Here is a 71,788-nt window from a genome sequence, read left to right as displayed (position 1 = left end):
AGCAACCAAACTTTGACATGATTTTCCATAAGCTCTCATGACCAACAATATCAAAGGCCTTGGTCAGATCTACAATTGTTTTATATAAACCTCTGTTCTATTCCTGGCATTTCTCCTGGAGTTGAGAAGCAGCACATACCATATTGACTTTTTCTCAGTCCTTTCTGAAACCACAGTGGCTTTTTTGCCATCTTTCAGGTGACAGATCAGCCAAGGAGGACTCTGGCAAGAATCTTGTCAGCAATAACTATGAGAGAGAACCCCCTGTGATTGTCTCAGGACAATTTATTCCCTTTACCTTTATAGAAATAGACAACGAAGGTATTCCTAAACTCCTGGGGGATAACCTCCTCTTGCCGGGAAATTTCAGTCAACTTTTGTATGAGTAATGGACCCCCCCCCCACTTTATAAATCTCTGCTGGAATAGAATCAGCACCAGGTACTTTGCCATATGAAAGATGCCTAATCATATTCAAAACCTCTTTTTATTTTTTGGCAAAGCAAGGGGGTTAAGTGACTTGCCCAAGGTCACACAGCTAAGTAATTATTAAGTATCTGAGGTCACATTTGAACTCAGGTCCTCCTGACTCCAGTGCCGGTGCTCTATTCACTGTGCCACCTAGCTGTCCCTCAAAACCTCTTCAGTTGGGACTTCAGCTAGGGAGGGATTGCTTTCAACCTGAGATAAATGGTCAGTGGTTTCTGCAATGCCTGATGACAACCTGTTGAGCACACTGTGGAGGTGTTCAGCTAGGATCATGTCCTTATCACTAATCAATGTGACTCCATTGGCAGTAAGTAGTTAAGATGCACCATAGATCTTTGGCCCATAAATAGCCTTTAGGGCATCATAAAAGCACTTTGGATTGGTACTATAATCATAAAACTGAATTTCATCTGCCTTCTTACTGAGCCAAGAATCCTGAATATGATGATGCTTCCCTTGTACTTTACTTTGATGGAATTAAATGCTGCCCTCATAGAAATGGATGAACTATTCTGCTGGTAAATCCTGGGGAGTTCTGATTTTTCATTTTGCTTCATCTGTATTTCCCCATCATTTTCATCAAACCAGACATGAAGTTTATGAGACCCAGATGAACAAATGCAGTACACCAAATCTCTGAAAGTTGCCTACTCCTTTTCTGTGCCACCATTGCCAGTTGTGGTGTTGGCTCAAATTTTACTCCAAGTTAGCAAAAAACAGTTCCTGCTCAGAAAAGTGATCTAATCTCTTGACATTAATTCTTCTGATGGTCATTTTGCTTTGGGGTTGCCACTTTGGTTGAATGTGAATATCTAGCTTGGAGAGGATGAGTTTGCGGTCAGTCCAGCACTCTGAACCACACATTGCCTTCATCATTCTCGCATCCTGTCTCTTCTCCTTACAATCACATAGTCTCTTAGATGCCAATGTTTGCTGCTAGGATGCATTCAGGAAGTTTTATTGTGTTTAGGTAAACAGAAGACATTGTTTGTGATGAGAAGGTCATGAGCCATGCAAGTTTTCAGTAGTAAGTGGTCATCGCTATTGCTTTTCCCAACTCCATTTCTTCCAAGGATTTGCTACCATGTTTGGTGGTCTGAGCTTACTCTAGCATCAAAGTCACCCAGAATTATAAGCTTGTCCTCCTTTGGTACATTGATGATAAGGGGCTCTATGTCTTCATAAAATTTTTCTTTGACTTCATCAGGGTTCATCCTAGTAGGACCATAGGCACTAATGAGGGTGGCATATCATTTTCCTGTAAGTGTATATGCCTGTCATATACTTCTTTTGTTAGTCATACAAACTGTTGACTAGATGAATTTTCATTGCAAAACCTACCTCAGCTTCATGATGCTCCCCTTTGAAGCAGGGCAAATAATAGACAGAGAAATATGTTTTATAGTTATTAATCTGTACCTTCTGTACTGACCATGTATTTTTCCCTGTTCTCCATCCCATTGTCCAAACTATGACATGAGGTCAGTGAACTTTTAGTAAAGTACCTTGTTCTTCCCTATAATATCTCTCATTACCACATATCTACTCTCTGAATTACCCACTCCCACTTACATCTCCCCATGTCCTTAAAAGCTCATTTACACCTTGGTTGAGTTGCTTGACTTCCTTTGGGAGGGTAGCCTTGGGAAACATGATTCCCCAAATAACCTCTCACTCCCCTATGCCCTTCTTTACTGTGCATATAAGTTGTGAACTTTATGTAGTAACTTATGAACTTTTGCAGTGACATATGAATTAAAATTTACACCTTTTATTATCATACTGAGTCAAAAAGTCTGGTGATTTCTTCTCTCAAAATGAACCCACATCAATCCTTAACACCCCTCCCCTCCCCTGAACCCATTCTCCTGGCTTCATTGTGATCTTTAAAAGACTGCTCAGACACCAGGGGGCTGCCAAATCCCCCTGTTGCTTTCAGTGAACAGATGACCCTATGACTTGGACCATGTGTGTGCAGACTGTGACTACAGCCCCAGTGTATCCATGCCTGCTGCTTTGTCACTTGTCTATCACCACAGAACTTTGAGATAGGTAAAAATGGTAAAATGATATGGATGATGTCTTTTGATTCGTGCATAAATTGGATTTAAGTGATGTACAATTGCACAAAATCTTCAGCCTCCCTCTTCCAAAGTCATCACAGTCCAGTGGCAAGACAGTCAATACAACTGGTAATGGCTCAAGATGCAGGGGATGACCTTGGTGTCTTCAGTGTCTAACCAATCTCTAAGCTCTCCACAGAGCCTGCTTCAACTGCCTTCATGGCTGTTGGAACAAATTGTTCTCATCTGTCCAGGGCAAGTCTTCACATTTGAGACTCCCTTGGTTACCCTCATCCTGGTTTAGTCCATCAGCCGAAATGGATTGCCAGAGTGTGCCCATTGTGCATGCTCCAGCTTCTTGGAACCACAGGTAAGAGTTAGTGGATCAGATGGACACCAAAGATGAAAGCAACCCTCACACCAGAGGTTCCTGTCTTCCATGAAAGCCCATCATCCTAGCAATGTCAGAATTTCAGTAATGTCTTTGCCATTCCTACTCTTAAACTAGGAGATAAAGCTGAGTTGAGCTAAGCCTTAAGTCACCCTAGAGCCTTTCCTTGGAAACAAAGGCAGCTCTGCCCTCTGACTGCTGCCCTTATCTCTTCTGTTGGGATTCATGGCCTGAAAGACAAAACAGCACAAATAAAAACATTTTCTGTTCAGATTGCATCTCATGACTAAGCCTTACTCTCTCATACTTTCTCTTTCCCTTCTTCTCCTAAAAGGACAAAAACCTTTTTCATGGGTTTCTGGGAGAGAAAATACAATATGGTCTGCTCTCACAGGATATCCCCCAGGGTGAAAAGCTTGTTATTCCATCATCTCAATTAAAGATGCTTTATTCCTCCATTATAAATTTCAGAACTCTGTCTTTAGGGAAATTAGAGCTGCTTACTAAAGGAAAGGATCTGTCAGCCAAGAAGGATTGTAGAATCAGGGGAGCTAGGCCATTCTCATCAGGAGATCACAGCAAGAAGGGGTCAAATAGACACATTTTCTGTGACTCCTAAGCTAAGATTGGAAGGGCACTGGAACACTCAATCAGACCAGAATTCAGTCCCACACTGCCAAATAACTGACTGAAGATTAAAAAGACTGAGTAGTTGTCCATTAGAGAGCAACTCAGGAAAATGAGTGGATTGATTGACCAGTCTAGTAAAGAGAGGATTCCCATTGATACTTGCAGCTTTCACTAATCAGTACCAGCAATCAAACTATTAACCAAATTACATTTTCTATTAGATATTACAAACATGAACCCCACTAGGAAAAACCACCACCTGGATTTCTTAGGACTTCCCAGTAAATAGATTTCCTATGATATTTCTTATTATTCTCTCCTGCTCATTTAAGGTTTTCTTGACAAAGACACTGGAGTGGTTTGTCATTTCCTTGTCCAGCTCATTTACAGATGAGGAAAATGAGGCCAACATGGTTAAGTAAATAGCCTAGATTCACACAGCAAGTGTCTGAGGTCAGATCTGAACTTGAGTCTCCCTGATTCCAGACCCAGTGCTCTATCTACTGTGCTACTACCCTACCAGAGTTAGTGTTAAGCAAGGCTGCCTTTCTGCCTGGAGGACCTGGGTATCCCCTCTGAGATGGTCACCTGACAAGTTGGCATTTCCAATCTGCCCTCCAGAGAGCAGGGATATTTGAGTCTCAATCAGGAATAGGGCTCATAAGCCAGTCTCAGTGGGCACCCAAGATCAGGCTAAAGATTAAGGGTTTCTAGGGGTGGCTAGGTGGCGCAGTGGATAGAGCACCAGCCCTGGAGTCAGGAGGACCTGAGTTCAAATCCCACCTCAGACTCTTAATAATTACCTAGCTGTGTGGCCTTGGGCAAGCCACTTAACCCCATTTACCTTGTAAAAACCTTAAAAAAAAATTAAGGGTTTCTAATGGGTTTCTTATAAGTTCTAGTTCTAGGTCTTAGCTCATCACAACTAAGTTCTGATTGGTGACTGATTATCTAAAAAAAAAACTATTGGGGCAGCTAAGTGGCACAGGGGATAGAATAGAATATTGGTCCTGGAATCAGGAGGATGTGAGTTCAAATGCTACCTCAGACACTTACTAATTGCCTAGCTGTGTGACCTTGGGTAGGTCACAACTCCATTGTCTTACCAAAAAAACCCCAAAACTATTAGCCAAAGCTAATGTAATTAGCAAGTGTTTTTCAGTTGTTTACTCACCAAGAAAACAGCAAAAGGGAATTTAGGGAATGTATATCATTAACTGTTGTTTTCTAAATCTGGGGAATACACATCATTAATAGTTGTTTCCCAAATCTGAGGGACATAAACATATCATTAGGGGTTGTTTACTAAATTTGGGGGACATATGTCATCAGTGGTTGCTTACTCTCCTTTGTTCCTTTGCCTTCTGGAATATTGTTTTTCAATTTCCCTGCTCCTTTATGGTGGTAGCTACTAAATTGTGTGTGATCCTAAAGGTGACTCCTTAGTAGGAGAATTTTCTTTCTGGTTGCTTGCAGTATTTTTTCCTTTGAACAGGAAACTCTGGATTTTTTTCACTAAGACTGTCTTGTGTGTTTTCTAGATCTGTTTGGAGGAGTTTTGTAGAGAAGAGTTCAACTGTACTGCTTCCTCAAGGCCCATCTTTTTTAACATCAGTATTCTTCTGCCAGGATCAACTGGCAGCCCTGAGTCATGAATCCCTACAATTTCTAAAGAATTGAAATAAAAATTTACCCAAAGGGTAATGGTTAGGGAACAATGCTTGGGACAGGCTACAAGACATTACAAAAAAGGATTTATCATGAAGGAAAAGGAGAGTAAGGATGTCACCAAAGAAATGTAGTAATGAAAAGGATGGCTGAGTATAAGATTTAATTTCATTTGACAGAAGAGAGTACTGAGATGCAGAAAGGGAAAGTAATGTGCCCAAGGCCAAATAGTAAATAAAAGGTCAATCCAGGATTCAGATCCATATATCCTTTTTTTTTAGGTTTTTGTAAGGCAATGGGTTTAAGTGGCTTCCCCAAGGCCAGACAGCTAGGTAATTAAGTGTCTGAGACCAGATTTGAACTCAGGTCTTCCTGAATCCATTGCCTGTGGTCTATCCACTATGCCACCTAGCTGCCCCAGATCCATATATTCTTACTCCAAATGTACTCCTCTTTCCTTTACACTTGAAGGATCATTTCACTTCATTAATTACAAAGTTGAACCAAAGGAGAGGACTCTTTTAGTGTGACCTACCCACCTTAGTGCTGTTTGCTTTGAGGCAGCTACTCCTCTAGCATTAAAATTATCAGTTATACCTCTGTTTAATACAGATTATCACCTTTCTGAACTGTAGACTTTTTTTAAAGAAAGATTTTATTTATTTTGAGTTTTACAATTTTTTTCTCTGTTCTTGCTTCCCTCCCCCCAACCCCTCACAGAAGGCATTCTGTTAGTCTTTACATTGGTTGCATGTTATACATTGATCCCAGTTGAATGTGATGACAGAGAAATCAAATTCTTAAGGAAGAAAAATAAAGTATGAGATAGTAATATTACATAATAATATAACTTTTTTTTTCTAATTTGATGGTAATAGTCTTTGGTCTTTGTTCAAAGTCCATAATTCTTTGTCTGGATACAGATGGTATTCTCCATTGCAGATAGCCCAAAATTGTCCCTGGTTGTTGCACTGAAGGGATGAGCAAGTCCATCAGGGTTGATCATCACCCCCATGTTGCTGTTATGAACTGTAGATTTTTAAAAAATTTTTATAAATTGAAATTTCTCTTATTTTTCCAATTACATGCAATGGTAGTTTTTCAACATTCATTCATCTGAAAATTTATGAGTTCCTATTTTTTTTACCATCTTTCCTTCCCTCCCCTCTCCCTATGGCATTGAACAATCATAAAAGTTATACATATATTTTCATGCTTATATATTTATATATTAGTCATGTTGTGAAAGAAGAATTAGAACTAATGGGGAAAAAACCATGAGAAAGAAAAGAAATACATAAAATTTTCAAAAAAAAAATGAACATGGGGTAGCTAGCTAGGTGTTGCAGTGGACAGAGCACTGGACCTGGAGTCAGGAGGACCTGAGTTCAAATTCAGCCTCAGACAATAATTACCTAGCTGTGTGACCTTGGACAAGTCACTTCACCCCATTGCCTTGCAATAAATAAAATAAAATTTTAAAAAGGACATAGTATGCTTTGTTCCATAGGTTTTTCTCTGGAGGATGGAATTATCCATAGCACATCTTTCAGAATTGTTCTTGATCTCTGAACTGCTGAGGTTGATCATCTTACAATGTTGTTGTTAATATGTACAGTGATTCTTGGTTCTGCTTACTTCACTTGTCATCAGTTCATACAAGTCTTTCCATGCTTCTCTAAAGTCAGATCACTCATGATTTCTTATAGAACAATAGTACTCCATAATGACATTCATATACCATAACTTGTTTGACCATTCTCCAAATGATGGGCATCCCCTCAATTTCCAATCTTTGCCACTACAAAAAGAGGTACTATGAATATTTTTGAACATGTGAGACTTTTCTCATTTTTTATGGTTTCTTTGGGGGGTATGGACCTTGTAATGATATTGCTAGATTAAAGGGTCTGATCAGTTATATTGTTCTTTGGGTATAGTTCCAGATTGTTCTCCAGAAGGGCTGGATCAGTTCATAGCTCTACCCACAGTGTATTAGTGTATTAATTTTCCCATATCCTCTTCAATTTTGATCATTTTCCTTTTTTGTTATCTTAACCAGTCTGGTAGGTGTGAGATGGTACCTCATAGTTGTTTTAATTTGCAATACTCTAATCAATAAGATTTGGAGCATTTTTTTATATGATTATAAATAGCTTTAATTTCCAATGAAAATCACCTGTTTAAATCCTTTGACCATTTATCAATTGGGGGAGACCCTAGACTTTTATTCTCTTTTTTTAGTTTTTGCAAGGCAATGGGGTTAAGTGGCTTGCCCAAGGCCACACAGCTAGGTCATTATTAAGTGTCTGAGGTCGGATTTGAACTCAGGTCCTCCTGACTCCAGGGTCAGTGCTCTATCCACTGTACCGCCTAGCCGCCTTAGACTTTTATTCCTACAATATTACATTTATATCTCCTTTTAAACAGCCTTATCACATGTTCTGTTACTGTCTCATTTCATCTGAGGTCAAGAGAACCCTTAAGACTTTTCCATTTTAACTCCAGTCTGGTCAGGTCTTGCCCATCACCCACTCTCCATCCTCAAAATTTTGTACCCAAATATCAACTTTATATTTATCCCAAGGGATAAATTTTTATCAACTTTAATTTCTACACATCATTTTAATTTGTTGATACCTTTTCACCTATTAATTCTGCCATATGATGCTAGATACAACGTCTGATGCTTAAGAATGTCCTTAACATGTTCAAGACCTATCTCTGGCTGTAGGTCAACTTTCCTGGTGGAGGGAGCCTGCTTGGACCCACATTTATCACTAGAGGGCAGCAGTATCCTAACCATCCAACATGCCAGTGGTTGTTTCTGAGAAGGGCCCCAGTGGCATCCCGACTTTCTCATCCGCTGGTCCTCAACCTCTGTGCAAATTCTTTTCTGACACTATTTTACAGTGACTTCTATGGTATCGAGTTTCTCTACGGTGTGGACTAGATCAATTCTAGAAGCCCATAGAGTTCCCTCCTTAGCATCAGTGAAGCAGTGCAGTCCCTGGATCTGGACCCAGAGGGCCAGGACTCAGATTCCCCCCACTCTGATCCTGAATATCTGTATGACCAGGACCATGATCAGACACTTACGCTCCCTGGATGTCATGGCCTATAGTTTGAGATCTACGAGCCTATGATTTCTCCAGGTCTTGTCGCCTCTATCCTTTCTCTCTGTCTGTCTCCATCTCTCTGCCTCTGTCTCTTCCTCCCCCTCCTACAAAGACAGAGTTAAAGGACTTCATCCCTTCTGTGTTCCCGGGGCTCCTGGACTTCAAAGACAGTTGTTGCGATGACAAATTCCTGTGGCTGTAACTCTCTGAAGTTCCTTCCTGAGGAATATTCTCCCCACCTCATGGTCCTATTTGCAAACAGTCAGAGCAGGGGAGGATGCATGCATATGGGGCCCTGGCTACAGATCTCAAGGTGGCCAAAGTTAAAAATGGATCTTTTCACTGTCTCTGAGAATGGCCATGCTATCTAGCTAGTGTAGCTGATGCATCTGGAAGCTGTGCTGGTCCTTTCACCTTTGTTCCCAGTGGCTGGGCCAGGGAAGGGTGGGGTGGCAAGACACAGGATTTTGGAGAGCTGTAGAACAACTCCATCATCACCCAAAGTACTCAATGTTTCCAGAAGTGAATTCCTGATGTTTCTCTTCCCCACAGCTGTCCCTCATCTTAAATCTCCCCATTTCTGTTGATGCTACCACCATGCTTCCAACCAATCTAAGCACTCAACCTTGGGATTATCTCTTATCTTGTTCATACATAGTTGTTCATACTGTCTGTCCTCCTCCATTAGTCCATGAGTTCTGTGAGAATAGGGATTGTCTTTTGTCTTTTCCTTTTATCCCAAGGTGGGGGTAGCTTTTTTTAGGTCTGGGAAGGGACAGGATGGGACAGCACAAGTGGTCCTTTCACCCCCTATCTGGAAGGGTAGCAAGTCCACAGAACCTGTATTTTAGATCATTCTAGTTGTCACATGGCCAAGTCAAAATTACCTGGCATTTATTTTGTGTGTATTTTTTATTCACTTATTCTATTCACTTGTATTGTATTTTATTCACGTCATGTATTTTAATCCTGGGAGAAGGCAAGCATCTGTACAACAGGGACAATTTTGTTCTTAAAACTTGCCGCTCCAGGTATAGAGTCAGGAAAGTTTACCTTTCCCAATGAGTGTTGGTTGATTGAGTCTCTTTATTTCAGTTTCTCTAGTTGTAAAGTAGGGAGATTGGTTTAAATTCATTTATTCATCTTCATGTAACTCATACGACATTCCCCTAGAAAAGATTGGAACCATTTTTGGCTTTGACTTTTGTGTCTCCTGGTCTAGCATGATACCTAGAATATTTTTTTAAGTTATACCCATTATTTTATTGGTATAGGACTTTCCAGAGAGGTCCTTCTCTCCTGTGTGTGTGTGAGTGTGTATATGTGTGTATAAAATATATCAAAAATAGAACTTTCTCCACCCCAATTTTTCCCTAAACACCCTTCCCTGATTCTGTTGAGAGCATCTCAATCTGGAGATACATTGGTAAACATTTAACAGCTAACTTGGGGTTGGGGTACAGACTCATTATTAAATTAAATAAGTATCATTAATAATTACTCCATCATCTTATTAAATTTGGACAATCAAGTCCTGAATTGTAGTGTGTCCTGATTTTTAAGATGTAAATGCTTACCCTAAAAATTCAACAATCAGCTCTCATAAGCCAATAAGAGTTAGATCCAGTACATCTTTCTTTCTTTTTTTTTTAAATTTTATTTATTTAAGGCAATGGGATCAATGACTTCCCCAAGGTCACATAGGTAATTGTTAAGTGGCTGAGAAAGGATTTGAACTCAGATCCTCCTGACTCCAGGGCCAGTGCTCTATCCACTGTGCCATCTAGTTGCCCCCCCAGTACATCTTTCTAATGACCCAAGTTTCCAGCCTCAGACATCCCTTTCAATCCTGATTATAATAACTTATAACAACTTCCTAATTAACTCTTGTTTCTTCTCGCTCCCCTCTCTATACGACAGTAATATATGTGTCACAGCAGTAATATATATTATATATGAATATGTATGTGTAATGGTATATTTCAAAATATAGTTCTGACTACATCATGCCATCATTCAACGACTCCCTTTTGCCTCTAGGATAAAATGTAAACTCCTCAGCTTATACCAACTATTACTGTGTCAAGGGCTTGAACTCAAGTCTTCTTGATTCTACCAGGTGCCGTGCTGACTCTCTAAACCTAATAAAAAACCTATCATAAGTTTAAGAAAAAAAATCTAACATTTAATAAATGTTGAGATAGCTGGGTGACATAATGGAAATAGTACTAAATTTGAATTAGAAAGACTACAGTACACATCTTGACTCAGACTTTTACTAGCTGTAGGACCCTGGGCAAGTGACTTAACTTCTCTGTTCCTCACTTTGCTCATCTATAGAATGGGGAAAATAACTGCATCTGCCTCAGGAGTAACGTAAGGAAGAAATGAGTACGTATGTGTGAAGCGCTTTGCAAACCTCTAAGTGATATATAAATATTAGCTAGTATTGTTGAATCTAAATAAACTAGAACACAAGGGATCTTCTCAAAACCCTTTAAAGGGCTAAAAATGCTAAAATGTGACCCAAGTCACACAGGCTGTAACTAGCAGCTAAAGATTTGTCCTTCATTCTCAAAGAAGACCATGACATCAGGGAAGTGATGCCATGACAAGCAAGAGAGCTGGATTTGAGTGAGGGGTGCTGTGCTAAGTCACCAGCCTCATTTTCCCTTCCAGAGCCATCTGGGTGCAGTGGCCAGATATGAATCAGGATGACTGGAGACAGCCCTGGACGCGAGGCAATCAGGGTGGAATGGCTTGCCCAAGGTCACACAGTAAAAGTCAAGTGTTTGAGGCCAGATTCAAACTTCAAGGCCAGGGCTCTATTCACCACGTCTAACTAGCAGCTATATGATACAGGGGGGTAGAGTGCTGAGCTGGAATCAAGAAGACTTGAGTTCAAATCCTACCTCAGACACTTACTAGCTGCATATCCCTGGGCAAGTCATTTAACCTCAACCTGCCTCAGGTTCTTCATCTGTAAAAAGTAAATAATAGTAACTGTGAGGATAAAAGGAGATATTTCTTATGTCCCTTGCAAACTTTAAAGTATTATGTAAATAAGGGCAGCTAGGTGGCACAGTGGATAGAGCACCGACCCTGGAGTCAGGAGGACCTGAGTTCAAATCCAGCCTCAGACACTTAATAATTACCTAGCTGTGTGGCCTTGGGCAAGCCACTTACCCCCATTGCCTAAAAAAAAAGTATTATGTAAATACTAGAAAAAAGTATTAGAACGGGGCGGCTAAGTGGTGTAGTGGATAAAGCACTGCCCTGGAGTCAGGAATGCCTGGGTTCAAATCTGGTCTCAGACACTTAATAATTACCTAGCTGTGTGGCCTTGGGCAAGCCACTTAACCCCATTTGCCTTGCAAAAAAAAAAAACCCTAAAAAAAAAGTATTAGAACTAGGATTCAAAATGTGGAAATTCTTCTCTAAAAGGCAGTGTGGAATAGGGGGTTCTGGGTCAGCCTTGAAGCCCAGAAAATCAGGATTCAAATTTGACTTCTAACAGGAGCAAGTCTGAGAACTTTCCAGTTTTCTGAGCAAGAAGTTAACAGTGAAGAGTCTGATTTGCATAAGGAGAATGATATTCTTTTTTTCCTTTATTGTTTTGAACCCAATTACATGCAAAGGTAGTTTTCATCATATATTGATATGCAATTTTCTAAGTCCCACATTATTCTACCACCCTCCCTTCCCTCCCCCCTCCCTATGGCATCGAACAACCATAAATGCTGTACACATACAATCATGTTTAATATATCTCCATATTCATCATGTTGTGAAAGAATTAGATCCAAGGGGGAAAAAACCATGAGAAAAAAAGAAAAACACAAAAGAAGCTTTAAAAAGTGAACATAGTATGCATTGCTTTACATTCTGACTCCACAGTCTTTTCTCTGGATGTGGATGGCATTTTCCGTAACAGGTCTCTCAGGCTTGTCCTGGATCTCTGAACTACTGAGAGAAGCTGCATCTATTATAGTTGACCATCTCACAATATTGTTGTACAATGTTCTCTCTCTCTCTTTTTTTTTTCTGTGCAAGGCAAATGGGGTTAAGTGGCTTGCCCAAGGCCACACAGCTAGGTACTTATTAAGTGTCTAAAGCCGGATTTGAACTCAGGTCCTCCTGACTCCAGGGCCAGTGCTCTATCCACTGCACCACCTAGCTGCCCCTACAATGTTCTCTTGATTTACTCAGCTTCAGTTCATGCAAGTCTTTTCAAGATTTTCTAAAGTCCAGTCACTCATGTTTTCTTTTTTTTTAGTTTTTTTTTTCCCAAAGCAAATGGGGCTAAGTGGCTTGCCCAAGGCCACACAGCTAGGTAATTATTAAGTGTCTGAGATCACATTTGAACCCAGGTACTCCTGACTCCAGGGCCGGTGCTTTATCCACTGCACCACCTAGCTGCCCCACTCATGATTTCTTAAGAAAAAAACAGTACCCCATAGCCCCATATACCATAACTTGTTCAGCCATTCCCCAATTGATGGGCATCCCTCAATTTTCAATTGGGAGAGGGATATTTTGGAGACGCCCTGTTTCCCAGAACTAAGGCCCAGTAAAGCCGGCTGTGGATAATCTCATCCCTTGGCAAAGTGTGACCTAATAGTCAATGTGGTGCTGCCCAAAGGCATCAATCCCCTCCCTTGATATGCTCACAGTCCCTGTTCCTTGTAAATGCCAAGTGAACCAAACCAGGTACTAGACTCCTCCTGTTCCCATTGGTTCCATATCCTGTGAGACAATCCACTTGGAGACTGTTCCTACAGGACCCAGGAATGTCTACATTGTCCATGCATGAACCTGTCAGAGAATGATTATGTCATGGTCCAGCTCACTTGTGGTTTTTTAATATATAGAAAGCATTGCCTTGCCCCAACTTGCTAAGCCCTCCTTCTTGGTGGGGGGGGGGGGGAGAGTAAGGGGGCTTCTACTTAGAAGAATTATTTTCCTTATTCCGAAATGAAATTTCTGTTTGTGTCCTGACTCTCCTGTCTCTAGCCTGCTTTGTTTGGCTCCAGTCACCTACAGGTTAGAGGCCAGTTCTGGTCACATTGACATTCTTCATTGAGGAGTCCCCTAGACCCATGGAAACCACCCATCTCTCCCCTTCTCTCTCTACTATAATTGACGATTAATAATAGTTAATAACTATTAATTGGTTCAGTTTGGACACTGTACTTACCTTTGGGAATCTTTCAGTCTAATGGGAAGGTGGAGGAGGGAAGCAAACAGTGACATCATTTATACAAAAAGCTGGAAGTCAAGATTCTTTAAACATAAGGACTCACAAGATGGTTTCTACGGGCTCTGGCAGCTCTAAGGCTTCCTTGGCAGGGCTTGTTTGAGGGTTAGAGTCTGACATTCAGAAGGAGACTGAAGACATTTTGGTTCATTCTTCTTCTCTGTCATCATCGGGGCTCTTTGCCAGTCTCCCCTCCTCCCCCCTCTAGGACAGTAAGGACAAAAGCAGCCAGTCATTCCTAGCAGGAGCCACAAAGAAAGGAGAAAGGTGAAAGCAGCTGTGAAGGGCCTGGGGCTGAACAGCTGCGAGAAAGCCAGATAGGAAGGTGGTTAGGGGTTCTCTGAGGGGGGTGGGGGTTCAGTGAAGGGGACAGGGTGCTTGCTGAAAAGGCCAGGAGAGCCCAATGAATGGCATATTTGATGAAAAAGATAGGGGTATAAAAAGGAAATGGGTGTCCAGTGAGGGCAATAGCACTTCAAAGAGGGGGAGATGGATTCAGTGAGGCTCAGTGACAGGTTCAGTGGAAAGAGACAGTGTTTTGAATGAGTGAGGAATGAGAGTTCAATGAATGGGACAGGATGTTCAATGAGGGGTTAGGGGCTTAGTGAGGGTGATGCGCATTCAATAAGGGCAAGAAAAGTTCAGTGAGGAGGAGGATAGAGTTTCAATGAAAAGGACAGTGTTCTGAGTTCGGTAGGGATAAAAGCTCAGCCAACAGGATGTTTGCTGACAGGGGAGAAAGAAAGACTCAATAAATGGAAGTGGGTATAAGAAGGAAGAAGGTTCAGTGACTGGGACACTCTGCTAAGTAAAGGAAGAATAAACGCTAAATCAATTCAACCTAGGGTACTTAGGGAAGGAATCCGGAGCTCAAGAAGAGGATAAAAGAAGAGGGCTCTTGTGGTGAGGAAAAAGAGTAGGAAACTTCCAGAAGGCCATGGTAGCTACTTTATATAGACAGTGTTCCAGATTGTTCTGGGATTCCTTCCAGAGGGAGATAACCTCTTGACAGTGAATGCTAAACTGCTGCTTGTGAATTGTTATAGAGGAGCCCTGTCACAGTGAGGTACAGCTAGTTTTATTTACCTTTATTCTAGGACTCTCTTAAATTCCCTAAGGCTGCATGGGGCATTGTGGGGGATGGGGGAACAGCTCCTAAGTCCCAAAAAGGGAGGACAGGGCCAGGACTTCATATACTAGGTGTTCTGAAGAACTTTGGGAGCTTGGAAAGGGAAGTGGAATAATTTGACAAGAGTGTAAAGGGCCCTCAATTTGGAAGTGAAAGAGAGCCAGATGAATCTTGCCATGAATCTTATGGGACTTTGTTTTTTCTCTGATTCAGTTTCTTCATCTCAAAGATAAGGATAATACCTGTATCATTTCCCCCATAAAGTTATTGGGATCAAATGAGATAATACATGTAAACATTTTGTAGACTGTAAAACTTAAGACACTGTCAATGATTATATGACAGCATTATGTACCACAGTAGTTCCTAAGAGATTCATTGTGATGGCTCACCTAAAAATTATTTAATGGTGCCTTAAGCAGAAAATAATTGTCCAATTATGTTACAAATATAATTTATCTCTTTGACAACAAGCATGTGCATGTTTGAAATGTTGTAAGTTTTCTTCTGCAGACATCATGTGCACAATAATTTTGGTGTTTTTGCAAAGATTTCATCAACCTCTGATCACATAGTGAAACATGTCCTTGCAGTTTCTCAACCTGTCATCAAATTGTTTCCAAATTTTCAGAAGGGATCAATATTCAAGCTCAAACTGATTCCCAACAGATGGCTAGACTCGTGGACATGCCTTTATTTATATATTATACTATACTATACTATACTATACTATACTATACTATACTATACTATACTATACTATACTATACTATACTATGTTTGTTCTATATATACTATACCAGAGCAGCTCCCTCTTTCCTCTCTGTTAGTCTCTGATCATTCCTCATCAGCTATGTATTCATTTGATCAACATGCTATGAACATTTGTATTCTCTCCACACAATTGACAGACTCAATGAAAACCAGGGTTGCTGGTAATGCATATTACAAGTCATCTTGAAACCATCATGGACCATCACACACATTTTGTGTGTGATGATAACAAACCTTATGTTGCCCCTCATTGTAGCACTGATACTGTTTTCCTATTTAACTTATCCTCTGCTTATATTGTATTCTTCTATTTGGTGGATTTTCAAATGAAATGGTTGGCAACCCTGCTCAGTCATTCAGCAGAGTTTCTGTGAGAATGTAGCTGGTGTCTTGATGATGGCAGAAAAGAAGAGTCACTTGTGAAGAGACTCTTTCCTTACAGAGTTTAGTTTATATATAAATATTGAGTTTTTTTAGGGTTTTTTTGCAAGGCAAATGGGGTTAAATGGCTTGCCCAAGGCCATACTGCTAAGTAATTATTAAGTGTCTGAGGTCAGATTTGAACCCAGGTACTCCTGACTCCAGGGCTGGTGCTTTATCCACTGCACCACCTAGCCACCTCCTAAATATTGTTTTAAAATGAGGCAATCTATGAAGTTGAACTTTAGGTATATTTATAATTTAATAAAGCATTTATCAGTCAATAGAAAAGTAAATATTTTACTATTCATTTTCACTGATTGGTTAGGTTAAATTTTAAAAAATTTAATTTCTATCTCTCTCGTCATGAGGGCTTGTAAAATTCTCCTACCATTTCCTACCTCATAGACATATGAATGACCATTTTTACTTTGTTCTTGTGTTAAATCAAAATACATAAATAAACTCAGAGCAGAACCAGATTTAAGATCTATGTTTGTACTGAGTCAAACATCGTAAACCTTTGTTCAAATAAAAAAATCCAACACAGAAATTTAGGTTATATATGATTATTATATTATGTTGAACATCTTCCAAGTTACAATTCATTTCATTCAAAATGTCAAGTAGATTCACCAAAAAACTTAAACTAAGAAAATTTAATACAAAGTCCTGCAGATAATAGTTAGCTTATGAGATCTCGCTGAACTACTTTTAATTCTTACAGAATGTTTTACATAAAATATTGATGATTATTTTATTACTAGTTTTATAATTTCATATTTAGAATTTTCATAATTAGAGGAAGAATAAAATTTTATACTTTGTAATTATAATTGTATAATGTACATTTTAATTTTGAGTCTTTGTGGGCAAGTCAATGGAAAGTTTTGAAGTTAAGGAAAAGCACTTTATGTATAAATCTAAAAGAACATTATGTATGATATATTAAATCACCCTAGGAGTTCACAACACATTTTTTTTGTAGAAAGGACAAGCAGAACAAAAATCTTTAAGAGAAACTGAAGGGGGAAAGAACAATGGTTTGTGGAGTCATAATGCCCAGGTTCCAATCTTGCCTCTGATTCCTCCCATCTCTGTGTCATTGGCCAAGTCACTTAACCTCTCTGGCCACTGGTTTCCTCACCTACAAAATGAGGGAATTGAATTGGATGATCTATAAATGACCATTAAATGGTCCCTTTTAGCTCTGAATTGTTTATGATTATGGGGACAGTGGGAATTGATATTGCCTGGTCCTTCCTTTCAAAGATCCAAGAGCCGCCTCCCACCTTAACCTCTATATCTGTCTGTCTGTCTGTCTGTCTGTCTCCTTTCTTTTTTTTCTTCTCATATTACTAAAACTAACATTTCTAATATTGTATTGAATAGTAATGGTGATAATGGGCATTCTTGTTTCACCCCTGATCTTATTGGAAATGCTGTTAGTTTTTCCTTGTTATGTATAATATTTGTTGATGGTTTTAGAGAGCTACTCCCTATTATTTTAAGGGAAAACATTTATTCCTGTAACTATCTATATTTTTGATAGGAAAGGATGCTGTATTTTGTCAAAGGAATTTCTATTATTTCTGTTGGTTTTGTTATTGATGTGTTCAATTATGTTGAGAGTTTTCCCAATATCAAACCATCCTTGCCTATGTGATACCAATGCAACCTGATCATATGTATTAGCCTAGTAATAACTTGTTATAATCTCTTAAATAAAATTTTTAAGATTTTGGGATTAATAGTCTTTAAGGAGATTTGTCTATAACTTTCTTTGTCTGTTTTGATTCTTCCTGTTTTAGGTATCAGCACCATACTGGTGTCATAAAAGGAATTTGGGAGAATTTGGAAGAACTCCTCTTATCTCCCCTTCTCACTCTCTCTCTCCATCTCTGTGTATGTCTGTCTCTTTTTCTCCTCTTTCTCCCTCCCCCTTCTTCTCACTCTCTCTCTCTTAATCCTTCTCCTTCCCTCTCTCCTTCCCTCCCTCCTTCTCTCTCTCTCCTGTTTTCTCTGTCTCTGTCTGTCACTCTGTCTCTCTCTGTGTCTCTCTGTCTCTATCTCTCTTTGACAACATTATTATCAGAATAGAATATTCATGCCAGTGCTTCATTTCAGGTTCTCTACCAGAAACTACTAGACAATTTGGTTGTAGCTCATTCCTAGACTGCCATAACTGTTCCACCCCTATATTTCAGTCTTCAGGAGGGATTCAGAGACACAAATGCCCTGAAGAGGGCTACCTTTGTCCCACCTTTTACTGGTAGAGTGGGTGGCTGAAACCAAAACTTCAAAAATTCATACATACCACAAGGGCCAAAATAGGAGTGTATGTTGGGTAAATAAACTAAATGGGTTTTTTAATATTCAGGAGCTTACTCATATCCCATGCTGCCATTAGCCTTGCAAATTTCTACAATTCAGTTTGGCCCGTGGCTAACACCAAACAGGCATTGCTGGAGTATCTGATTGCCTGCCCAGGGCCCATCCCCAGGAGCTATCAGATTAGATTTATACATGCATAGAAATTTCACAAACATGGCAATGGAGTGGGTCAACAGAAGAACATTTGAAAGGACCAGTCAGGGCCTTTAGGAAAACCATGGGAGTCTGTGACTCCTGTCTCCAGGCCCAGCCCTCTATCTACTGAGCCACCTCACTGTCTCCTATATAAATATTGGCTAGTATTATTTATACAAGGTGTCCCAAAATTCTTGATGCAGTTTTAAGCTTTAGTAGCTTAAGCAGCATTTTTTTTTTTTTAGGTTTTTGCAAGGCAAACGGGGTTAAGTGGCTTGCCCAAGGCCACACAGTTAGGTCATTATTAAGTGTCTGAGGCCAGCTTTGAACTCAGGTCCTCCTGACTCCAGAGCCGGTGCTCTATCCATTGCGCCACCTAGCCGCCCCCTAAGTAGCATTTTTTTAGTATTTTATTTTTCCTTAATTATATATTAAAAACAATTTTTAAAATTGAGTTTCAAATTCCCTTGCTGCTCTAAGACCCCCTTATTGAAAAATTAAGCAGTGTGATATGTTTTCCATGCATAGTCATGTAAAATATTAAATAGTTATTTAAGTTAATAAACTTTAATGACTTAAAATTACATGGGAGTCAGCCACCTTGTCCCAAAAAAAACAGATATAAGTTTCCTCAAGACAGACTTGCAGACCACTGTTCATAAAGTAACCAGGTTTGGGGTGGCTAGGTGGCACAGTGGATAGAGCACCGGCCCTGGAATCAGGAGTACCTGACTTCAAATCTGGCCTCAGACACTTAATAATGACCTAGCTATGTGGCTTTGGGCAAGCCACTTAACCTCATTGCCTTGCAAAAAATCTAAAAAAAATAAAGTAACCAGGTTCATAGAATTAGTGTTGAAAAGGACATAAGGAGGCTATCAAATCCAGTAGCCCCATTTTACAGAGAAGGAAACTGAGGCCTGGTCAAGAACATATTGCTATGTAGAGAGGGGGGAAGGGTGCACTGTTTGATGGCTATGGAGAAATCTCATAATATCAGGGTGCTTTGGGAATGGATGGGGGGATGCTCAATATCTAAAGATAAAGATTAGAGGGAGAGGCTACTGTGATATTGTGTATAGTTATATACATAATTAAGATATGGGTAAAGAAGAAGGAAAGTCATCCAGAAATCCATGAAGCTTACGTATCATGTATAATGAGGAAAAAATATAAAATATATATGCACCTAATAGTTAATAATAGTAATAATAGGGGCGGCTAGGTGGTACAGTGGATAGAGCACTGGCCCTGGAGTCAGGAGGACCTGAGTTTAAATCCGGCCTCAGACACTTAATAATGACCTAGCTGTGTGGCCTTGGGCAAGCCACTTAACCCCATTTGCCTTGCAAAAAAAAAAACCTAAAAAAAAGAAAAAAGAAAATAATAGTAATAATAATCAGTTTTATACATAGTTTTAAGGTTTACAAAACCCTTGACATCTTTTGCTTTATCTGATTGCCCAAAGCCCCTTGGAAGGTAAATGGTACTATTATCCCTCTATTGAGACTAAGAAAGATCAGTTTAACCAGGGACATAATACAGTGAAGTAAGTGTCTGAGGCAGGCTACCAACTCAGGTCTCCTGACCCTAGCTCTAGCATTCATTCATTCATTCATTCTGCCATCTAGCAGCTTCATAATTAAGCCCTGTTCCAAGGCTAAATTTAGGTTGGGTGCATAAGAATCAAAAAATCATATAACAAGCATTTATTAAGCACCTATTGTATGCCAGACTAAGCACTAGGGATACCAGAAAATGCAAAAAAAAAAAAAAATGGTCTCTCCCCACAAGGAGTTTTGCATTCGAATGAGAAAAACAACATGAAAATAGCTAAACACACAAAATATAGACAAATGTAAAAGAAATCTCGGGGAGAGCGACTGGTACTGCCCATTTTATAATGTAATGTCCTTGGACGATCCTCTTGTTACTGTATAATTCTTGAGATGGATGGAATCTGTTGGATAAACTAAATGGGTTTGTGCTATGTTCTCTCATCCTGTTTCCTCATCTGTAAAATAGGGCCAATATTAATAATAATAATAATAAAAATAATAACATCTTCCTGACAAGCTTGTTGTTAAGATCAAATATGAGAATATAGAGAAAGTGCTTTGGACGCTGATGATGATGTTTATTCTTTGTTCTTGAAAAAGACATTAGGGAGGTGATGCCATGACAAGCATATGTGAATTAGATTTGAGGGAGGGGGGGCTGTGCTAAGTCACCAACCTCATTTTCTCCTCCAGAATCATCTGGGTTCAGTGGCTAGATATGAATCAGTTCAATTGGCCTGGATGTGAGGCAAACAACTATCCTAAGGTTTGACGGTGATTATCTTATTTGAACTTCACAATAATTGCTGCTAAATATATATAAATATATAGAGAGAGACATATTTGTAAATTTATACATGATTATTTATGTATATATTTGTTTACATATGCATCTCTTCAAGTCCCTAAAAAAATAGTTGTAGGGATTCAAGCCTGCTCATTACTTTTTTTGATTTTTGATTTTTGCAAGGCAATGGGATTAAGTGACTTGCCCAAGATCACACAGCTAAATAAGTATTAAGTATCTGAGGTCAATTTGAACTCAGATCCTCCTAGGCTCACCACCTAGCCACCCCATTGCTCGTTACTTTCAATCAGAAAAACCTAAGTAAAAGTAATGACCTGAGAGAGTAAAAAACACCTTAATTTCTGTGTTATTCACTAGTTCACAATCTGGAACTCTCTCTCTCTCTCTCTCTCTCTCTCTCTCTCTCTCTCTGTCTGTGTGTGTGTGTGTGTGTGTGTGTGTGCCCGTCCGTGCCTGCGGGCACTGATATGCAGGCAAGCTCCTCTGTCTCTTTTTCTTTTTTGTCCCTCTCTGTCTGTCTCCCCACATCCATCCTTTGGAATCCATAGCAACCTTCAAAGTTGAGCTCAAATGCAGCATCTCTCCCTCAAAAACCCTCTCTTAATTCTCCAGTCTCTCTCCTGAGGTCCAGTCCTACATCATTGAATGTCCCAAGGACATCTCCAGTTCAACCTGTTTAAAACAGAACTCATTGTCTTTTCCCTTTAAAACTCCTCTTTTATATTTCCCAATTTTGATCGAAGGCTCTACATTCCTTCTGGTTCTCCTGAATTTGCGACCACAGTTGCAAACATATCCCTTAATCTGTATCCATTCATCCTTCAAATCTTGTCATTTCTGCCTTCACATTTTTTTTTTTAGGTTTTTGCAATGGGGTTAAGTGGCTTGCCCAAGGTCACACAGCTAGGTAATTATTAAGTGTCTGAGACCAGATTTGAACCCAGGTACTCCTGACTCCAGGGCTGGTGCTTTATCCCCTGCGCCACCTGGCCGCCCTGCCTTCACATTTTTAACATCCAATTATTTCTCACTATTCACAAGGCACCATCTATGGCCTATTTTTAAAATGATATTTTTAATAAATAAAATCATTTTTAAAATAAATTTTGATTTCTTTTGTGTTTACATCACTTAAATTGTATTTCTTTCCCCCCCTTCTAGAGTCACTCATTATAACAAAACATTTTAAAGACAAAGAAGATAAAACAAATTAACAAAACTAATTAATACATTGAAAAACTTGACGAGCAGTTACAATTACCTTCTAATTGATCTCCCTGCTTTCCCACTCTAATCTGTTATCCACATAGCTGCCAAAGTAATTTTCTCTTAAGGTTGGCCTTTCTCAGTACATTCCAGTGGCCCCTTATTGCCCCTAGTCCCTTGTTTGACTTTTCAAATCCTTTCCAATCTGTCCCTAGCCTACCTTTCCAACTAGAAGCTATTCTACTGGTACAACCATCAGGGCTCCTTCCTGTTCCTCAGACAGGATTCTCTATCCATCTTTGTGCCTTTGAACTGGTTGCTCTGGCAGCCTCCTTTCTTACCTCTTCCTTTAGTTCCTTCAGCCCTTGGCTCAAGTGTCAAATTCTACATGAAGCCTCTCCTGACCTCAACTACTGTGCTCTCCTTCAAAACTATCTTGTATTTATTCTGTGTATATCTTAATTGTATGTTTACCCAAAAATGCCTTGTGAAGAGACCCTATATACTTTTTGTCTTCCCTCACACCCCAACTCTTAGCACAGGACCCAAATAAATGCTTCTGTTTTCCCCAGGTGTCAGTGTTCATCTTGTCCTGATTCTGAAAATGCTTTTTTTTCCTTTTGTTTCTAGTTATGTTTTGCAAGGCCGTGGTGTTAAGTGACTTGCCCAAGGCCACACAGCTAGGTAATTATTAAGTGTCTGAGGCCGAATTTGAACTCAGGTCCTTCTGACTCCAGGGCTGGTGCTCTATCTACTGTGCTGCCTAGCCGCCCCTCTAAAAATACTTCCTATTTATCTCTTTCTCCCCTCCTCAAGGGAATGTAAGCTTCTTGAAGGCAGGAAATTTTTCAATTTTTTCTTTGTCTCCAAAGTTTTGAGCAAGGTGTAGATACTCAAGGACTTCTTGTTGAATTGAAATGAACCTTATAAATGGGGCGCAGCAAAATCAACCTCTTCTATTTTACCAGTGAATCTAGTGGACAAACTGAGGTCAGAAGAGAAGCAGTATTTTTTTGTGGTGGCTAAAAGGAAATTCAAGGGATGCCCATCAATTGGGGAATGGCTAAACAAACAAGCATATGATTGTGATGAAATACTATTGTGCTATAAAAAATGGGAAACAGGATATCAGATAAACCTGGACTTATATGAACAGATGTGAAAATGAGAACTTTGTACACAGTAACAATAATATTGTACAATGAACAAGTGTGAATGACTTTGATATTCTCAGCAATACAATGATCCAAGATAATCCCAAAGGTCTAATAATGAAACATACTATCTGCCTCCAAAGAACGAATTGATGCTGTTTGAACTCAAACTGAAGCATACTATTTTCCCTTGTTCTTTCTCTTCCTTTCCTTTCTTCTTTCTTCCTTTCCTTTTTTCTTTTGTCTTCTTATACAAAATGACTAATATGGAAATGTCTTACATGATTGCACATGTTTGAATCTGATTGCTTACCATCTCATAGAGCGAGAAAGGGCGAGAGGAAGGAAGGGATAGAATTTGGAATTCAAAACTTAAAAAAACATATTAAAGTTGTTTTAACATGTAACTGGAAGAAGATAAAATATTTTGTTAAGAGAAAAAGAGGAGCTGTAGTCCATTTCATAATAATAATATTTCAAATTTTTATAGTATTTTAAGGGATATCTCTACTGATTGGTTGGATAGTGGTTGTCCTTTCTGGAAGAGAACCAAAATGACAACTGTGCCTAATAAATATGAGCTCAGCTCAGAATCTCTATCACAGGTGGGGCACAAATAGACCCTGGTAATATCTGGGTGGATTCTCTAAATTTGCATATCTCTCATTTCCTATGATCTGCTTCCATTCTGCCTGGCTCATGGAGCACAGCACCTTCTCTGAGGGCATGCCGTGCTGGGCAGTCCTGTGCCAGTGCCTGCCATATTGTGTGTGTGTATGTGTGTGTGATTGACTTGATAGTTCGTGAGGGAAATAGGAGGAGAACCCACGTATCCTTATCCTCTACCAGTTGCTTCAGATTTAATATCCTCTAGGAAAGTGGAGTTTAAAGGAGAGTGATTGGAGAATCCCTAGTGTTCTTTCAAGTGCTACCTCCTGAATGGACTGAATGCAGGAACCTGCTCTCATGCACTTTGAGAGCTGATTTTTAAATTTTCATTAATCAGCAAACATTACAACAAAGGCTTTCTGTATTCTGGTGATTGTGCAGCCTTAAGAAACGATGGAGAAAATGAAAAAAAAACCCCAACAAACCCAGGATAAACTTAAATGTGTCCACACCTTCTATCTAAGCTCCCCATATTCATAAATGTTTTTTGACTTCCCTGGTTCAGTTTTGGTGCCTAGCACCATAGTAGTACTTAGTGAATTTTTGTTGATTGGTTAGTTGATGCAGCACAGACCAGCCCAGTGCTTGATTCATTTAAACTTAAAAGTGCTTGCAGGCTACCAGGCCCTTTGCTTCCCTACTCTCTCTCTCTCCTTTTTCTTTTTAACCCTAGGACAAGGTGATATTGAAGCCAAGCCAGGCCCACCTCAGCCCATCTTCCACCCCCAGCCCCTGCCACATCTGCTCATTTTGGACCATTCCCTAATCATCTGGGCAGAAAGCCAGACTGCCCTGAAAATGTCAGTCTCCCTTCTGCTCCCCTCCTTCCCTCCAACCATTGTAATTTATGTGCCACTTGCCAGGGATGAGTAATTCTTAATCCTTAAACTGAAGGATGAGAAGGAAAAGGAGAGACCCATGGTGTCACTGGAGGTAGCTTCACCCAATATACCACCCGTGCTCGGGTAATGTGATGGACTTCACCTCTACCAGATCTTGGGGGTGCCGCTGATTCTCTCAAATGTGAGGGATTGGATTCAATGACCTCTCAAGTGACTTCTAGCTCTAAAGCTATGATCCTCAAGGATTTCTGAACAAAGAAACTGTTTATTTCTCTGCCTTGAAGCAATTTGTGCAGTTCTTTTTTATCCCTGAATTTTGATTTATTAAAACTCTGTCCCTCATTCATATTTATAGCTTTCTATACCTTTGCTCTCTTACCACAAGACTAGAAAAATGGCATTTAGGACTAGAAGTTAGTTAATTTAGTCCAACCTATACTTAGTAAAGTGCTTATCCATGGTCATACATACAGCTAGCAAATATATTAAGTCTAGATCATAGGTAATTAAAATTCTTGCTTTCTCCTGTCTGCACCATTTTTTTTTTCCTTCTGCAGGGTTGTCCTAATTAAAGGTGAGAGGCAGTCTGCCAGAGAAGGGCAAGACTTGAAAGCAGAAAACATTACAGAGAATGGAAAGGGCAATGAAGATCACCCTCATTTTATGAAAGAAGAAATTACTCAAAAAAGGATATGACATCCTAGGACATACAGTCAATGAGCAGTGAATGGCAGATGTGGAACTTGAACCCCCAGGTCCTCATGAGCAATAGTATGTTCATTAGTCAAGGAATTCATGTGGTTAATACTAAGCAGTACTGATCATCCTCCCTTCCCAATTTCTCTATTCTGTTGTAGTACAACCTCCTGCTCTGGAGGTCAAGCCATCTTCTTCTCTAGGGGCTTGGACTATTGACAAAAGGAAGGTAGCATGACCAGGAAATAGGAGCACCTGTGTATTCTTTCTGAAGTATTTTAGCATACTGATAACAAGATGGTTAAAAATTGAGGCTCCCATATGATGGACTTGCTCACAACAGTAGCACTCCACACCCTAGGTGAGCACCCCAAAGCCATTCATGTTCCTCCAGTGTCCCATTGTCTCTTCTGGCCCCTTCAGCCAAATTTAAATTAAAAGTTAATTTGAGACCATGTTGGGTGCTGTTTTCCTTGCATGCCAAAATTGTGATTATGGGCCTGGCCTAGACTCCACCTGTTCCCATTTGCTATAATGAGAAAAAAAGGACTGACCCAACTTACTCTGACAAAGACAGAGCATGGCTGAAGGCATCGGAGCTCTGAGGGTGTTCCAATCTGTCAGCACCAAGGACAGGGCTCAAGCCTGCAGACACATTTCTGGGCTATCTGGGACCTGCCCTCCCATTCAGGCTACAGCCTGGGGGAAGGCCAGGTGGGGTGCTGGGGACCCACCTCCCCTTTCCATTCTGGGAGCCTCTAATTGCTGCCTTTCCTTCTGCATCATGCTCATATGGGTCATTAGAGAGATGTGTGGTTTATTTCTAGCTATAGCAGGCGCTGAGCTGCCTGTCCTCCCCCAGCCCCCTTCACTGCCACCAAGCAAAACTGCCTGGCCCTGCACCCAACCCAGCTTTCAGCTTGGATTCCCAGGGACCTCACTCCCTTCCCTGAATGAGATTATTGGGTTGGCAGGTGGGGTGGGGGGGCAGAAGATCACATATGCACCTGGAACCAACAATCAGAGCTGAGAATATGAGTTTATTTGCAGGTTGGCTGGCTCAATGTGGACAAGAGTAGTGGGTCTCTACCTCCCCTTCCCCTTCCCGGGAAACCTGGAGAGACCCCACCATCCACAGAGAAGGAAGACCATCCCTACAAAGTCACATTCCCCCCCCCCACCCCCCCCATCAAAGGGCTGTTACACGTGGACACTAGACAGGCTGGACACATGGACACAGTGCAAAGCAGGAGTGGGGAGGGGGTGGTTAACCTCAATACCAAGGTGACTGATGGGCAGGTCTCTTGTGGGGAGCAACACCCCATTAACAATAGCCTTGGAGGACAGGCAGTTCCATTTCACAGATGGGGAAGCTGAGGCACAGAACATCTAAGAAAGAGCTAGGAAGAAAGAGAAATCCTCTCTTGGGCTGAATTGTCCTCTCAAACCAACCCAAACATACAATCCCCTAATAAATAAGTATTCCACCCCCCCAATATTTACACAGGAATATTTCTTTCCCATCTATCCCAACAGGAAAACAAGGATCATTTCCAATAATAAACATTATACCACTGTATGATGTAGCCACTTCTGGGGTGGCAGAGCGGTCAGCAAGGAAGAAGTAGGGAGTGAATCTCTAGGTTAAGAGGAGGCTGAAGTCTTCTGCCTTCTTTCCCTCTCCCTCCCTCAGTGGAGGAAAAAGTGGGGCTAGATGGGTTGATCAGCAGTGACTTAAGATCTAATGACCAGTCTTTCTTGAGGCTTCATGCTTAGACCAAGTAATTTATATGGTTCACTTGGCAACACAGGGTAAGTGAAAAGTTGGGTCCAGGGGAAAAGGCTTGTCTCAGATACTGAGGGACTCCAATCCCTCAGTTCTCCTGCCCACATATTCTGCCTCCCCAAAGATGAGAGTTACTTTCTCCAGTATGTTTTCCTTCCACTCCTCTACAGCCTACAGGTTCCTGGGTTCCTCCTTTGGCCAAGAAACTACTGTTGGGAAAATGGACACTCCTGGCTAGACCCATATTCTTGGCTCTTAAGAGCCCAGGTGACTTTTTGGTCAATTCCCATAGCCCAGTGGTCTGGACCCTACTGAATCACGGGCAGATATTTTGCGTCTCAATGTCCCAGCTTTGGCCACTGGATGAGCCTCAGAGCGGAGCCCTTAAGTTGTCAGTGATGGTGTCGGCCACAGCTGTAGAGTAACTTAAAGCTACTACTAACCCGTAGGGTTGTGGAAACTGGCTCTTCCCCTGAATCTACAGACTGAACTTTTCCTTCTGTCTGTCCTTGGACCTCAAATCACCCCTGTATGTTTCAGATAATCAGTTAGCCCTGCCCCAGAAGGGCTGTGGGCTCTCTCCCTAAACCATCCCCAATCTCTAGCTGGGAAATGCCAGTAACAAGACACTCACAGCGAGGGCAAAAACAAAGCTACAAAGAATCTAGCCATCTGCCTCTTTCAACAGGCCCTCAAACCTCTTGGGAAAATTTATCCACAAGAAACTTTAGCCCCAAAGGCAGCCATGCATCCTGGTGATGGGGAAGGAGAAAAACAGGAACAAAGGTGGCTGGTAGAGGTCCACGTATAGTTACGTGACTGGGGCAACGGGACAACTTAGGGAGTACTAACCAAGCTACTAGGCAGGGTCTGGTTGAGGAGAGGGGAGGAGAGGAAGGAGGGATGTGCACCCACCAGACTCACACACGTCCACTCACTCTGCAACCTGCTAGTCCCAGGAAGCCAAAGTCAGCTCGTGGGTCGGTCTACAGAGCCTCAGAGATGGAAGGTCATCTTCCCTCATTCTTCTCAGGGTATAGATAAGGAGTGGAATCTCGAGGACATGAAGTGACGTGGCAAGTGGACAGGCAGGCAAGGGGTTTTAACCCAGCTTTTACAGCTCCGAATCTGCTGTTCTCTGAATTAGCCTGGACAAAAGCAATGGCCATCGGGGTCACCGGCTCCTAACATACATGAACACAGCCCCTAGGTTGGATGGACGCAGCTCCTAACACGGACAAATGGGCGGGTCTCCACGGGGTAAACATTCCACCCTAAGGCACAGATAGTAGCTATTGGAGTGATGCAGCTAAGAGCCCAAGCTCGCTACAGGCTGGGTGTGGATGAGGGAGGAGAGGGCAAAAGCTGGGCCGGGTGCCCCGGGGCAAAGGCTAGACTCACCTTCTCTCAGTCTGCCAGGGAGGGTGGGCCGAGGAGGCAATTAGGGCCTCGTCTTCCCTTGCCCTGCCATCCGCCCTCCCACTCCTCAGGCCTGCTTTCCCCTCAGCCAACAAGAAGCTGGTCCCCACAGGCACTTGGTGCAGCCCGTCCTCCCGCTGGCCTCGGCTTCCAACTGTTCTAACGGGCACAGGGCACGGCCAGTTTGGCCGGCTGGTGAGACAGCCTTCTGCTCAGGACCCTTCTCCCCGGGGTCCTCCGGAGGGGAGGGAGCGCGCCCCTGCTCAGCCCCGGGACACACGCCCCCCCAACCTCTCAGCTGCTCCCCGTTATCCCTGGGGGCGATCTAGGGGAGCTCCGGGCAGGTGTCTCCGCGGGCACGCTCCCACAGAACCGACCCAGGGCAGGAGGCGGGGGTCTCTCCGGAGCTCCTACGGGCGCCCCAACCGGACCTTCTGGTCTGGGGGTCTCTCCGGAGCTCCGCCGGGCGCCCCGACCCCACCTTCTGGTCTGGGGGTCTCTCCGGAGCTCCGCCGGGCGCCCCGACCCCACCTTCTGGTCTGGGGGTCTCTCCGGAGCTCCGCCGGGCGCCCCGACCCCACCTTCTGGTCTGGGGGTCTCTCTCCGGAGCTCCGCCGGGCACCCCGACCCCACCTTCTGGTCTGGGGGGGGGTCTCTCTCCGGAGCTCCGCCGGGCGCCCCGACCCCACCTTCTGGTCTGGGGGTCTCTCCGGAGCTCCGCCGGGCACCCCAACCGGACCTCTGGTCTGGGGGTCTCTCCGGAGCTCCGCCGGGCGCCCCAACCCCACCTTCTGGTCTGGGGGTCTCTCTCCGGAGCTCCGCCGGGCGCCCCGACCCCACCTTCTGGTCTGGGGGTCTCTCTCCGGAGCTCCGCCGGGCGCCCCGACCCGACCTGGGGGGGGGTCTCTCTCCGGAGCTCCGCCGGGCGCCCCGACCCCACCTTCTGGTCTGGGGGTCTCTCTCCGGAGCTCCGCCGGGCGCCCCGACCCCACCTTCTGGTCTGGGGGTCTCTCTCCGGAGCTCCGCCGGGCGCCCCGACCCCACCTTCTGGTCTGGGGGTCTCTCCGGAGCTCCGCCGGGCGCCCCGACCCCACCTTCTGGTCTGGGGGTCTCTCCGGAGCTCCGCCGGGCGCCCCGACCCCACCTTCTGGTCTGGGGGGGCTCGTTTCCCCTCCGCCCCCTCAATGGCCCGGCTTCAGTTCTGAAACTTCAGGTGCGTTTGGCTTCGGGACTCGGGAAGGCTCCCAAGCGAGGGGCCCTGTGAGGCGCTGCCCAGGCGAGGTGCGGGGTCTGGGGGTGCGCGGGGGCCGCGGCCCCGGGGGGGGGAGGCGGGACTTCGCAGCAGCCGGAGGGAGAGCTCTACGCGAGGGGCAGGGGCGGGGCGAGCCTGCGGCCCCCCGGGCTGGGTCAGGGCCGGCGGCGGCCCCGCGGGCGCCCCAGGGCCGGGTGCATGAGGTTCTCGGTGATGTAGGCCACCAGCAGGCAGATGATGACCAGCATGACGCAGATGGAGCCCCCCACGGCCGTCATGGCGATGACGATGTCCCGCATGCCGGCCGGCTCGGCGGCGAACTCCACGCAGTCTGCGGGCGGCGGCGGCGGCGCGGGCACGGCGCCCGGGGCGGGCGGCGGCGGCGGGCGGCGCAGCAGCGGCTGCAGGCACAGGCGGTAGCGCACGCTGTCGTGCACGTCGGGCACCAGGTAGTCGCGGCAGGCGGCGCCCAGCTGCACGCGGTCGCACTGGAAGCGGGTGTAGCTGCCGTCCCAGGAGCAGTTGAGCGCGAAGCCGCGCAGCTCGCGGGCCGGGGCGGGCGGGCGCCACTGCAGCAGCACGCTGCTGTTGCGGAGCACGTTGGCCACCAGCGTGCGGCCGGCCGAGCGGTAGGCCTTGCACAGGCGGCGCTGGCAGCGGAAGCCGGGCTCGGGGCTGCGGAAGCACAGCCGGCCGCCGCCGGCCTCCTGGCCCTCGCTCAGCACCTTGTAGGGGCACCAGGGCGCGTCCGGGCCCGCCTCCGCCTCCGCCTCGGCGCTGGGGGGCGCCGCGGCCGCGGGGTCGCCCAGGGCGAGGGGGCGCGGGGCCAGCAGCGGCAGCAGCAGCAGCAGCAGCGGCGGCGGCGGGGGCCGCGGCCCGGGGGCCGGGCGCATGGCGGCGGCGGCGGCGGGGCCGGGGCCGCGCTCCCGGGGCATCTCCCGCCGGGGAGGCGCCGCTCCGTCACTGCCCCCGCGGCCCCTCCCGCTCCTGCGGCCTCAGCCCGGCGCGCGCCCGCCGCCGCTCGCTGCGGCCGCCGCGCCCCGCCCCCCGCCGCTCCGGCCGCCGCGCCCCGCCCCCCGCCGCGCCGGGGCGGAGTCTGCGCGAAGCCGCGCCCGGGGGAGCGGGAGAGGGGGCGGAGCCTGCGCGAAGCCGCGCCCGGAGGAGCGGGAGAGGGGGCGGAGCCTGCGCGAAGCCGCGCCCGGAGGAGCGGGAGAGGGGGCGGAGCCTGCGCGAAGCCGTGGCCTCGGGGGCGGAGCCTGCGCGAAGCCGCGCCCGGGGGAGCGGGGGAGGGGGCGGAGCCTGAGTGAAGCCGCGCCCGGGGGGAGGGAGGGGAGGGGCCGCCGGGGGCGCGGCTCGCCGGCTGTCACTCCTCTCTGTCCCTGTCTCTCTGTGGCTCTCTCTCATTCCTTCTCTTTCCCTCTTTATCTCTCTGTCTCTCTGCTGCTCTGTGTCTGTCTCTCTGCTTCTCTGTGTCTCTTTATCTCTCTGTCTCTGTGTCTCTGTCTCTCTGCTGCTCTCTGTCTCTCTGCTTCTCTGTGTCTCTTTATCTCTCTGTCTCTCTGCTTCTCTGTGTCTCTTTATCTCTCTGTCTCTCTGCTTCTCTGTGTCTCTTTATCTCTCTGTCTCTGTGTCTCTGTCTCTCTGCTCTGTCTCTCTGCTTCTCTGTCTCTTTATCTCTCTGTCTCTCTGCTTCTCTGTGTCTCTTTATCTCTCTGTCTCTCTGCTTCTCTGTCTCTTTATCTCTCTGTCTCTCTGCTTCTCTGTGTCTCTTTATCTCTCTGTCTCTCTGCTTCTCTGTGTCTCTTTATCTCTCTGTCTCTCTGCTTCTCTGTGTCTCTTTATCTCTCTGTCTCTCTGCTTCTCTGTGTCTCTTTATCTCTCTGTCTCTCTGCTTCTCTGTGTCTCTTTATCTCTCTGTCTCTGTGTCTCTGTCTCTCTGCTGCTCTGTGTCTCTTTATCTCTCTGTCTCTCTGCTTCTCTGTGTCTCTTTATCTCTCTGTCTCTGTGTCTCTGTCTCTCTGCTCTTTATCTCTCTGTCTCTGTGTCTCTGTCTCTCTGCTTCTCTGTGTCTCTTTATCTCTCTGTCTCTCTGCTTCTCTGTGTCTCTTTATCTCTCTGTCTCTCTGCTGCTCTGTGTCTCTTTATCTCTCTGTCTCTGTGTCTCTGTCTCTCTGCTCTTTATCTCTCTGTCTCTGTGTCTCTGTCTCTCTGCTTCTCTGTGTCTCTTTATCTCTCTGTCTCTGTGTCTCTGTCTCTCTGCTGCTCTGTGTCTCTTTATCTGTCTCTCTGCTTCTCTGTGTCTCTTTATCTCTCTGTCTCTGTGTCTCCGTCTCTCTGCTTCTCTGTGTCTCTTTATCTCTCTGTCTCTCTGCTGCTCTGTGTCTCTTTATCTCTCTGTCTCTGTGTCTCCGTCTCTCTGCTGCTCTGTGTCTCTTTATCTCTCTGTCTCTGTGTCTCTGTCTCTCTGCTGCTCTGTGTCTCTTTATCTCTCTGTCTCTGTGTCTCCGTCTCTCTGCTGCTCTGTCTCTTTATCTCTCTGTCTCTGCGTCTCTGTCTCTCTGCTTCTCTGTCTGTGTCTCTGTGTCTCCCTCCCTCTTTCTGTTTCTGCCCCCGCGGGTCCCGTTTTTGGTCTCTATCTCTGTCCCCATGTTCCTTTCTCTGACTCTTGTCCCTCCGTCTCTGCGTCTACACGTCCGTCCGCCCGGCGGCCTGTTTCTCCGACTCCCCCCCTCCTTCCCTGCCGGGATGAGGAGGGTCCTGATGTGCTCAGCGCTCTTTCCCCAGGTAAAATGGTGGAGAACAACGACCTGCAAAGATTTATTCCGAGCCTACTGTGAGCTGAGAGCTGGGGTGAGGCACCGGGACCGACTCTGATGTTTTTGGTACAAAGTGTGGAGAAACTCTGCCTTTGCCCACCCCTCTTAACCCTAGTGACTCCCCTGAGATTATCTCCACTTTGTCTGGTCTCTAACTGCTCTGTCCAAAACCACCCCTCTCCCCCTCCCTTCATTAGCCTATTAGCCCCTTGAGAGCAGACCCTGGGGTTTTGCTTTATCCCCCCTTCCCTTCCCTTGCGTCTCCCATAGGTGCTTGTGATGTATACTCGGTGCAGCCAGCGACTCCAGCAGACTGACATGAAACCATTCCTGCCTGCTGGGAGCTGACAGAAAGAAAGACCATGTGTACGAGTGGACAGGTGTAGGACCAAAAAGGATGTAAGGAGAGGAAGGGGAGACTAGCAACAGCTGGGGGGCAGCCTCTAGTCGAGGGATACGTTTAACTGAACCTCAGAGGGAACAAGGGACTTCTAAGAGTATAAAGTATGAGAAGGGGATCCATCTCAGGCACGGAGGACCCCCAGCAGGAAGGCAAACATCAGAGATGCCAAATGAAATGGCCACTGAGCTCTGAAGAAACTAGCCTTGCCCATCCGGGCCTCGTATCACTTCCATGAGTTTGAAAGGACAAGCTGTATTATCTCCATTTAACACAGACACAGAGAAATGAATTGACCTGCCCAAGGTCCTATCACTAGGAAGTATATGGCATGAAAACTTGAACCCAGGTCAAGCAGCACAAGCTAGCTGGGTGAGCTTGGGCATGACCCTTACCTTTTTAGAAGCTCATCTGTAAAATCCTTCCTAAAATTTCTTCCTGTTTTAGTCTTTTCTGATACTTAGTCTTTATGGTCAGATTATTATCCCCCCCCCCCCCCAAGAGGCAGAAGTAAATATGACAAGACAGCTGGCCTCCAGGGAGGCTGAGAAAGACATGAGATCCCCATGTGCTGTATGATCCTGGGCTAGTCCCAGGCTTCCTGAATGGAAGGCTGGCTCTCTCTCCAAGGTACCAAACTGTCTCACACGATTCCTCCTTCCAAAATGACATTTTGACCCAACAGAATGACCAAGCCATTTTGACACACCCACCACCACTAACATCCCCCTTCCCATGACTCCCCAACAGGTAGTTTACCTGGTTCTAACACCTAGCACACACACACACACACACACACACACACACACCCACTGCTGGGAGCCCTAGGTCAGGTGTCACTTCCTCCAATCCCCATAGCTGTCAGCCAGTTCACTCTTCCAATTTCTTTGTGTTCTCTTAAATATGTGAGACCAGACATCTCCAGGAGAATGGGAATCCTTTGAGAGCAGAGATTGTCTTGATATCTTTGTATTGTACTTAGACATATTAGTTGAGTTGAATTTCCATTATACTTCATTTTCTTCAAGCAAAACTTCCCAAAGTTTGGGGATATAAGGTGGAGGATGCCAGGGGATGGGAAGTGAGCAAATTCCCCAAGAGCAAAAGTTAACCATTCTGGGCTGAAGACAAATGGGTTCTTTCAGGTCCTACCTCCTCCACAAAGCCTTCCCTGACTACCTTTGTGATCTCTGTTCCCTCTGAACTCATCATAAGTTCCCAGGATACCAAAACCAGAGATGGTGCAATTCAGCTTAGTTTTAGATGGGCACAACTGAGGGTCCATCAAAGTAACTTACAGACTTAAGTTACAGACAGAACTGGATCAGGTCTCTGATTCAGGTCTCTCACTCCAAGTCTGGAGATCTTTCCATTATTCCAAAAATAGCTCATTCACCATGCCCTCCTTTTGATTGGCATCTCAGGTACTGTTGGCCTTGGAGTGTGATCCCTGTCCCTTTCCCTCCCCTACTAAATTGTGATCATCCTTCAAGGCTCCCACCACTCCTTCCCTCATGCTTTTGGGAATCCCCCCAATTCTTAGAGCTCTTTTCCCCTCAAATTATCCCAGAGCATTTCAATCTCTCTCTCATCTGGGTTCATGTTTTATCTCTCCAGTAGAATGTAAGCTCAGGGGCAGCTAGGTGGTGCAGTGGATAGAGCATCAGCCCTGGAGTCAGGAATACTTGAGTTCAAATCCGACCTCAGACAGTAATTGCCTAGCTGGCTGACCTTGGGCAAGTCATTTAACCCATTGCCTTAAATAAATAAAATCCAAAAAGAACATAAGCCAAGAATGGGGATTTTTAAAATTTGTATCACTCAGCCCATGGCATAGTTTCAGTAGGCACTTATTAGTTATTGAACCTTACCACAAGTGGTTTATTGGTGTCCTCCTCAGAGTTTCAATTAGGGTTTAATGTTTATACTTTGGAAATACTAAATGAATGAATGAACCAGCCAGCCAGTGCTGAGCAGCATCTGAAAAATTCTTTGAGCTCCACTGGTTGCTTCCTCACAGCCCTAGCCCCCATCCAAGATGGTTGAGGCCACTCCCACCATCTCTGCAGCACCCCCCCCCCCAATATGGATTCTGCAGAGCTTCGGAGTGGGGCCCTTGAAGTCCCTGACAGGAAAGTTCCCTTCTCCTTTGGCTGCCCATGTACTTCTTAGTTTCCCAAAGCAAGAGGCTTGCAGGGATGGGGATGGGGGGAGAATGGAATATTCCCTCCTTATTCCTTCTGCATCCCCTAGAGTGCATGGAATCACTCTCTGGGGAGCTTTCATGTTTGGAGCAGAGCTCCAAGTGATCTATCAGGCTTCTACAACTTGGAAAATGTGGCCAAAATAAGAGTTCCAGGGTCAATCCCAGGAGTCTAGACATCTTCATTTTAAAGCCTTGTGACTTTGTCCTCCAGGAGGGTGACGTGACCTACCTTGGGGAATATGTTATAGGACTGATGTACAGAGGACTTTTCCTATATGAGTTTCATTGTTATTAGTCCTGGGGGCTCATTTCATAAAGATCCTAGGATCATTTTGATTCATCACAGAGCATCAGAGGAGGACTTTGGGGATGACACCTCAAAGCTGAAAGGGCCCTTAGAGGTCATCTAATCTAATTGACTTTCTCTGTTACAAATGAGGAAACTAAAGCTCAGGGAATTTATGTTACTTGGCCAAGGTCACCAAGGTGAAAATTAGAAATGGCATCTGAACCTGGGTCTACTGACTCCCTAGTCCCTCCCCCACTTTGCAGCTCTGGGTGAGCTATGGGTAAGAAGAGCTCTGGGCAGCCTGGGGGAGAGAGGGGTGTCACTACAGTGAAACCACCTTGCACACCATCCGTCCAATTCAACAGCCATATGACTGACCTGGAACTTTTGTCCCTCCTTTCTCTGATTAAGAGAAATGACAAAAGCAGAAATATTTCCATTTATATGGAAATACACACACACACACACACACACACACACACACACACACACGCGCGCGCGCGCACACACACATTCCTATCTTTTCCTTAAAAAAAAATATGGACTTTTTAGTGATAGTAGATGTTAAGTGTTGTGCCTCAAGCCTCTATCCCCTTCTCCCAAGTCAACATCATCAGTGAATTTAACTCAAAATTTTATTTTCTGTGTGTAAAAAATGGATATTAAAGTCTGACTATACATTATGTACAGAGAAACTCTGAACTAGCTATCCTCAAAATGTCTCAAGTCAGGACTAAGGTCCCAACCAAGGCCCAACCCTTTACTCCACTGGGCCTTAGCCACTGAGCATCTAGCTAAGGGTCTGACACCTCCACCCAGGGTCTGACTCTCTCTAGCCTGCTGGGGTCCTGAGGGTGGGGGAAAAATTACAGTGCCTCCCCCTAGATTCCAATTCCCAGAAAGTAATTGGAGGAGAGAGATGTCAGGGAAGAGAACTGGGGAAACATTCAGGAGCCACCTTGGTCTCCTCTTTAACGCCTAAGATTGAACCAGGGTCTAGTTTCCCAGCTCTCACCTCCAGCACCCAATGGAGTTCTGTATTTGCTGCAGTCACAGAACTCATACTTGGTCCTGTTTAGGATTCTGTACACTCCAGCTGGGGTTTCAGTGAGTTTGGTTGGCAAGGAAAGAAGCCCCTTTTCCCATGTGTTGTTAAGGGGGAAGAAGAGGAGAGGGTGACTCTCTCTCTCTCTCTCTCTCTCTCTCTCTCTCTCTCTCTCTCTCTCTCTCTCTCTCTCGATCTGAAGATAAGGCTGATGAACTCGAAATGAAAGTTATCACTGTCCCCTCAACAGCTCCTGTTTTGCAGCCCATCCTCATCTCCAAAGGATGCCAGAGTCATGGCACCACTGCCCTGTTTTGCATCTGGAAGAAACCTTTGATTCTGAGGCCCCGAGCAATCTAAATCCCAACATTAAGGACTTGTAGGAGGTGGGTGGTCAAAGAGAGCTGATCTCTGAAGACGAGAGCAAGGGTTGATGCTCAGGGCCTTAGGGATCTCTTTCCTGGCCCAGCTGTTCAGACTAGCCTCAGACTGTCCAGGAGAATAAGTATAGAGTGTAGAAGTGTGTGCTGGGGCAGGGGGAGGGAGAACTGATTCTCCCCTCCTCACATAGAAGCCTAGGCTCTGCCTCTTCTATGCTCTCTCTAAGCTCTGGGGGTCCCTTTAAGAGGACATGAAGCATAAGGGTTCAGGAGAAGGGGGAGGGGAAGGTCAGTAGTCATTGTCTTTCTGGCCACAGGGCCTCTGGGTCACTTTTGATCTTGGGTGCCATCTCCAGATCAGAGTTCTCATTCTGGGGAAGAGGAGGAATACACAGATATCAGACACCGATGAGGATGTTGGGAAGAGCAAAAAATTTCATCAAAGGACCTGGGTTCAAATCCCAATGCTCAGAGCCTGTTTCATTTTATAGAGGAGATGGAGAGGTCAAAGAAAAGTCAGAGGAGAGCTTCAAATCTAAGACTTTTGACTCCAAAGCCAGTATGCTCCCTGCCAGCAGAGTGACCCTGGACAGGACATTGGGCCTCAGTTTCCTTCTCTGTAAAATGAGATCAGACCAAATGAACCCTAAATTTTTCTTGTTCTTGTAATTGTACTCCAACCCAGAACAGGGATTAGAACACAGCAAGTGACTAAAATTCTTATCTCCATCCTTCCTTATGAAGCTAGGGAGAAAGATCAGGGCCTGGCCTTGAGCCCCACACCTCTGGCTCCAGAAAAATACCTGAGGGAGGGAGGAGCATCTCATTCCACCTCCATCATCCCAACCACTGGTCTACCTGGGAGCCCCCAGACCCATACCCTCAATCTCCCTCAATGCCCTTTCCTTCAGGCCTTACCAGCTCCTGGTCATTCTGGGAGTCAGTCAGTAGCTCTGTGCCAGTCCTGTGACCTCCTGCTCCAGCCTGTGATCCCAAACCAAAGGGCCAAAGTCATTAGTTAGGCTGCTGAGAGCTTTAGCCTCTCAGAGTAGCTGGTGCCCATCTCTCACTGCCCCTGGCTTCACCTCATTCATCACCTGGTCCTGCTCTTCTGGTCTTTGTTCCTGGGGCTCCTGAGCTGGCTGGGGTCTCGGGGCCCCCTTTTCCAACCTTGGCCACTCTACCTCTGCTTCTTCAAACTCATCCTCACCCTGGTTGTTGGGATCATGGGCAGGGTCTGCAAGAGTATCAGGGCCCTGGAAAGAGAAGCAAGGGTGGGCAGGGCTCTCAGCACAGACCCCAGGCACTCAGGCCTCTGAGATCCTGTACTTACCACTGAGGCCTGGGCTCCTGGCTCCTTTCTGGGGCGTATGTTCTCTTCCCGCTCAATCATACCAGCATCTGGGGGCAGGGGGAGGGCAGAGAGATCAGCTCCATTACCTTAACTGTAGGGGGGTATGCTACCATCCAGCCAAAGACTCCAGTCTGCCCCATTCATTGCCCAGAAAGGAAATCAGAGGGGAAGCTAGGTGCTCTAGCCACTGTGCCACCTAGCTGCCTGATCATGGCTAGAGTACCAGCCCTGGAGTCAGGAGAACCTGAGCTCAAATGCGGCTGTGTGACCTTGAGCAAGTCACAACCCAATGCCTTGCCAAAAACTGAAAACAATAAAGGGAGAGCATGGGAGAGGATAAGGCCATCTCCCCCTAGTCACCCATGATGCTAGGGGTCCAACCAGAAAGAACACCATCCGTTCAGGACTCTAAGCCTTTAACAAAGGTGACTGACTTTTTAATGGGCCTTGGATGGAGTTGTGAGGTAAGGATGGGGGTACTGAGGAAGCATCTCTAACCAGGGATGCCCAGCCAATCTAGCTTCTCTTCTCTTCTCTTCTCTTCTCTTCTCTTCTCTTCTCTTCTCTTCTCTTCTCTTCTCTTCTCTTCTCTTCTTCTCTTCTCTTCTGAATTCATCTTTCTACGCAGCAGATTTGCTTTCCTGGTTTCTGGGTCTAACCCTGCCACCCCTCTGCTCAGGAGGCATCGGTGACCCCCTAGGTCACAGATTTAGGATAAAGCACAACTCTTAGTCTGGCATTTGAAGCTCTTCATAGTCTGGACTGCTGCGTCGGGATCATCCATGTTTATTCTGCATATATGTTATCTCCTCTAAAAGAATATAAGCTCCTTGAGGGCAGGATTTTTATTTTTGCAAATCTGGTGTCTAGCAAAGTATTTGAATATAGCTAGCTGGCTACATCTATATATCAAGGACAGAAGCATCATTCCACCTCACCAGAGGCTAGAAACAAGGCCATCTGGCCCAGAAGAATCTGAGCACCAGTAGTCATCGATTCATAGACAGAGCTGGAAGGGACCTTGGAGATTCATCTGGTGTAATCCCCCCATTTTGAGATGAGGAAATTAAAGCCCACCAGAGAAGGGCAGTGACTTGCCCACACAGTAAGGGCCAAAACCGAGGGCTCCTGGATCCAGGGCCATGACTACCTGCTACCCGTCTGGGTCTGACACACTTACCCATCTGTAGCTCTTCCTCATTGGGTCCTGTCCTTTTGTGATCTTTGTTGGGTGCTGGGTGCTCTATTCCTCTTCCTGCATTGGCAGGTTCAAGAGGTTGGTCCTGCCCCTGGGGTGGGCTGCTGGGGAGATAATGTTGGCTTTTTTCTTGGGCATTCACTTTGTTGACGATATCTTGCCAGCTGGGGGATGGAAGAGGGGAGAGGGCTGGGTCTCAGTGACTTCACCTAGACCTGTTCCTGCCCTGTAAAGTCTGAGCATGATGTCATTGGCTCCCTCTAACAATCCTGGAAGGTAGGAATGACAGTTTATCATGCTCTATCTTCTAGAGGTTCAGAGACAATGAATGATTTGCCCATGATCATGGAGTCTCTCAATGGTACCCACCCTCAGGTTTCTCTGATCCCCCTCTCCATCCTCACTTAGCCTCAACAGCATTTCCCAAGCCTTTTGGGGGTATGTGAAACCCTTTGTATATATTGACTAAAACTATAAAAGCTCATCCAAGAGCCCTGAATTGTAGCCCAGAAGAAGGATAAGAGAAAGCTTTAGGGGTTCAGGACTGCTGGTGTCTTCCCCCTTATTTTCTACATGAGGAAACTGAGGCCCCCTAGGCTTCAAATCTAGATTCTTTGGTTCCAGTTCCTTGGAACAATAACAAAAACAAATGTACACCAGATTGACAAGTGTGATAAGCATTTTGGACATAAATATATTTACTATATAATAGGAGGACATAAGTCTCAACATTTTCTCCTGGAAAGAAACCCCACCACCCAGTTCTGCCTTATATGAATCTTCTGGAAGCCACTCAAACACTGAAGGACCAGGCTGTTCAGACACTATAGCTAATACCTAATTCTTTTGTAAAAGATGGCAGAAATCTTTGGAGCTTGGTACCAGGAAAGGACTTTCCCAGCTGCTGGGGCTCAGGACTACCAAAGGGAGCTGGGGGAGATGCTCATCCCTTCAGCCCCTTTTCCCCTCTTCTCCCCCCACCTCTGGCCCCAGCCCAGACACCCACCTCTGCATCTGTACCTGTGGGCTACCAGGGGCTGGGAGGGCCTGGGGCTCCCTGTCCAGCCCTGTGAGAGGCTGCTGCTGAGGGGGCCATGGGTTGGGTCTCTCAGGGGAGGTGGAAACAGGGGCTGCCACCACCACTACCTGCTGAACCTGTGGGCAGGGGGAGGCAGTTCAGCATCCACGGCCAAAGATCCTCCCCCTCCCTCGTCCCCCAAAATTTCTTCTTTATTGACTTGGTAGTTCTCATTCTGGTCTCCAGTTGGTGGGGGGGGTGACCTTGGGGTGAGGCATGGGGGAGGGAAAGTTATTGGATTTCTAGGGATATACTGTTAGCTGGTTCCTAGGGTTCAGGACTCACAGAGACAAGACTGGGCTAATTTGGGGCTAGAAACCCAGTGTTGGTGTCCAAGATACTCTATAATAAGATTTCCAACTCCTGGGTCTCCACCCACTGGGGTGAGGAACAGAACACCTTCAACCTTGGGGAGGAAGATGAGGAAACAGCTGGTGAGAAGTGATTGTCAAATGACTTCCGACCCTGGCAGCCACTTCCACACGTGGGGGAACCACCCAGAGCATGCAGGGGATGGGGAGAGGCATACTGGGGGCCTGATGGGAAGACTATGAACAGTTCTGGTGAAGCGGAGAATGTGGCCCTCGGGTCTCTGGGGCCAGGCCGAGGGCCCAGAAGGCGGCAACTTCCCATCCGGGAAAGGTGGTCCAGTTGGGGGCAAGACTCGTGTCCCTGGGACCTTGGCTGCTTGAGGGTTCCAGCGGGGGACCAAGTCTGGCTCCTGGGGATTTAAGGCCACTCTGGAACCCGTGGCAATGAACACCTGCAGGAAGAAAGTAGGGAAACAAGCTGAGATACCCCACAACAGGCTCTAGGGACCCAGAAGTCAAGTCCAATTTCTTCTCTCTATTCTCCAGAGTAGCTGAGATAGGCTCCTATCACTTCCTCCAAAATGTCTGTGGCAAATCTCTTCTATCAACATCTCAAAGACAGAAGTATTCAACCTACTGTATTCATTAGGAGCCTGTAATGTGCCAGAACAGTCCTAGGGGAATACAAGACCAGAATCCAAAAGAGTCCCTGCCCTAAGAGTGCTCACATCCTCCCGAGGGGGAACCATGTGAACCCAGAGCAGATGACACAAAACATCTACAAATAACAAATCTTCCAGGCTAGGGAGGGGCAGGTCTGAGAGTAGGAATTTCTTGGGATCCCCCAGTGAGTAGGAGATGATTTTTTATAATGACCAAAATATATGTAATGAACATAATTTAGTTTTTAGGGGTTCATTTCCCAGAGTCTAGCTTAGGAGGGGGAGAATCACAAGGCAGTTTAAAGTGATCCATCTATCCTGACAATGGCTACATTCTTGTGTCAGTGTGTATTAAAGGAATCAAAAACCATAGAATCTATACTCATCACAGAACTTTGGTTCTGTATCCTGTAAACAGAGTAACAACCCCCAAAACCTGAGAACAATTGTTCCCCAAGAACTAAAAACTTGTACTTGTGCATGAGTAACCATTACTTGAGTCTTAGAAAGTAGTGGGTTGTGATCCACCTTCCCTCCCTCTCCCTAATATGATTTAGGTACCTAATCTCTGCTTTACTATAACAAAGTGGAATGCTTTTAGAATTCCAGTTTTTTCACTGAAATTGAACTGCTACTGATTACTGGTCTGCTCTGTCTCCCTTCCCTGGTTAGAGATTGGTCCAGTAAGATGCTAGTACCACCTCCTTCCCTCCACATGTATTACTGTCCTCTGTCTCTCTCCCTTCTGCACCCTACCGCAAACACCTTCAGCCTCTCTCCCTGCTACCTCCTCAATCCAGAAAACCCTTGAGGTTGACCTTACTAACTCACCTAGCTACCCACTCATCTCTCCCTGCTTTCACTGATAAACATCTACCAATTGCCTCTCCTGGCTCTTCACCCCCTTGCTCCCCCCCCCCATACACACACCATACTCCTCTCCATTCAATAGACTCTTTAATTCTCATCCTAATGACTTGTACAGATTTTATGTTCCGCAATTTGCTGACTTTATTTTTTTTGGTTGATTCTTTTAAGGTTTTTCTGACTAAATCGTTATATTTTATGTAAAAAGTCATCAGATTATTTTTTCTTTGCTTTTGATTTCTCTTATTGCTTAGTTTATTATTATAGATATCTAAAAGTTATTTCAATATATAGTCATATGTTGGTAATCATGGGCATCCTTGCTTTATGCCTGATCTTACTGGAAAACCTAATTTTTCTCTCTTTTTTTTAAGAGTTTTTTTTTTTGCAAGGCAACGGGGTTAAGTGACTTGTCCAAGTCCACATAGCTAGGTAATTATGAAGTGTCTGAGGCTGGATTTGAACTCAGGTCCTCCTGAATCCAGGGTGGGCGCTCTATCCACTGTGCCATCTAGCCACTCCTAATTTTTCTCAATTACATATAATGGTTGTTCTTGGTTTTAGATAACATTAAGAATATGGCTACTTACTCTAATATTTTCTAGTATTTTTAACAAGCAACTATTGGATTCTGTCAAAAAGCCTTTTGGCAGAAGGAACTGAGTTTCGAGAGAAGCCTCAAGTCAGGACGTGACGTCCTAGTGAAGCGGAGAACGTGGGTGGCCCTTGGATCTCTGGAGCCAGGTCGAGGGCCCAGAAGGTGGCACCTTCCCATCCAGGAAAGACATCTGAGCTGTCTCGTCATACTTGAAAAGTCACCATGTGGAAGGAGTGACCACCCCTGCTTGGCCTCCCATGACAGAACCAGGACTTACAGGTGGGTGTGGTAAAAAGGCAAATTTCAACTTGATGTCTGCTCCAAAGTAAGGTGAGCCGCCTTGGGTGGTCTTGGGCTCAGTAAATCAACAAGAGACCCAAGGAGTCTCTAGTACTGGGGTTCTCGGTTCCCAACTGTGCTGCTTTCCTGTGGGAGAGCCTCCCATTGGGCCATCCCACCCTCGGGAGTTCAGAGAGGCCCTGGCCTTTACTACCTGAGGCTTCCTGAGCTGAGCCTGCTGCCTTGGCACCTGGAGGACCTGCTGTTGCTGTTGCTGGCGCTGGCTGGCCCCAGGCTCCTGGAAGCTGGGCATCTTCTGCAAGGCTTCCTTGAGCTGTCGGAACTCCTCCACCTGGGACTAGAAGGGGGACAGAGTGGGGCTGAGAGGGCTGTGCTGCCCATGCCCTCACCACTCATACAACACCCTCCCCCCACCACCCCGGCTCCGAGGATTCAAAGATAAGAATTTTTAGGACTTATTGGGGGGGAGGGAAGGAGGAGAATGGAACAAGCATTGGTTAAGTACAGTCACTTTAGGGAGGTGCTATTGTTGTCTGATCCTCATGTTACAGCTGAGGAAACTGAGGCATCAGAGGCTAAGTGACTTGTTCAGGGTGACACAGGTGGAAGGTGTGTGGACTCCAGCCCCAGTCCCTCCCACTGGACCATGTCTCCCCCTCTCCTGGCCTGCCTCACCTGGGCATTGCGCAGTTGGGTATGGATATCCTGGTGGGCCTTCCTCAGGAGCTTGCTCTCCTCTCGGAGTTTATACACTGTGTCTGTGGAGTAGGAGAGTCAAGCTGAGGAGGAACCCCCCCCCCACACACACACACTCCCTGCATCCCTCTACTGACTCCTGAGAACCTGTCAGGCCCAAAGGAGATAAATCATGACACGGGGTTCTCCACCGGCTGGACCCTCTGGGAGGTAAGCAGTCCTGCCAGATTTGAGACAAAGCTCTGCTTCATGTGTCTGTACATGTATGCTGTCCCCCGCCTTAATCATCGCTATCCCTCATGGCTAGGACATGACCTCTGAGCAGCAACATAGAAGAGACCCAAGTGTTCTGTGCAAGCCATCTCCTTGTCATTCTGAAGGTTCCATAAGGGGAAAGACTCTGTCTCCCCCTCAGGCTGGGGCTCCCCAGGGTCAGGGGCCTGTCTTCCAGAGCTCTGCCGCAGCTCCATGGCCTCACCCTGCAGGCTGGCCACCTCGCTGTCCTTCTCTCGCTGCAGCTGGGCATAGCGCTGCCCATGGCTCTCCAGGGCCTTCCGATGCTCCAGCTTCAGTCCGCTGTGCTGCAGCTGCAGGTCCAGCAGTTGCTTCTTCACATCCTCATGCTGGTTCTGGGCATTGAAGGGGACTCCCAACATTAGACTCAGCATCAGTCCCCCCCACTCCATTCCAGATTTTTCTTCTCCCCCAGAGTCAACTCCCTCAGGGCCCTATAATACTAAAAAAATTCCAAGAAAGGACAAAACCCAGAAGCCTCTCTAGCAACCAAGGACCTAGTCCTTCCCCTGGGCTTAGGTCAAGCCCTTACTCTACCCTCCCTCCTCAGTTCTGCCACAAGGTCCCTTCCTGAGTGCAGCCCTGCTGGCCAGGATGAGGAGCTATCTCAGAACCATACTGCCAGCCAGGATGAGGGGTTACCTCAGAACCAGTCTGCCAGCCAGGATGAGGGGCTACCTCAGAACCAGTCTGCCAGCCAGGATGAGGGGCTATTTCAGAACCAGTCTGCCAGCCAGGATGAGGGGTTACCTCAGAACCAGTCTGCCAGCCAGGATGAGGGGCTATCTCAGAACCAGTCTGCCAGCCAGGATGAGGGGTTACCTCAGAACCAGTCTGCCAGCCAGGATGAGGGGCTATCTCAGAACCAGTCTGCCAGCCAGGATGAGGGGCTATTTCAGAACCAGTCTGCCAGCCAGGATGAGGGGTTACCTCAGAACCAGTCTGCCAGCCAGGATGAGGGGCTATCTCAGAACCAGTCTGCCAGCCAGGATGAGGGGCTATCTCAGAACCAGTCTGCCAGCCAGGATGAGGGGCTATTTCAGAACCAGTCTGCCAGCCAGGATGAGGGGCTATTTCAGAACCAGTCTGCCAGCCAGGATGAGGGGTTACCTCAGAACCAGTCTGCCAGCCAGGATGAGGGGCTATCTCAGAACCAGTCTGCCAGCCAGGATGAGGGGCTATCTCAGAACCAGTCTGCCAGCCAGGATGAGGGGCTATCTCAGAACAACCAAGCACCCCTGGGCCTGCTGGCTTAGAACACTGGATGGAGCAAGGCCAGGGACCCAGAGAGCAGCAGGGAAAGGCAGATAATACTGATCCTAGAAAGGAGCTGTCCCCACTCACCCCTTCCCTTCCCCCCTGGTTTCCTTGCCTTGAGGATCTTGTGCTGGGAGCTTAGAGCCCCATAACGGTTCATTGAGTCTTGCTGTAGCCCAGGCCCCAGGTCCACGAAGAGAGAACAGATATTTCATTACACATAGTGGTTAAGTAGGTGGGAATACCTCTCTCTACATCAGGGGCTTGTAACCTGGGGGTCTATGATCTATGAACTTGAAAAAATTACATCTTCATTCCCAATATAATTGGTTTCTTTTCTAATTCTACATAAAGATTTATAAACATGATTCACAGAACCACCCAAGGGTTCTAGAAAATACAAAAGTGGTCCAGAGAGTGTAGACTACTCCATGGACTCAGGTATCTGGAGGAGGGCATCAACTCACTTCCTAAAGGTCCACAGACAGCTAACCAGTCAAGGAACTCCCAACCTGGCTGTTTGTTATAATGAAGGCCCCTGTCCATGTCTGATGTTCCATGGGACCTCATTTAAACTGAGGTTATCCACCATTTTTCTGTCTTCTCTAGAATCAAAGCTATCTTCACATGTAACCACTACAAATCATTCTCTCAGGTCCTCTGAGGCCCACAAGTTGGCTATGTTTGATTGGCCTCAGAACCCAGAATATTAGAGTTTTAAATGCCTTAAAGATCACTGAGACCAAGTCCTCTCCATTCCTAATTCTGTGGAAGATATCCTCCCTGAGGGAGTAGAAGTGATTTATCCAAAGTCACACAGCAAGTTAGGGGCAAAATCAGGACAAGAATCTTGAATCATATTGAAAGGAATAGAACTAAGTTTATTTTCAAATACACTAATTCCTCCTTTCCAACCCACCAATCTCAGGTTGTAGAGCCTGTCAGACATGCTTTCTATCCCCCAATGAAGCCATAATATACTTTTGCTTTGCTCTGCCAAATTGGCACTCCCCATTATCCTGACCACAGAGATTCTCCACTCCCCAGCTAGAGCTCAGTGGTGGTGGGGTTCCTCTTATTCTTAAAAAGTATACAACGGGGCAGCTAGGTGGTGCAGTGGATAAAGCACCAGCCCTGGAGTCAGGAGTACCTGGGTTCAAATCCGGTCTCGGACACTTAATAATTACCTAGCTGTGTGGCCTTGGGCAAGCCACTTAACCCCATCTGCCTTGCAAAAAAAAAAAAACACCTAAAAAAAAGTATACAACGCCCCCTCCACACTCAGCCACTACTCACCTTTTCCTTGTTGAGAGCTTCCTGCGCCTCCAGTTTGTACACAAGGAAATCTAGAGAGGAGAGGGCCTTGCCATGCATCCCATCCCACTGCCAAGACAGTCTCTAACCATCCTAGCCCACACTCTTGTTTCAGGTATCACCCTGGATAGAGTCATCACAATCCCTCCCTAGAGAGAGGTCTGGGTTCACAGCTTCCAGTCTAGGGGGAAGTCAGAAGCCCAGGAAGGCATGGGCACCAGACCCATCCCATCCAGTGATCATATTGAGCAAGGATCAAGGAGGCTGGAGGCAAGGCTAGGCTTGGCTCCTTAGAGGATGGGGGCATCTCTTCTAATCTGGATGTTCAGAGTCCCTGGGGTACAGTCTTACCTTCCTTAGTCTTCTTGTGTTCCCCTCTTTCTCTCTGCAGGGATCTCTCCAGGCGGGATCGATGCTCATAGACCACTGTGGGGAAAAGGTCCCAAGGTTGGGGAGAGGATCTATTCCAACTACCAGGGAAGGGATAAGATCAAGGGCCCAGGTGAAGATGAACAAGTAAAAAGAACTGTACCCATCTTTTAGGTTTTTAAAATTTTAAAAAAATTTTTTTTTTTTGCAAGGCAATAGGGTTAAGTGGCTTGCCCAAGGCCACACAGCTAAGTCATTATTAAGTGTCCGAGGCCGGATTTGAACTCAGGTACTGCTGACTCCAGGGCCGTTGCTCTATCCACTGCACCACCTAGCTGCCCCTATGCCCATCTTTTAGGTAGACAACTGAGTACTTCCTTTGGCTTCCTGTTGCTCATTAGACCCCCACTGCTATACTCTTTCCAAGTTCACAAAACAGGGGGAGTTAGGGGTAACTAATGGCAACGGGGTGAGTTAAAGCATTCTTGGGGGGGGGGGATTCCATGCACATACTAGAGACTTAGAGATCTCCTTCTCTTTTCCCCTTCCCTCCCCCCCTCCGCCCCGCTCCCCCGTTTCCTTCTCCACCACACAAACGCACTCTGAAAACACATTGCCAAGACCTGAAAGGCTTCTGTTCTTGCTTGGAAACCTCTGAATCTGGAAAATTACAGCCCCCCCCACCCCATCTTAGGCCCATTAATCAACTTCCCCTCCTCTCTCCAGTCCCTGGCACTCAACAGAGATGATTGTTGCATGTTTTTCATCATATTTGGCCCTCTAGAGCTCCACGAGTAGGCTCCCCAATCTCCCACTGTAAAAACCCAGGTCCCACCCTGGCTCCAACCTCACAGAGTCGGCCTCAGGCCAAAGTTTTCTAGCCTTGGGCTAGGAGGAAAAGACTTGGTTTAGGCTAGCCACAGTCCTTGCCCTCTACTCTGATGCTATTGCCTGCCTTCCAAGGCCAGAAACCAGTCCTGGACCTCAGGTGGGGAGACCCCAAGTTATGACTTTTAGCTTTTGAGGAGGCTGCACTAGATCATCTCTGAAGTTCCCTCCAGTTTTCAATTCTGGCTGGAACCCTGGCCATGGGCTTCCTCCCTTCTCAGTAGGCCCCATGAGTGAGGGACCAAGGGACCTAACCTGGGACAGAGGGAGGGGCCAACAGGGAAGGCTTCCCAAGAGATAATGACCCTCTTTTTCGAGGGAAGTCCTTACAGCTGGTACTGGGGAGAAGTGGCTTCAGGCCTAGGGACCCTTCAGGAAGGACAGACAGGGCAGCTGGCCTCCCAAACAGCCAGCTTTTCAGAAGGAGGACACAGCGGCGGTCATGAGTAAGTGGCTTCAGAGAATCTAGGACAAGAAGGAGCTGTCTGTGGGAGCCCAGGCCTCTTCCCCCAGGACCATGGGCCCCAGCCAAGAAGCCCAGATGGCATCGTCAGCCTGCTCTGGTCACCTGCTCTTTCCCACTCCCAAGGACATGAGCAGAAAAACATGCTCATTTGCAAGAACGGGGAAGAGGAAGGAACTTGGGCTTCTGGGTCAGGCAATGTGGGTTCAAATTCCAGATGGGTTACTAACTGCGGAGGGGACCTTGGGGGGAGTTCCTGATCTCTCTGGGTCTCAGATTCCTCCTTTAGAAACTGAGACTCTATGATCCTTAAAGTGCCTTTTGGCTCTAAATCTTAAAATCCTGTCTCCATTTCCCCATCCCCATCCAAAGAGTGTGTGGAGAGCCTTTTGTCCCATCATCCTCTCTGCTGGTCTATGCTGCCCCTTTCTTCATCCCCCCTCATGTTCTATGCATACATACATGTATCTCTTATGTCAACAGACATGAAAACATGAATATGCTCTAGGGCTGGATGTGATAATAATAATAATAGAAATATAATGTGTCTTTCTAACTTGCTTTAAGTTTTGCAAATATTTTGCAAATATTATTTTATTATTTCCCGATGACCAGATCACTTAGGTGGAGATTGATTGCTTTCCAAATAACCAGATAAGTGCTGCCCTTCAAAGCAGTCCCCACCCAAAGTGGCGAACTTATTCCTACAAGGCTGCTATGGCCAAAAATTGTTTTGAATTGTGTCCTGTGCCAGCTGCCATTCCAAGTCACAAAGGAGGCTTGAGCCAGGACAGCCTGGTGGAAATGGCAGGACAGAGACTTAAGGAACTACTTGAAGAACACCTGAGTTTTGTCTAGCCTCCCTTCTCCTCTCCACACAGCGCTCTGGATAGGGGGACAGAAAGCCCCACGGAGTGGAATAGCCTCCCTTCTGAGGCCAGGGACTGTGTCTTGTGCATTTTCAGTTCCTGGCAAACAGGAGGAACAGGATTGCCTGGAGGTAAGAGATCCCAAAGCACTAACTCTCCAGGAGGAGGAACAAGTTGACCAAACTCTGAAGTGGGGTGTCCTTGGGCATCTTACTCTTTATGCCTGGCTCTCTGTTCAGGGGTCTTAGTTTGGGGCTAGTAGAGCCCTGCCCAGGTAACCCCACTCTGGGGACAGGTGAGTAGCAAGGGTCTTTTAGATGAGTTGCCCTAAGATAGGGGTGAGGCCATTTTTCTGCCAAGGGCCATTTGGATAGTGATAACATCCATTTGGACAGTGGGTCATATAAAATTATGAGACAACTAGGTGGCCCAGTGGATGGAGAACTGGCCCTGAGGCAAGAGAACCTGAGTTCAAATCTAGCCTCGGACACTTGACACTAGCTGTGTGACCTTGGGCAAGTCATTTAATCCTCACTGCCTCACATTCAGGACTGTCTCTAGTCATCCTGATCCTCATCTGGCCACTGGACCCAGATGGCTCTGGAGGAGACAATGAGGCTGGGGACTTAGCACAGCCTCTCCTCACTCAAATCCAATCCATGTGCTTGTCATGGCATCATCTCCCTGATGTCTTGGTCCTCCTTGAGAATGGATGACAAACAACTACATTATTAACTTAAGAACTCTACTGGGTCAAACATTTACTTAATTGACCCCTAAAAGCTCCAAGATTTCTTGAATTTTGAGTCCTGGCTGCGGCAGGGCCACATCAGATGATTTTGTGGGCCTCGTGAGGCTAAAGCCCTGCTGTGGGATGACACTAATGCACTGGTCCGGGAAGAACTGGGTAGGACAAGAGGGCCACCTTCCCAGAGGAAGCCCTCCCGGGGTCTCTAGCGCCTGGCTCAATGTAGTCTCCTTCAAACAGTCAGGTGACTTCCAGCCTCAGTTTCCCTACCTCTGAAAGAGCCAAATCCATTCTTGGGCAAAGTCCTTGTTGCTCATCCCCCAGAAGACCCCCATGGGACCAGTTGTTCGAGGTGAAAGTGGGAAGGAGGTTAGAAATCCCAACAGGCCCAGGGTGGAGAGTGGCGATGATGCCGGTCTGGTTGGCATCGAAGCCCCTTGGGTTGCTCATCTCCCCCCTCTCCCCTTTTTGGCTCTCTCCGGCCTCATAGAGGAGGAGGCCTCCCGGGGTCCAAGCACAGAGACACCAACAGGGTTGCCTGGGACCCTGGACGTTAAGGCCCTGCCTGCCCCGGGCTCTGCTTGCGCAGTCCAGGCTCAGGGCTCCCATCCCTAGAGAATCGGGGTCAAAGGAGGGAGATGCTGGCTCCTCCCTATGGTCCCCCTCCCCCTCACACACTCACACTCACACACTCACAGACACACATACACACACACTCAGACACAGACACACATACACACACACACACACACACACACACACACACACACACACACGAGACAGGACGTGCAGCTGTGCGGTCAGAGGTCAGAGCCGGGCAGGGGTCCCGGCTGGCTCGAGGGGCGCTGCCCCCCGCCGGCCCCGCCCCGCCCCTCCCCGAGGCCCCGCCCCGCCCCGCCGGCCCCGCCCCGCCCGCAGGCCCCGCCCCACCCCTCAGGCCCCGCCCCCGCCCCGCCCCGCTCACCCTGCAGCTGCGCCGCCAGCGCCTCCTGCTGGCCGCGGTAGGTGTCGGCCAGGCGGCGGGCGGCCTTGGCGCCGCGCTGCAGGCGCGCGTAGAGCAGCAGGCCGGCCAGCAGCCCCAGCGTGGCGGCCAGCAGGAAGCCGCCCTGCAGCAGCGCCCTGGGGCGCCGCGAGCAGCCGCCCGGGCCCATGGCCCCGCCGCCCCCCGAGCGCCAGGGCCGCCGCTCCCGCCGCCCTGGGCCCGGCCTCGCCCGCCGGACTCCGGGCCCGGCCCTCGGGGCCCCGCCCTCCCGGGCCCCGCCCCTCAGGGCCCCGCCCCCGGGGCAGTGACAGGGCGGAGGGCCAATGGGCCGGCGGGGCCGGCCGCGCCCCGGCCCCGCCCCCTCTTCTTGACACCTTCTGGGGCCCCTCCCGAGGGCCCCTGGGGCGCCCGCCGCCCCCTCCCCGGGCCGCTTCGAGCCCCTTCCCCGGGGTCCCCGGGATGCCCGAGGGCGTGGCCCAGGCCGCGCCTTCCCGGATCCCCCGAGGAGGAGGAGGAGGAGGAGGAGGAGGAGGAAACAAGGCCGCCAGCATCTCGGCCTGCTTGGATCCTTGCGAAGGGCCTGGGGGAGCCGCTTCATTCCCGGCTCACCCAGGGAGACACTGAGGCTGCGGGGGAAGCGACTCGCGGCTGCCGCGTGTCTGAAGCCGGACTTGAACTCAGGTCCTCCTGCCCTCAAGTCCTGAGTCTTCTGCCCCCCCTCACCCAGAGCGCAGGCTCAGCCGGGGGGGAGCCCAGCCCTCACCTGCGACCCCTCCATGCGGCACACCTGCGGGCCTGTCTTCTACAAGCCGCGGGCTCCCGGCCTCGCCCCGAAACCCGACTCATCCTCCTCGCCTGCTTGCTTCCCGCGGCATCGCTGTTGAGCCGCCGCCCCCCCCAGGCCGGCTCTCGGCCTTTGTCTGGAGCAAGGCTCCCTTCTTGGAGCCCACGAGGCGAACGGCAGCCTAGGGAAGGGAAAGGGACCTCTCCAAGGTCCCACGACAAACTGGTGCCAGAACTAGCCTCCATCCACACTTGAGTCCCTTGCCTTCCATCCATTAGACCTCAGATGTAGAAGAGGAAGGCACCTTTGAGGCTCTTTAGTCCGACCCTCTGGTTTTACCCTGGTGGAAACCGAGACCCAGAGAGGTTAAGGACTTGTCTAAAGTCACCCGGGTAAATCCCACACGAGTGGGATTTAAATCCGGGTCCTCTTAATTCCAATCCCAGGGTTCTTCCCACTAAATCCCTGACCTGTTCAAAGCTTCCCTCCGGGAAGACTCCCCTTCTCTTCCTGAATCAATTGTTAAATAAGCAGCTGGGAAGGGAGAGAGGCAGACTCCTGCTTCCTTGGGTCAGAAAGGTCTCGTCTCTCCATCCTCCCACTCTAGAAGGAAGGAAGGAAGCTGCCCCCCATCTCTTTGGGGGTCCTCAGAAGGGAGAAATCGTGTTTATCCTTTCCAGGGGACGGTCAGGTGACAAGAAACCCAGATCTTGGAAGACAGATGTGTCCGCTCCAGAACTCTGGAGAAAGTTCAAAACTTTGACCCAGCTTGGCTTTGTCAAAGGGAAAGGGAGGAAGAATAACAGGAATGCTCCCCCTCCCCTGCAGCCTCTCTGGCCAGTCAGATTCCCCACCCCCACTCCCTACCCCCCCAGCCCCCCGCCCTCACTGAGGTCTGCTCCCAACCCCCTGGAGCCCCACTTGGTTTGTTTCCTTTTTCACCAGGCAAAGAGGACATCCGGTTCCCAGACCTGGCTCTGCCAACCCAGGAGCCCCAGGCCCTCCCCCTCCCCTTCTCTAGGCAGGAGGGAGGCTGGCCAGAGAGCCAGTTCTAAGGCCAATTCTCCTCCCCCTCCCCCCAAAACCTCTGCTCATTTCCAAATGCTCACCCCCCCCCTTTTCTGGCCTGGGAACAGCAGGGAGAAACTCTGTCCTTCTGGGGCTTTCCTTTCCTGTATGGCTTGGGGCCAGGGACACAGCCTAGGAAGGGTAAGGCAGCAGGGGTTGCTGTGATGGAAAAACCCAGAGAACCTCTGAATTCCCAGACATGGCCTTGATTCATCCCCCTCACAAGTGTCTGGGTCTCTAGACTCAGGACCTGGGAGCTGGGAATCCTGGCTCAGATCACCAATAAGCAAGTCAGCAATCCGTATACATAGAGAAAGGGCCTAATGGGTGCTGCTGGCCCTCTGCCTAACCACAACGCAAGCATCAACCTCACTGGAAGTTGTCTTTTCCAGGGGGCTCTGTGGGACCCTTAGAAACAGGCATGAGGATTTACTCTTCCAGAAAAGGAGTGGGGGCTCAAAAGAGACCAAAGGGTTCTCTCCCAGACAGAGGCCCTTCAGAGGCCCTTAAACACAACAAACTTTTATTAGGGGCCTCTTGTGTGCCAAGCACCTCCCACTGGGGGAGCTAGTTTATAACGCAGACGGACAACCATATATTAAGCACCAACTGCACACAAAGATCTGTGTTAGGTGCCAGAGATATGAAAAAAGAAAACAGTAGCTTCAATTTTGCCAAGACATCCAAAACACTCAAAAAGCACCAGGTTTTTCCCAATACACAAAATGGATACGTGTGTATGATGATTTGAGGGGGAAAAGTTCTGCTAACTAGGAGGAAATCAGGAAAAACTTCCTGGAGGAGGCAAAACTAAATTTTGAAGGAAAGATACTGGGAGGTGAAGGGGAAGAAGGAGGGCCTTCGAGGCATAAGGGAACCACCTTAGAAAAGACAAGAGAGGGGCAGCTAGGTGGCACAATGGATAGAGCACTGGTCCTGGAGTCAGGAGGACCTAAGTTCAAATGTGACCTCAGTCACTTAATAATTTAGCTGTGTGACCTCAGGCAAGTCACTTAGCTCCATTGCCTTTCAAAAATAAACAAAAAAAATACAAAAAGACAGAGAGAGGGCCAGGTTTGGGGAACATCCAGGGGCCAGGGCATCTCACAGGGACAAAGAATTCTGCCAAAGAAGTCTAGAAAGATGGGGTTGCAGCCAGACTGAGGAATTTGCATTTAGCTCAGAGGCCATAGGGAGCCACAGCCACATAAGGGTCCTAAAGTTAAGAAACCTGGTCCAAGGTATGCTTTAGGAAAAGCACTGTGATAGCTGTGTCCAGGGTGGGCTTCAGGGAGGGGAAAGAGTGATCCAGTTTAGATAAAGTATATGGAAATTAAAATTAAATTCAATGAACTTTTATTTAATGAATGTTGTGTGATAAGCACTTAGGATTACAAAGTCAAAAAAGGAAAAAAGTCTCTGACCTCAAAGAGTTTAAATTCTGCTGGTGGAAAATGCCATGAATACAGTTCATAGAATTAAAGATATAATGCTGGAAGGGACCTTTCAGTTAAGGAAACCGAGGTCCAGAGAATTTAGTTGCCATGGATAACACAATCAACAAAAATTTATTAAACAGTAACTATATATTAGGAAAAAAAAAAACAAACCCTGTTCTCCAGGAGCTTACATTCTAACTGAGGAGACAACATGAATGTAAATAGCCACAAATGAGATACCTCTAGTGGAAAAGCACCTCTGGGGAAGCTGCTGGGGGCTGGAGATGGGTGGGGATAGAAGAGACCAGCAAAGTCCTCGAGGCTTGAACTGAGCCTTGAGGGTAGTCAAGAGACCGGGATGAGGAGGCAGAGCATTCCAGACAAACATATAGAGACAGGCATAAAGGGAAACAAAGCGGGGGGGGGGGGGGGGGTGCACCAGAGAGGCTAGTGATTTGTAGGTAGGACACATAAGAAAGTAGCATTCAGGATCCAAAGCCAGGTCCTGTAATCTAATGTTTTTTCTACTACAAGAGATTGAAATTCCTATGGGATTGAAATGTCCCAAATAATTGGAGGGGTTGGGAGAATGGAGGAGAAAGTGGCTGTCTGTGTGTGGAGAAGATAAGCAAATCTCATAAGGGGTCTCATGAGATTTTCTTGTTCAGAGAAGGATTCTAGAGAGAAAAGAAGGTCCAGGATAGTTAGACCTTGCTAGAAGGGGAAGAAACCCATACTTGGAGTGAGGGAGATGGGATGATGATTCAGCAAAGGAGACTGAGAAGCCAGCCAGGTAGGAGAAGTAGGAGTCCAAAGGGTCACCAAAACCCAAAGAAGAATGCAAATTTCCAGAATTCCTTGGACTGCTCTGGCCCACTCATTTCCCCAGTCCTTGCAATTTAGGCCTGCTGCCTTCTCTTCTTCTTGTTCTATCTGCCTTCATTTCTTTCCAAATGTCCTTCTTAAGTGTGTTCTCTTACCTTTGGGCTCTTTCCCAGCCTTCCTCTTTCCCTTTCTGACTCTTCCCCATCTCCCTCACTCCTGCCTGTATCTGTGGTATCCTCCCATAAAATATCCACTAGATAAGCACATCTACCGGTACCATCTCTATGGCCAAGGTTGTCATTGCCCTTTGTAGTTCTACTGTAGATGAGTTACCAACATTAGAGGGCAGAGAGTCACATTATGATTCACAAATTGCAGGAGAACCAGTGAGGAAATCTGTGGCCCCTTCCCTCTCCTTCCTAACATCCTCTCTCTTCTTTCCTCTCCTTCTCCGGAATGGCAGGTCCTCTTTTATCTGCTCCCCCACCTCTTTCACTGAACATGAGAGAAACCCCAAATGTTGTCTGGAGATGAAAGGAAGGTGCTGGCAGAAACAGGGTCTGCTGCTCAAGCTAGCCCTAACCTCCTGGCTGAAAGCTGCCAAAAAGAAAAAGGGAAAAAAGGTAAATTTGGTCTTGAGGAATAAAGATATTTATTTAAAAAAGCTCCTGTTCTAACTGGGAGAAACAACATACATAGGATAATTCAGCAGAACAAAAGGGATTTAATAAATATTTGTCGATTGACTGATTGATTCTTCTCATGGACTAGGATTATCTCAGTCCCCTCTCAGTCATGTCAAATGGGACAGATTGTTAAATTTTCATTATAGGCATTTACATCTCAGCAATCTCACCACTTAAGAATCAGGGCTTGATGTATTGTTCTGTTGGCTGTTTTTAGACTTGAGGAAGTGATGAAGAAAGAACTAATATAGGTTCACCTTAAAAATGTGTCATCTCTCTATGGTTTGTTTTTTTTTTTTTTTTAGGTTTTTGCAAGGCAAATGGGGTTGAGTGGCTTGCCCAGGGCCACACAGCTAGGTTTAAGTGTTTGAAATCGGATTTGAACCCAGGTACTACTGACTCCCAGGCCAGTGCTTTATCCACTGCGCCACCTAGCCACCCCTCTCTATGGTTTTCTAAAGAGAGTCAACTACTAAATATTTACTCCAAAGAGAGGACCTAAGTGGTTGGTACTGAAAGTTTCTTGTTTGTATTGCAAGAGGTCTTTGAGCTTATCTCCTTAAGGCAACAGTTATGTCCCACCCAACAACATGGTAGATTTTTGGCCAGAAATAACCTCTTGGATTAAGTTTAGGAATACACAGGCACTATTTGAAAATGTCTGCAATTTAGTGGCCTTAGTCTATGGTATTGGACAGGATGGTGCACTTGGGTAGTCCCCGATTCAGAGGAGGTTGAGTTGGGGAAGGGATTATCTGAACTTGGGAGTTCTGAGTTGTAGGAGGGCTAAAGCTGATTGGTATTGGCATTGCTGGGGGGAGAGAGGGATCATCTGGGGGTCATAAGGGATGGGGGGGAAGAGCAGATCAAAACTCCTGGGTTGATCAGAATTAGAAGTGACTGAAGCATCTTCAGCCTGGGTGATAGGAAGCAAGAGAGAAAGGAGGAGAAGAAGGAGGGAGAAAGGATGGAGAAAGGAAAGAGGAAAGGAGGGAGGGCAGGAAAAAATAAGGAGGGAAGGAGGGAAATAGAAGAAGAAAGAAGAGAAGGAGGAAGAGCAGGAAGGAAGAAAAGAGTGAGGGAGAAAGGGAAGAAGTGAGGGAGGAATGAAGACTTGTCACCAGGCTGGTCTGAAAAATTCTCCTTAAAGCTTCATAAAATAATAAACTATGTAACCCAAGTCCCAGAGACCATTGATGTGCTAGTCCCTCCTAACTGAGGGAGATGAATGTCCTGCCCTGTGTGAGGGGTGCGAGGAGCAATGGAAACTGGGAGCTTTTCAATTCTCTCAAGGCTTTAAGTTTTCTTCAAATTGTCTTTGAGTGGCAGAATCTATTCAGACTTTGGTCATTTCTGGCTTCTAGACAAAAGATGGAAGATGCCAACATCAGGTTACTAAAGAAAAAGATTCTGGGAAGAAGCTGAGAAGAGTAGGCAGGTTTCATGCTACACTAAAGGCTTCCGGAAACTTAGCCCTAGGCTGAATTCTGAAACTCCATCACTTGGTTGAGCTGAGTAACTTAGCTCCTAATGGGAGAACTCCCTTCCTACAAATTGTCTGGTCCATATCCTCAAATGTATCCCTGCTCTAACTCCTATTTTGCTACTGATTTGGATAAATAGACTTCTTGGCTAAGGGCTATGTATGTTCATTACAGAACTGATGTTTGGTGGGAAAGGCATCAAGACTTGGGGATAAAGCTTGGGGTCCTATTTCCCCCCAATAATGGACAATGATCACATAGTTTGAATTTGAAAAACTCATCTCATAGACAATATTTAAGGGAGCAAAGAGATATAATTCTAGTATTCCTCTCTTTGAGGGGAGCAGAGTGGCCAAGCTTCTGGTCCCAATTCTTTGTTTCCCTTCCTGGAAGGAATTGACATTTTCTGAGGAGAAGCATCAGGGAAGAAGTTGAAGATGTCTGCTCTGCCTCCATAAGCCATACAGAGACCCATGCTACATATAAGCAGGGGATAACCCTCCAAACACATGGGCCTTCCGTGACACATATGCTAATAACTAGTCTGAGTCACTGCCTCAGTTGTAAAATGAAGAAGACTGGACACCGTGACCAGGTCAGGTATGGCCAATGTTTCCTCCCCAGAATGTAATTGGAGGGTCTTATTGACAAGTCTAGACACTGTGGGTCCCCAGCTCCAGAGGCTACTTCTGTCTTAGCCCGTGAAATACCAGAGCCAGAAGACAAATTGAGGAGCAGCTCCCAAAGATTCAAGTCCTACTCTTTGTAAGCCTCTAAACTGGCAGGGACAATGGGAAGGAAATGTGTTTTCTATCCTGGAACTTGGGAAAGTTCCTGTTTCTGGGCCTCTGCTTTTTTCTGAGCAGAGAAGCCACTAATTTTTCCTAACATGCTCTCCCCTCTTTTTTTTTTTTTAAAGTTTTTTGCAAGGCAATGGGGTTAAGTGGCTTGCCCAAGGCCACACAGCTAGGTAATTATTAAGTGTCTGAGGACAGATTTGAACTCAGGTACTCCTGACTCCAGAGCCAGTGCTCTATCCACTGCACCACCTAGACACCCTCCCTCTTTTTTTTAAAGAAAGATTTTATTTATTTTGAGTTTTACAATTTTCCCCTAATCTTGCTTCCCGCCTCCCACCCCCCACAGAAGGCAGTTTGTTAGTCTTTCCATTGTTTCCATGGTATACATTGATCTAAGCTGAATGTGATGAGAGAGAAATCACATCCTTAAGGAAGAAACATAAAGTATAAAAGATAGAAAAATGATATAATAAGATAATTTTTAAATTAAAGGTCTTTGGTCTTTGTTCAAATTCCACAATTCTTTCTCTGGATACAGATGGTATTTTCCATTGCAGACAGCCCAAAATTGTGCCTGATTGTTGCACTGATAGAATGAGTGAGTCTATCAAGGTTGATCATTGCCCCCATGTTGCTGTTAGGGTGCACAGTAGTTTTCTGGTTCTGCTCATCTCACTCAGCATCAATTCATGCAAATCTCTCCAGGCTTCCCTGAATTCCCATCCCTCCTGGTTTCTAATAGAACAATAGTGTTCCATGACATGCATATACCACAGTTTGCTAAGCCATTCCCCAATTGAAGGATATTCACTTAATTTCTAATTCTTTGCCACCACAAACAGGGCTGCTATGCATATTTTTGTACAAGTGATGTTTTTACCCTTTTTCATAATCTCTTCAGGGTATAGACCCAGCAGTGGTATTGCTGGATCAAAGGGTATGCACATTTTTTGTTGCCCTTTGGGTGAAATTCCAAATTGCTCTCCAGAAAGGTTGTATGAGTTCACAACCCCACCAACAATGTATTAATGTCCCAGATTTCCTATATCCCTTCCAACACTGATCATTGTCCTTTCTGGTCATATTGGTCCTGCTCTCCCCTTTTGAGACTTTCTCTGCAACGTCCCTATCTAGGAAAGAACTAAAGGGCAGGCTGGGACTTGTTGGATTTCTCTGCAATTCCTCTTCTTACTTCACCAGGGAAGGCCTCATCCAGGTCTGGCTGGAGAGAACCCTCTTCTCACAGGTGGAAGATGACCACAATGACCACAGAAGATATATCTAGAGGATCAGTTTGATTCAATTTGGTCAGTGTCTATCAAACATCCATTATGGGTCAGGAACCAAAAATGAGACTGTCTCTGCCCTTAGTGAGCTTACATTTTACCAGCAAGATATAAAATGGGCATAGAGAAGTAAATATAAGGTATTTCTTTAGAGGAGGAGAGTTCTAGCAATTGGAAGGATGTGGGTAGGCTATTAGCAAAAGTTTTTTTTTAAAAAAAAATAAATGTTGGGGCAGCTAGGTGGTGTAGTGGATAAAGCACCGGCTCTGGAGTCAGGAGTACCTGGGTTCAAATCCGGTCTCAGACGTGTAATAATTACCTAGCTGGGTGGCCTTGGGCAAGCCACTTAACCCCATTTGCCTTGCAAAAAAAACCCTAAAAAAAAATAAATGTTAATAGATACCTTTTGTTTTTTTCATTGTCTAAATATCCCCTATCTCATGTCCCCTTCCCAGAGAGCTATTCCACTTAACAAAGATTTTTTTCCTCTAACCTCTCTTAAAGTCCATGAAATGTCCAGATTGACTAGATAAAGTCTTTTAAGTGAAATTGGCTCAAATAGCATAAAACATAGGGCAATCTCTTTAGGATCTTGGAGTAAAGAGCTGATATTTCTCTAATGTTTTCTTCTGACATGTAAGATCTTATCTGAACCTCCCCAAAATCCTGACAAAGGAAACCACTGCCAGTCAGTCAGTGATATTCTCCAGACTGTCAAAGATGGGATTTGAATCCAGGTCTCTCTCTACTGTGCCACCCAACTGGCTTAATGTGGTAATTTTTAAATATATAAAATAAAATCATAGCATTACAAAGGAAGTCAATTATAAAGAAATACCACTATTAAAACATTTCTTCCAAAAATTCATGGGTCCCAAGTTAAGAATCTTTCCTTTAGAGGTTATCTATTACAATTTTCTCACTTTGCAGATAATGAGACAGAGGCTCAGAGAGTTTGAGTAACCTGCCCAAAGTAATGGCATTATCATTTTTCAAATACATGGGGTCACAGTTTTGATTAGTAAAACACTGATTCATTTCTAAATCTCCTGAAATCCGTGGCTGCTTCTTGTGATCCCATATTTCATTTCTGCATCAATATGAATTTAGAGAATCATGGGAAGTCTTATATGAATTGATACAAAGTGGAGGCAGCAGAACAGGAATACATTAGACATAATCACAACAACAATGTTGTAAGAAAAATCCTAAAATAATTGAAACTGGATGCTGTCAAAAGAATAACCAAGCTTGGTTCTAACCATGAGATATAAGAAGGCACCTCTCTCAGTATCTTTGTGGGGGAGAGGGAGACTATGGGTGTAGAACACTATATATAATATCAGACTTTTGGGATATATTGGTTAGGCTCTGAACTACCCCACCCCTACCCCTTCCCCCACATACACATATACACTTTTATGTAAAGGATAGTACTTTCAAAATAAAAGAAATCCATAAAACTGACTAAAAATGTTATTTTAAATATCTATCCCTCATCAATAGTCATATTTGGATCATAAGAAGATCAAGGATGATCTAAAACCTTTTCTTGAGTTATATGAGTCAATGATAAGTGATGGCATAGAAGAAGACAGGATCCTCTCAGTCCTTACTTGTTTCTGTGTCTCTGTAAAGAACAACCTTTATTTTGGAAGAGATGAGGCAAAGTGGAATTGATGTCCAAGACTGGTAGGGAGATACTCAGGGAGCACCAGCTGCCCTTGATGAGTTCAAGTTGCCTGACTCTAAGGAACTTAGATTCTTGGATCCTGAAAGAGCTGGAAGCTGAGTCTCTAAAAGATCATGAAAAATGAGAGAGGCACAGAAAACTGAAGGAGGGCAAATGCTACTCAGTATGGGATGGTGAGCTCAACTTCAATTCTGAGAAAGCTATAGAACAGATCATTAAAGAGAGGGGTTGGGGGTAGCTAGGTGGATAGAGCACCGGCCCTGGAGTCAGGAGGACCTGAGTTCAAATCCAGCATCAAACACTTAATAATTGCCTGGTTGTGTGACCTTGGGCAAGTCACTTAACCCCATTGCCTTAAATAAATTTTTAAAAAAGTTTTAAAAAGAAAGAAAAAAAGAGAGGGTTGGAGAACATCTGGAAAGAGTAACATTGATGAACAAGAAGCAGTAGGGCCTCCTCCAGAATAGGTAGGTCATGCCAATGTAGAATATGGAATTGGAAAATTTTTGTCCAAACAAATCTTGAGAAGTTTCAGAGGAAGCTGAAAAGACTTCTATGAATGGATTCCAACTGAAGAAAGGAACAGAACTGTGATGACAACTTGGAAAGACTTTAGCACTCTGTTTAATGAAATTATAAACTAAAAGTCCAGAAGCTTCAAGAAGAACCACACTCCCCTTGTGGTCAGAAAGTGAGTAGCTGAAATTCAGAATGAGACATATATTTTTGGACATGACTAATGTAGAATTGCCTTTACAGGACTATTAGATAGTTGAGTAGGTGGGGGAAACAATAAAAGAGAAAGCGACAATAATTGCTTGGAAATAGACAAATAAATTTTAAAAAGAACAAGTCATCCTAGACTAACTCTTTCCCTTTTGGACAAATCTACTAAACTGGTAGATGAGGGGAATCTTGTGGGTATAATTTGCTTAGATTATCACAAAGCTTTTGGTAAAGTATCTCATATTGTTCTTATGGAGAAGAAAGAGAGGATTGAAGCAGACAATAGACAATTAGATGGAGTGAGGAGGGCTTGGATGATGGATTTGACGAGAAAATATTCAATGTCAGTGTGACCAGAGGACTCCAGTAAAGTTCTTCAGAGGTCTGTGCTTTAACTGTTGGTTAATGACTTGGATGGAGACAAAGATGGCACACTGACCAAATGTGCATAGGATCCCAAGCAGGGAGGGGAGGGTGACACACTCAATGAAGAATAAGGATCCCTATGTCAAAGAATGGGTTTGAATAAAATTCAGTAGGAATACATGTCAAGTCCTACACTTGGACCTAAACACTAGACTTCACAAGCACAGGATGGGGGGAGGGATAGTTAGTCAACCACTGTTCTGAAAAAGATCTGGGTGTTTTAGTGGGTTGGAAGCTTGTTAGGAACCAGCAGCCAAAAAAGCTAATGAGCTTTGGGCTACGTTGAGAGAGGCAGAACCTTTTAGGAAGAGGAAAATGATGGTCTTGTCTGTACTCTACCCTAATCAGATCTCTCCAGTACAGGGTTCTGTTCTGAGCACTGTAGTTGAAGTGGGGAATTGGCAAGCAGAATGGTCAGAGGAGGGCAACCAGCATGATGAACTTCTTATTAGATAAAGAGTAGCTGGTGTGTGTGGGGGGTGGCTAGGTGGCAGCTAGGTGGGGCAGTAGATAGAGCACCAGCCCTGGAATCAGGAGTACCTGAGTTCAAATCCAACCTCAGACACTTAATAATTACCTAGCTATGTGGCCTTGGGCAAGCCACTTAACCCCACTGCCTTGCAAAAAAAAAAAAAACCTAAGGAAAACAAAAAAAAGAGTAGCTGAGGGTAACTAGGTGGCCCAGTGGATAGAATACCAGTTCTGGAGTCAGGAGGACCTGAGTTCAAATTCAACCTCAAACATGTAATTGCTTAGCTGTGTGACCTTGGGCAAGTCACTTGACCCCATTGCTTTAAATAAATAAAATCTAAAAAAAAAAGAATAGCTGAAGAAGATGGAATGTTTAGTTTGAAGAACAGAGGGCTTCAGTGTTACAATACAGATGTCTTCAAGAATCTGGAGGGCTGTCATGTGGAAGAAAGATAAAAATTTATTCCATTTGACCTTAGATGGACAAAGAACAACAGCAATAGGGAAAAGTTGCAAAGAAGTTAATTAAGGTTCGATATGGGTGAATACATCTTTCTCAGATCACAATGCAATAAAAGTCATATGCAATACTGGGCCAAGGAGATATAGACCCAGAACAAATTGGAAACTGAATAACCTCATTTTAAAAAATGAGTGGACCAAAAAACAAATTATAGAAAGATTTTATACTAGATAATGATAATAATGAAACAACATACCAAAACCTATGGGATTCATTCAAAGCAACTCTCAGGGGATATATTATAGCTCTAAATGCTTATATGAATAAATTGGAGAAAGAGGAAATCAATGAACTAAACATGCAACTAAAAAAATTAGAGAAAGAACAAATCAAAAATCCCCAATTAAGTACCAAAGTAGAAATTCTAAAAATTAAAGGAGAAATTAATAAAATTGAAAGCAAAAAAACTATTGAATTAATAAATAAAACCAAAAGTTGGTATTATGAAAAAACCAATAAAATTGATAAACCTCTGGTCAATTTGATTAAAAAAAAAGAAAGAAGAAAGCCAAATTGTTAATATCATAAATGAAAAAGGTGAACTCACCACCAATGAGGAGGAAGTTAAAGTAATAATTCGAAATTATTTTGCCCAACTCTATGCCAATAAATTTGATAATCTAAGTGAAATGGATGAATATTTACAAAAATATAAGTTGCCCAGGTTAAATGAAGAAGAGATTAAATACCTAAACAACCCTGTCTCAGAAAAAGAAATTCAACAAGCCATTACTGAACTCCCTAAAAAAAAATCTCCAGGGCCTGATGGATTCACAAGTGAATTCTACCAAACATTTAAGGAACAATTGGTTCCAATCCTATATAAACTCTTTGGAAAAATAGGGAAAGATGGAACTCTGCCTAACTCTTTCTATGAAACCAATATGGTACTGCTACCTAAACCAGGAAGAGTTAAAACAGAGAAAGAAAATTATAGACCTATTTCCCTGATGAATATAGATGCAAAAATCCTAAATAAAATCTTAGCAAAATGATTACAACAAGTCATCACTAGGATAATACATTATGATCAAGTAGGATTTATTCCAGGAATGCAGGGTTGGTTCAATATTAGGAAAACTGTTAGTATACTCAATTATAACAACAACAAACCTATCAGAAATCATGTGATCATATCAATAGATGCTGAAAAAGCTTTTGACAAAATACAGCATCCATTCCTATTAAAAACACTAGAGAGTGTAGGAATAAATGGACTGTTCCTTAAAATAATTAGCAGTATCTATCTGAAACCATCAACAAACATTATATTCAATTGGGAGAGGCTAGAAGCATTCCCAATAAGATCAGGGGTCAAACAAGGGTGCCCATTATCACCACTACTATTCAATATTGTATTAGAAATGTTAGCATCAGCAATTAGAGAAGAAAAAGAAATTAAAGGAATTAGAATTGGGAAGGAAGAGACAAAACTCTCACTCTTTGCAGATGACATGATGGTCTACCTAGAGAATCCCAAGAAATCATCTAAAAAACTACTGGAAACAATTAGCAATTTTAGCAAAGTTGCAGGTTATAAAATAAACCCTCATAAATCATCAACTTTTCTATATATGTCTAGCAAGAAACAGCAGGAAGAGCTAGAAAGAGAAATCCCATTCAAAGTAACCTCAGACAATATAAAATATTTGGGAGTCTATTTGCCAAGACAGACTCAGAATCTTTTTGAAAACAATTATAAAACACTTCTCACACAAATTAAATTAGATTTAAATAACTGGGCAAATATCAACTGCACATGGATAGGTAGAGCTAATATAATAAAAATGACAATTCTACCAAAACTAAACTATCTGTTTAGTGCCCTACCAATCAAAATTCCAAAAAATTACTTTAACAAGTTAGAAAAAATTGTAAGTAAATTCATATGGAGAAATAAAAAGTCAAGAATTGCCAGAAGCTTAATGAAAAAAAGTGCAAAAGAAGGTGGCTTAGCCCTACCAGATATAAAATTATATTATAAAGCATCAATCATCAAAACTGTTTGGTATTGTCTAAGAAATAGAGTGGTGGACCAGTGGAATAGACTAGGTGTAAAAGCAGGAGATGATTATAGTAATCTGCTGTTTGATAAACCCAAAGAGCCTGGCCATTGGGATAAAAACTCCCTCTTTGATAAAAATTGCTGGGAAAATTGGAAGTTAGTATGGAAGAAACTTAGATTAGACCAACACCTCACACCCTTTACCAAGATAAGATCCAAATGGTTACAGGACATAGACATAAAAAACAATACTATAAGCAAATTAGAAGATCAAGGACTAGTCTACCTGTCAGATCTATGGAAAGGGGAACAGTTTATGACTAAGGAAGAGTTGGAGAACATCACCAAAGACCAATTAGATGATTTCGATTACATTAAATTAAAAAGCTTTTGCACAGATAAAACCAATGTAACCAAGATCAAAAGAAATGTAGTAAATTGGGAAAAGATCTTTACAACTAATGATTCTGACAAAGGACTCATTTCTAAAATATACAGAGAACTGAGTCATATTTTTAAAACAAAAAGCCATTCCCCAATTGACAAATGGTCAAAGGATATGCAAAGGCAATTTACAGATGAGGAGATCAAAGTAATCCATAGCCATATGAAAAAATGCTCTAAATCATTAATTATTAGAGAAATGCAAATTAAAGCTTCCCTGAGGTACCACCTCACACCTCTCAGATTGGCCAGTATAACCAGGAAGGATAATGATCATTGTTGGAAGGGATGTGGGAAATCTGGGACACTATTACACTGTTGGTGGAGCTGTGAACTCATCCAACCCTTCTGGAGAGCTATTTGGAACTATGCCCAAAGGGCAACAAAAATGTACATACCCTTTGACCCAGCAATACCACTACTGGGTCTATACCCTGAAGAGATGAGGAAAAAGGGTAAAAACATTACTTGTACAAAAATATTTATAGCAGCCCTGTTTGTGGTGGCAAAGAATTGGAAATCCAGTAAATGTCCTTCAATTGGGGAATGACTTAGCAAACTGTGGTATATGTATGTCATGGAACACTATTGCTCTATTAGAAACCAGGAGGGACGGGATTTCAGGGAAACCTGGAGGGATTTGCATGAACTGATGCTGAGTGAGATGAGCAGAACCAGAAAAACACTGTACACCCTAACAGCAACATGGGAGTGATGTTCAAGTTTGAAGGACTCACTCATTCCATCAGTGCAACAATCGGGAACAATTTTGGGCTGTCTGCAAAGGAGAGTGCCATCTGTATCCAGATAAGGAGATGTGGAGTTTGAACAAAGTACAAGGACTATTCCCTTTAATTTAGAAAAAAACAGATAGCTTATTGTCTGATCTTGTTACCTCTTAGACTTCTCTTTAAGGATATGATTTCTCTTTCATCACACCCAATTTGGATCAAGGTACAACATGGAAGCAAAGTAAAGACTGACAGAGTGCATTCTGTGGGGGGGGGGGAGGGAAGCAAGATTGGGGGAAAAATGTAAAACTCAAATAATATCTTTAATAAAAAATAAATTTAAATTAAAAACAAGGTTCGATATGAGAAAAAACTTTCTAACACTTAGACATGTTCCAGAACAGAACAGACTGTCTCCAAAGGTGGCTGTCAGTAGGCAATAGTAAGGATTCCTTTCATGCATAACTTGGACTAGACTCTTCAATTCTATGATATCAAGAGAATCAGACAAGTTCTTTTTTATGTCATACCTTATAAACTTTATAATAATCATTTGTGTTGATTAAATATGACCTCTCTCACCCACTGTCACCCACTGTTTTCATAGGAATTCTATAAAATCATTGTCTGTCACTGTTTTCAAAGGAACTCTATATAATTTTTTGAATTAAAATGGTACTCATGTAACTTACCTAAAATGTACAACCTTAAGATTTTCTTTTGTATTTTGCCCATGGAAAATCCATCCTCTGCTTGGAAAAGTCATCAGAGGAAGACTTGGATTCCATTGCCTTGGCATTGTTTTTTCATTGTAGATATATCTCTTGATAGAGGTGTTGCTTCAGAACCAGTATTATCTTGATTTTCTGAGGGAAAAAATAGTCCATGTGTGAATCCAAGAAATGGATATTGGATCAGATCTCATACCTTTATAACAATAGCTCACTGCTAAACATTTAACAAGTGGGTCTCCAAGGGTTAGAGGGAAATGTGCACAGGACACACTTTTAAGTTGAATCTGCATTATTAACATTTTCTCCGATACTTTTTTCAGCATAGACAATAAACAAAACCATAAATCCAGTCCTGATTTTTAGAGTTCGTGGACTTTCAACATATTACTATTCACACTAAAAATTTAACAAGCAACTCTACAGGAACTGGCTCCAGCACACCCCTGCAAAAAAACCAATAATTTGGGGGTAATTTCCTGCCTGGACAAAATAGATCTGTATGCTGCACAAGCCTCGGGTTGATCCTTGAAATATTTTAAGCAAAAATAGCAATCTGGTGAATGGACACTTTTCTCTCCAAAAATGCTGGGAACCAAAACTGGCATCCATCTAGTTAGTGGCCAATTACAAATCAGTGAGGGGTCCAAACCTTACTCTGAGCATCTATGCTACGCTCAAACTAGAATTTCTATGCTTGCTCACCAAGGAAGTAAGGCTTCATGTCAGATTTAAAAGCGAGCTCACCAAATACCTAATGGAAACCACTGAAACTTGAAGGGCCATTAGGTGATGCAGTGAATAGAGCACTGGCTTTGGAGTCAGGAGGACAGGAGTTTGAATCCAGCCTCAGACACAACACTAGATGTGCGATCTTGGGCAAGTCACTAAACTTGCCTTGCAAATGTAGCCACTGGACCCAGATGGCTCTGGAGGAGAAAGTGAGGCTGGGGACTCAGCACAGCACCCCCTCACGCAAATCCAATTCATGGGCTTGTCATGGCATCCCCTCTCTGATGCAGTCTTCTAGAGCAAAGGACAAACAGCCTCACTGAGACCTGAAGTAAGGAACAGGAACATGCACCCAAGGCTTCAGTAAACAATGAGTAACCATGGTGACATTTTCTGAGGATATACAGCATACAGCAGATCAGAAGGAAGGCTCCACAGTGAGACTTTAAACATGACATTGATATATGTGAATGGGCAGCTTGGCCTGTGTGATCTCAGGTATGGGCCTCATCTCCCTCATCTACAAAATGATGATCTCTAAAGTCCTTTCTCTCAGTCTACCCCACCACAAAGCACATAAGCTGAAGCTTCATCCAGTACTCAATAAGTCAATTAGAGACTTCTCATGTCTATGGCTTTTCCTTCCCTATCAACTAAATCTAAATTTTATTCATAATGCATAATTCATATTACAACTAACATGTCACTCAGTAGCAGCTGATACAGAACTTGTTGGTGTGTTTAAATTTAGTATCAAAATTACATTCAAAACACCAAGAATCTCTGAAAGATAACATGTGGCAAAGAATATAGCAAGACTATTAGAAGTGTATGGTGAGTGTTCTCCAAAATTTTTTGAGGCTATTAAGAGGTCTGTCCTCACGTGATAGAGCAACTGTTTTTGTGTTTCAGAGAGAGAGAGAGAACAGGATGCAAAAAAGACCTGATTCCCAACCACAAAGATCTCACTTGGTGGGGCAATCAGCCCTCCTAGGAGGAAGCTAAAAGCATGGTGGAGGTGGTGGTGGTGGAGGTGGTGGTGGTGGTGGTGGTGGTGGTGTGGAGGGGGGGGAGGGGTTCTTGGCCCACATACCAGGGAAAAGTGGTTCTTGTGGCTTCCTTGCCATTGCTTTTCTACTTCACTCTGCCAGTTTGTGGGGTTCCTTCCCAAGCTTAAACAGGGGGTGGGGAGGGTGAGAGGATGGAATAGTTTGGTAAAGGCTATGGCTATAGGCCTGGGGAGACAATCACATCAAATGATCACAGCCAGAGATGTCTGAACACCCCAGTCAGCTCAGTCAGAGGTAGCTCATACTGAGTTCACATTTGATATCAATAATCCTGCTTTAGTTTTGAAAAGGGAATTTCTAAATTATCTCAGCATGACAAACCTTCTAGGGGACTGGCAAGGCTGGGGATTCTCAGCCTGGAAACCATGGGGAGGCAGGGCCTAAGCAGGATTGTACTCTGCAGCAGGGGTAGAATGAAGGCGCAGGAGAGCAACTGGTGGAACTCAGGTATTCCTCAGTAAAAACACAGCTGTCTTCTCAGAAAAATAATGATCTTTCTCCCAGAAGTTTGAATTTTATAGATGCTAAGGATTCTAGATATGGGAAAAGTCTAATAAAGAAAGTACATATGGACCCCTCTGGATTGGAAAAAACTAATTGACTTTTGCAGCATGGAGCCAGAGAAAAGGCAAGATGACAATAGAGCCTTTCCATACACTTGATCTTCCCCTACAATGGGAACACCATTACAGAGAGCAGCTCCTTCATCCAGCAACCCTCCCTACCCAAATGAGATCTTTTTGGATCAGTGTGGAAACTCTACTTTCTATGATGCTGTAAGAGAGAAGAAAAGTAACCAGGGGGAGGGACCAGAGAGAGAAGAAGAGATGTTGGAAAGCCAAGAGGGTTTGTGATAAAGTGAGACACTGGCCAAAGGCAGCAGTACTAACACTGGCACTGCCACTGATGGGAGACACAAAAATAATAGATATATAATTACCTTATGATGTTATTGAATTGAATTGTTCATGATCAAGCAATGGGATGTGGTGGAGGCAGTCTCAGGAATTATGGGACTTACCTGGGCTTGAATACTACCTCTGATGCCTGAGCCTACCATTTGACCTCTGTAGGCCTCAATTTCCTCATTTGTAAAATAAGGGGGTTGAACTAGATGGCCTCTTTCAGCTCTAAATTATCTAATCTGATGTTCCTTAATTTAGAATTAAATATTTATGATCAAAAGTTGTTCTATCAGCCTCTAATTGAGGTATGTAAGTTTGGAATGTTTACCACTGCCCCTCCACAAGGTCTGTATCTCTAGATAAAGTCAAAGGCAGGTTTAATTAATGTGAACCAGAGTCTTCTTCTGATATGCATTTGCAAGGTTGGCTTTCAAGTTTGTGTAACAATCAGAGGAAAGGTCATCCTGAGAAGACAGGAAAACTGCTCTGGTTATCTAGATAAGAGATAAATTCTTTATGATACTTTGGTAGAAGAGGAGACAGTAATCCTGGGGCTAGTTGGATCTTTGTCAGTTATAACATAGAACAGACCTTATGGATGGGTTAGATAATCACAAAGTACATATCTTTATGGACAAATGTGTAACCTGATTGGTTGGTCACCAAAAGTTTTATGATTCTTCGTTAAAATTCTTTAAATATTGATTATTCAGTTAGTTCTGTGTTGGTATTCATAAGGATGCCATCCACCCATGGGTTTTGGTAAGATCCTAGAGAATAAAACTTCACTTATAAGACTTTGTTATTTAATTTTTTAGCAAAGAAAATTATGTTAAACAAAATCAACCCAAATGAAGTCTTTTTTTTTGGGGGGGGACCACCTTGTATTTTTTTTTCATTCCTTGCCATGGACAAAGTGGTACAATGGAATAGAGTGTTAGATTTGAAGTCAGAAAGCCCTAGATTAAGATCCTGATTTACTCACTGAAAAACTATGTGATCCTGGATAAGTCATTTGACTCCTATTAGCCTCACTTTCGTCATTTGTAAAATGAACCCAAATGAAGTCTTAACAAGGAAATTCAAAACTGTGAGTTAAAGAACAAATCATAGAAACAATTTTGTGAAAGAAAATGATAGAGTTCTGACAAAAGATGATTCACTGGAGAGAAAAAAAAGGTAAACCCCTCCAGTATTTTTTGCTAAGAAAATCCCATGGACAGTATTAAAATGAAATGATATAAGAGATGACAGTGGAAGATGAACCCCTGAGGTTAAAAGGTGTTCAACAAGCTAATGGAGAAGAGCAGAAAACAATTACAAGGAGCTACAGAAAGCATAAAGTAACTGGGCCAAAGCTGAAAGGAAGCTCAGCTGTGAATGTATCTGAGACAATTCTGTATAGGAACCTACAAGGTAAGATCTAAGAACTAAGGTAAGCTGGATGTGGTCAAACAAGAGACAGAAAGAATATACATTGGCATCTTGGGTGACAGTGAAGTTAAATAGATGGGAATGGGTGAATTTATTTCAGGTGATCATTACATTTACTACTGTGGACAAAAATATTTAGAAGAAATAGAGTTGTCCTCATAATCAATAAAAGGGTGAGAAAAGCAGTATTAGTATAATCACAAAAATGAAGCAGAGCAGAGACTAATCAGAGTTTTGTAAAGATAACTCACTGGTTATAACACACTTTCAACAACTCTAAAG

General features: G+C 45.0%; 2 protein-coding genes across 2 annotated transcripts; both read right to left on the bottom strand.

The window, feature by feature from the left end:
* Positions 1–26,422: 26,422 nt before the first annotated feature.
* FNDC10 (fibronectin type III domain containing 10) lies at positions 26,423–30,794 on the bottom strand. The gene has a single exon (XM_074217165.1). It carries the CDS (start codon positions 30,792–30,794, stop codon positions 30,015–30,017), a length of 780 nt encoding a protein of 259 aa, XP_074073266.1. The 3' UTR covers positions 26,423–30,014.
* Positions 30,795–36,726: 5,932 nt separating this feature from the next.
* Positions 36,727–51,412, bottom strand: LOC141509298 (uncharacterized). Its single transcript, XM_074218730.1, is given in 16 exon segments — positions 36,727–37,311; positions 37,313–37,366; positions 37,914–37,979; positions 38,081–38,251; positions 38,329–38,396; positions 39,530–39,711; positions 40,568–40,642; positions 40,644–40,702; positions 41,155–41,388; positions 43,557–43,700; positions 44,039–44,121; positions 44,538–44,688; positions 45,726–45,779; positions 46,907–46,956; positions 47,276–47,350; positions 51,226–51,412. Coding segments are annotated over 16 exon segments (1,680 nt in total). The 3' UTR covers positions 36,727–37,284.
* Positions 51,413–71,788: the final 20,376 nt, after the last annotated feature.

Source organism: Macrotis lagotis, chromosome 1 (genome assembly GCF_037893015.1).
Source record: "Macrotis lagotis isolate mMagLag1 chromosome 1, bilby.v1.9.chrom.fasta, whole genome shotgun sequence".
Lineage (NCBI taxonomy): Eukaryota > Metazoa > Chordata > Mammalia > Peramelemorphia > Peramelidae > Macrotis > Macrotis lagotis.
The sequence above is the reverse complement of the archived record's forward strand: the minus strand, read 5'-3'. Positions and strand labels throughout refer to the sequence as shown.

Excerpts from the sequence above, each read along its gene's own strand:
- FNDC10 (XM_074217165.1), bottom strand. The coding sequence starts at position 30,794 with ATGCCCCGGGAGCGCGGCCCCGGCCCCGCCGCCGCCGCCGCCATGCGC.